Source organism: Impatiens glandulifera, chromosome 2 (genome assembly GCF_907164915.1).
Source record: "Impatiens glandulifera chromosome 2, dImpGla2.1, whole genome shotgun sequence".
In the NCBI taxonomy this organism is placed as follows: Eukaryota; Viridiplantae; Streptophyta; class Magnoliopsida; order Ericales; family Balsaminaceae; genus Impatiens; species Impatiens glandulifera.
The window spans coordinates 46,789,061-46,850,008 of record NC_061863.1 but is presented as its reverse complement, the minus strand read 5'-3'; the positions used below and the strand labels follow the sequence as shown (position 1 = coordinate 46,850,008).

At 31.7% G+C, this 60,948-nt stretch overlaps 3 protein-coding genes and 2 non-coding genes across 5 annotated transcripts in view; 1 reads left to right on the top strand and 4 right to left on the bottom strand.

Moving 5' to 3' along the window:
* Positions 1-21,591: 21,591 nt before the first annotated feature.
* On the bottom strand, positions 21,592-23,003 carry LOC124927292 (probable sugar phosphate/phosphate translocator At5g25400). The gene has a single exon (XM_047467685.1). It carries the CDS (start codon positions 22,897-22,899, stop codon positions 21,859-21,861), a length of 1,041 nt encoding a protein of 346 aa, XP_047323641.1. The 5' UTR covers positions 22,900-23,003; the 3' UTR covers positions 21,592-21,858.
* A 1,025-nt stretch (positions 23,004-24,028) lies between these two features.
* On the bottom strand, positions 24,029-25,466 carry LOC124927073. Its single transcript, XM_047467417.1, has 8 exons — positions 25,351-25,466; positions 25,126-25,247; positions 24,959-25,034; positions 24,783-24,865; positions 24,675-24,713; positions 24,521-24,591; positions 24,324-24,438; positions 24,029-24,245 (listed from the first exon to the last, which is right to left on the bottom strand). Exons 1-8 carry the CDS (start codon positions 25,400-25,402, stop codon positions 24,177-24,179), a joined length of 627 nt encoding a protein of 208 aa, XP_047323373.1. The 5' UTR covers positions 25,403-25,466; the 3' UTR covers positions 24,029-24,176.
* A 3,865-nt stretch (positions 25,467-29,331) lies between these two features.
* TRNAR-CCU lies at positions 29,332-29,404 on the bottom strand. Its single transcript has one exon. It is a non-coding gene; the product is annotated as a tRNA-Arg (tRNA).
* A 4,991-nt stretch (positions 29,405-34,395) lies between these two features.
* TRNAR-UCU lies at positions 34,396-34,468 on the bottom strand. The gene has a single exon. It is a non-coding gene; the product is annotated as a tRNA-Arg (tRNA).
* A 24,089-nt stretch (positions 34,469-58,557) lies between these two features.
* LOC124924101 (EIN3-binding F-box protein 2-like) overlaps positions 58,558-60,948 on the top strand; it is a 2,880-nt gene continuing 489 nt past the window's right edge. The window contains exons 1-2 of the mRNA XM_047464162.1: positions 58,558-58,774; positions 58,946-60,948. The exon at positions 58,946-60,948 is cut by the window's right edge and continues 489 nt beyond it. Coding sequence (XP_047320118.1) covers positions 58,750-58,774; positions 58,946-60,801 — 1,881 coding nt within the window. The 5' untranslated portion in view covers positions 58,558-58,749 and the 3' untranslated portion in view covers positions 60,802-60,948. The remainder of the gene's footprint in view (positions 58,775-58,945) is intronic.

Sequence of the window (60,948 nt, the reverse complement as noted above, 5' to 3'; positions counted from 1 at the left end):
GCTATTATTCGATTTCTCCAACAATAATAATAATGTAAGTAATATGAAATATTTCTACTAAGAAAAATTAGTTAACATATTAATAATTTTTCTTTTTAATCTCACGTATCGATTCCATGATATCTTCAAATGACTTGGTTGGGTTAAATTTTTGTAGATCTTCTTGGCGATCTAATTTAGACACCCACAATTTATAATTAAATTTGGAATTATTTAAATAAAATAAGATGGGACAAATTAATTTAAATTAGTTAAAATGTTAAAGATTAATATTATCTCTTTTAATTGATTTGTGTTTTGCAGATAATAATAATAATAAAAATTCAAATAGGGCCAAGCGCAACAGAACCCAGATCCCTAGACCAAACAGGAAATAAGGAGAATCAGATCTGGACATGATCAAATTATCCAGACATGATGAAAGAAGCAAAGAGCCAAAAGAGAAAGGGATGGAGCAACGATTTGTGCCTGACGATTTGGGGCAGAGTCTAGATGAGAGGAATACATGCAACGACCCTCTAGACGGAAGCACGATGCTCGCCAACAACTAAAGGATCATCGAAGACATCGTGACCTAGCGAACGCCCAGGTGCAAGCACGCGACATTTTCCCTTTCGTCTTCTCATGCTATTTTTCCTCTCCTGATGCTTCCTATCATAACCCTCAGGATCTCCTTTCAAAAAAATGAAAAAAAAATTACTAGGTGCAATGAAAAAAAAAAGGCAAAAAATGGTACACCACCCAACTTCGCATTTTTACTTTCTACGTGCAATGATTTAGTCTCGGGGTCATGGCCCCTATTGTTTTGAGATAGTACACAATGCACGTGATGTTATTTTTACACCTATAATATTATGTGCAAAGATTAGTCAATGAAGAATGACGATCTATTTCAAATTTCAGCGATTATATGAGAGGATAAAATTAGGTACACGGGATTGATCCTTCTCCCCAACGATGAGGTCCCTTTCGAGGGGTATGCATCGTAGGGATGACAAGAAATTCCCAATTGAGATGACGTTCCTCTTAGTTGGCGATTTTTTATGCTCTCAGGTGGGGTGAGTGAACTCTCGCTTATGATTTCTCCATAAAAACAAAATCCCGATTAGGATTCCTAAAACCTAGTCGTTCGTCATTCCCGAACGGTCAAGCCATGTCGAAATCCTTTATGTGTTTACTATACTTATATAAATACGTATATGCATTATAGTTGAGATATGCGCTCAAGAGTACATTCTGTCTTTTTATATAAAAAAAAAAGAACAACAATATTTCCTTGTTTTGGGTGTTTGTTTGTTAGCTGTTTGGATTGCCCATCGCAAGAGTTTCGAGTTAAACCATGACATGTCATGGCTAAAGCGAGATAGAATATTTTGAGGAAATGTCTTAGACATAAAAGTCATGACCACCACAAGTTATATGCCTCAATTAGGTGACACGAAGACGGTGCAAATCTCGACAAGAAAGACGCTACAAGAGGCACATCAAGGCAACTGAAGAAGGTGAAAGACCAAAAGACAAGGAAGTAAGGAGCTTAGAGAAGACTTTATTTTCATATCCATTATTCCTTTCTATCCATTGAACGTAAAACATTTCTTATATTTTGAAAAAATATTGTGCGCATTTGTAAGGCGAGGATGAGTGGTATGAGTTTGTAACAAATTATACGATTTATGACTAACTACCATATTTGATACTAATAAAAATGACAAGTTGGAAAATGTGCGCCTATTTCTCTTTAAGAACACGTATGTTCATAAATGTCGACACATGTCATCATACGATTATGTGATTTTTCTTCCTAACCATCTTTCTAAGATCCACATGTTCTTCACAATGAACCAAAAATGAGATCCACTAATTGAAAGCATCGCAAAAGTCACATAGATGATTAGGCTTCGTGCACATAAGATTTTCATTTCATGTAGACATGGAAGCGTCATAATTCTAAATGACGCACTCATAAAATTTGTCATTCCTTTATTTTGAGAAAAGGACGATCATGTCATCTGGACAAGGGCATTTATCGATCCACACAACGATCAGGAGAAATGCAAAAACGAGAATGGAAATCATTTACTCAAAATCCTATACATTAGTATGTTCTAGATAATGGATATAAGCTCATTTTATCCTTTTAAATAATCTTTGAATTCTTATAAATAAAAGGAGTAACTATAAAAGTTAACCATGTGATAATGGAGTAATGCATTATGGATATACAAGCAAGCGAAAAATGCTAGCTCGATGTAAAAATTGAGATATGATGCACTACATTGATGGGAGGCCTATTATAGTTTGTTGGATCTTTGACAAACTACCATGTGTATAAACGATGAAATCTTGAAGCAACTTAAGTATGCAAAGATGTTAAGGACGAACACGTGATCCACGATGCATGGTCATGTCCATTCATCAATTTTCAATTCATGACATGATCTCTTGATCATGACCCACAACTTCAAATCTCAAGAGCTCGACTGAAGATTGAATACAAGTGCGAGAAAGAGCCTCACCCCTCAAATGTCATATATGTTAGGTACGCTCAACAAACTTGAAGAGAACTCATTAAATCATTTTAAAGAATATTTGATTGACCATTCGTAAGATTGTATTTGTGTATGCATGCATTAACATCATTTGTATTGAAAACATTTGCATCAACAAACGTAAAAAATGAAAATAATGATAACAACATCAATGAGAATGAAACTATAGTTTCTTACACTAAGGCAATTTAAAATAAAATAAATGAAAAAAACAACGAAAAAATGAAAAGGGGGTGAAACTATAGTTCTCATACTAAGGGATACTCTAATAAAATAAAATCTTAGTTCATACACTATGGTATATTCAAGGGGGAAATGGAAAAAAATGACAAAAAATATTCTCATGACCTTAAATTTTGTTTCGACATAATCCTCTCTTAAGAGGATACGTAGGCAGTTTTGTCTTGAGACCTGGTTATAATAATTCGTTTTCCAAAACAACAATGTGAGAAAATGTTGCCAAGATCTCTCTCAAAAAGGGAGACAAGAAAAAAAACGAATTTTGAAAACAAGTATGAGTCGAGATTAAAGTCTCCATTCAACGATCATTTCCAAAGGAACTCGATATTTCACTCAACGATTCGAGCAAAGGATATTTTATTGCATCGTTTCGTATACTCGCGATTAATTCTACAAAAGGGAAATGAAAGATTGTGGAAAAGATTAAAATCTAAGCTTAAATCACGTGAATAAAGAAAATTATTACGCTTCTAAAAAAATTAATGTTTCAAAAAAATAGGAGATGACTCAATACTAGAGGCTTGAGAAAAAAATGAGTCAAGGTAATCATCATTTTGAGGTGTTAAAATCAAGAGCATATGTGTACTGATTCTATTTGATTAATACTCAAAGTGGATGAGACATTGAAATCACCACTCAATGTTATTGAGTTCGCATCTTGTTTTACCCCAAAATAACAAGAGTGTACCGATTCTGTCAGATAGTACTCTAATTACAATAAGAGCTCTATGAAGTCGTGAATGATAAAGAATCTCTAAAAAATATTTAATAAAGGAAGTTAGACGAAATTTTAAAGCACGTGGCGCAAAGTTGAAAACTACATTTAAGACGTCAAAAATAATACTTGGGCAAGAAAATTCACGTTCATACAAAGATTTTTTTTTCAAAATAATTGCAGAACAGGATTCAAGTGCATTGTTGATAAAATTTCATCAAAATAAAATATAAGAAAAATTGTTCTCCTTTTAAAATTGTCCAAAAGCAACACTCGAAATGAGACTTCAAACATATTTTGCTTCGAGATTCGTTTTAAAATGAGAGAGATCAAGGCATGCCTTAACTCACAAAAAAATGTGGAAAATCCTAGAAAAGTGCTAGGGGAATTTACCAAAAGTACAATAAAAAGTGAAAAAAATCTTTGACAAGTGATAGGGGAATTTTCCAAAAAAAAAAGTTCTCAAATCATGCATTGGAGTCTTTTCCCAAAATAAATGAAGCGTCGAAGTTTTCAAAAAAACGAGAAACCCAAAATCGTGATGAAAATTGTTTTCTTGAAGAAAAAAACCAAAGTGGTCATGACTCGAAAATTGAAAAAAACAAAAACAAAATTGATGATGAAACGACCTGAGATAATCTTCTTAGGATTATACCCTCCAGGTTTCCTATTTATAGGTCTTCGTGAGATTTTTAGCTAACAAATATTAAAAAATATCTTTGCACAGAAGCACCCCACCGAGGCATGAAGCAATTATAAAGATTAAGTATTAAGTCACTTATTGTGCAAATGACGCAACCCAAATTACTCTTGTGTGATCAGGCACGTGTTTCCTCAAATTACGTAGTCACAAGACCGATAAAATTGTTCAGATGGCAATTTACCGAGTTAGCGCAAACCTTTGTTTATATCACGAATTATGTCACATAACTCGAACTAGTTAGACACGTTCACTCGGACTAATTAGATACACAATCAGGACTATGATCATGATGTTAAGATGATGCAATCACCCACCTAAGGAAGAGCGTCAACCCTCTAGCTATCTACGTAGTTGGTCTACGGACTATAGTGGTGTAAGATTAATGTATTTGGTTTTCCACTCGATTTGAAGACGATGAAAACCCCCTTGGCTATTTTACGCAGCTCGTCTAGGGGCTATAGTAGCATGAAATTAATGTATGTGTAAGATGTCCACCCACAAAAGAATGCAAACGCTTCAGTTATCTCACATAGCTAGTCTTTAAACCATAATAGTTTGTGATCTATACACCGCGTTCATCAATCCGCAGAATAATGAAAGCCTTTTGGCTATTTCATATACCTGGTCTTCGGACCATAATAGAGTGGTATTAATATACTATTTTCATTAGTTTGAGAGATGATGCAAACATTTTGCAGCGTTTCATAATGTCCCGATATCCATGCCTGGATGAGACTCTTGCGTTACTAATCAACACATTGGACAGAGTTAAAAGTCAATTCTACCACGTTTCATGAATGAAGTAAGGAAAACATCTTTCAAGATCTAAATCTTCCGACAAGGCAACCAACGAGCACCGAAAATATTGGGGTATCATCAATCATGTGATCGTTAGGCTTTATCTATCCATCCTTTTAATATTTTTCTAAATAAAACGAGTCTAAATAAAATTAGGTTATTTATAAATGTGATGTCTATAGTGTCAAACTTGGATATACATTTTTCAAAACTCGATAATAATTTCCAAACTTTGTCCAAAAGTGACATTCTGTAAACACCTATATTTTACACAATCGGTTCATAATTAAATTTGGACTTATTTAAATAAAATAAAATGGGGAAAATTAATTTAAATAAATTAAAAGGTTAAAGATTAATGTTATATCTTAATAAAAAATCAAAATAGGGCCCAAACGCAAGAACATCAAGATCCTTAAACCAAACATGCACTTATCCTTAAATGGGAATTAGATCTGGACATTATCAAATCATTCAAACCTGATGAAGAAACAAAGAGCCAAGAGAGAGGCCTAGTAATTTGGGACAGAGTCTAGATGAGAGGAATATAGGCGATGACCCTCCGGACGGAAGCACGATGTTGATACAGAGGTGAATGAAGTTTAATCTAACAGTGGTAAATGATCCACGTGGAAACACTAAGAGTTGACATATGTCTATTTTAATTGTTGTCTTAATGTCTTTTAGTCCTTGAACTATCTTATTTTTTTATTTTGGTCATTGTATTATTCTCTGAGAGGATTGTTATATAACTCAGAAGAATATCTTGCTTAAGAAGTTATGAAATGAATGAGCAGTAGCTCTCTTGTTCTTCTTTCTTCTCTCAAATTCTTAGGTTATATTCATCTTCTCAGGTGAATAGTTTCTTTTCTCATCTCAACTTATCTCTTATTTGTATCATTTGGTATTTAAGCCGGCGGTTCTCACGATGGTTGAAACTAGACATCAGTCGGACAACTCCTTGCATACATCGGTAGATTCAATTTCTCAAACGTTATAGGAAGTGCAAAAATGGATGGAAAGCAAGGTAGGTTCTATTGAAGAACAACTACACATATTGGAAAGTAGAAATCTCGCTGATAACCCAGAGGAATCAACAAGGTTGTTCATAAATGCACCACCAAGGGATAGGCCTTATGTTCCACCAACTCGATTGACGAATGTGGATTTCCCCAAGTTCGATGGAACGGATGTGGAAGGCTGGCTGATTTCAGCAGAACAGTTCTTTCGTGTGGACAGAACTGCAGACGTGACGAAGGTAGAGATTGTTCCCATTCATTTCTTTAGGAATGCTCGGACGTGGTACGGATCTTACCTGCAATCAAGAAACCCAACGGTATCTCTCACCTGGATAAGCTTCAAGAACTCGTTACTCCAACAGTTTGATCTCTCTATTTACGATACACCAATCAGCAGGCTGATGAATCTGAAATAAACTAACATTGTTAAAGAATATAATATGAGGTTTGTTATCTAAGTGGATTAAGAGGAGAGATCTCAAATATTGTTAGATTTTCACAACCTGAGTCCCTAAATGCAGCTATGGTAGTAGCTAAAGTGCAGGAAGCCACTTATAAAGCCTTATTGACAAGTGGTCATTTATAGAGTAACCACCCACCCCTTTTACCTACTCTCAATCTCCCAAAATCCAACTGGCCTAATAATCCTAAACCCCATCAGCCAACTCTTAATTGCACTTCACCTTTTATCCCGAATGTTAGAAAAAGGTATATGCAACAGATGGACCCGAAAATACTTGATGATCGCAGGAAAAAAGGTCTTTGCTATACATGTGATGAGAAGTATGATGTTAATTACAAATGTAAAGCTAAGTTGTTTATGGTTACAGTAAATGATGTAGGGGAATGTGAGAATTTCTTACCGGAATATGGCGAAGATCTTAACAGTTCCAAATCAGCCAACGATACACCCTCTATTTCTATCCATTCTTTGTCTGGATCCAAGAACTATCAAACTTTGAGGATTTCTAGTAAGATTGGACTACTACTTGTTATAATTCTCATAAATACAGGTAGTACCCACAACTTTATCAATTCTAGAATCCTTAAGAACATTAATCACCCTATTTTACCTACTCAGTCTCTATCTGTCAAAGTGGCTGATAGTTTTAACCTAATAAGTGAGGGACATTGTAAGAATCTTAACTGGACTATGAATGATGAAGAATATATGGCTGATATGCGGGTACTGGATATGTCCAGTTATGATGTAGTCCTGGGCATCGAATGGCTTATCACGATTGGTCATTCCTGTTGGGATTTTGAGAAACTGACGCTCTCTTTTAATCAAAAAGGTGAAACCCGATTCCTATAGGGCGTTAATCAAACGAATATCAATATCATCAAAGGAGATAACTTACTAAAGATGCTGAAAAAGGGAAACAAAGATGCTTTTGTTCAAGTAAGAAATCCACAAGAAAGTATGAGTCAATTCTTTGATATTTCAGTTGTGAGTCTTCATGAAGCACCAGAAGAATTGGCTCACATACTTGCGACTAGGGATGGCAACGGGTACCCTACCCGCCGGGTAGTAAAGTACTCATCCCCGAACCCGAATTTCAAATTACTACCCAACCCCGAACCCGACGAGTATCTCTATTTATATCCCCATTCCCGATTCGTCGGGTACCCGATCCCCGACGGGTACCCCATTACCCGATATGAAATATTAAAAAATTATATTTAATTAACTAAAATTATATAAATTAAATATAATATGTTACTATAAAATATAATTAACCTAAAACTATTAATAAATATTATATCCTTAAACAATAGACAGAAAAGCATCCACACAGAATATAAATTCATCCATACTACAAAATTACAGAAAAAAAAAACTTAAAAGTGAGAGCATAATTCTTAATTAAACACAAAAACTTCAGAAATCATCAAATTAGTTTTCTCACAAAAAGCATCATTCTTGAATACATTTCTTCAACACATGTAAATTATAACCTACAAAATCAAAAGAAAAAACAATCAACATTAACAAATACAAAAAATAGAATTAAGATTAAAGTATTTAACTAATAACATACCTCAAATCTTCGACAAACAATTAATTACTTAGAAAGTAAATTCCTCGTCAGGATCACATATAGTAGATGTGCAATCATCAAATGAAGATGTAGCTAAGAATTAAATATAAAAAAAATACATACATTAGTAACAAGAGTGAATTTATATTAAGTATAACATATAAATATTTGTATTTACCTAAATTGTCGTCACAAATCCAATATCTAGTGCACATTAGTGCTTCCAACATTCCGGGAAGAAGTTGATTGCGGTGAGGACCATTTAATCAGCACATTAGTGATTCTACCACTCGTACTAAATGAAGATTCTGATACAACGGTAGATATAGGTATGGCAAAGATGTCTCGGGCAATCATTTGTAAAGTATTATATTTTGTTCCATAAGTACTCCACCAATATAAGATATCAAAATTACCGGTATCAATGATGACCACTTCCTCTAAATAAAAATCCAACTCTGATTTAGAAGTATCTGTTGACATATTTAATTGAACAACAAACTCATTATATCCAGCTGAAATATTCCAATCACTTGAAGTTTCACCACTATTCATTATCATGGTATGAGAAGAAGTAGAACCACACTCATTGTTACGATTTTGAAACACACTCTTACTTTTCATCAAAGTCTGATATTCAACAAGTAAATCAGCACAAATGCTTCGAATCCTATTTACTTCCAAAACTTCATCAATCCCATAAATTTTAGAGAAGCAATAACGTAACAATGTCAACTTAAATCTAGGATCTAAAAGTGTAGCTACTCCCATAAGCCCATGAATCTCAGACCAGTATTTATCAAACTTGACCTTCATTTGTTCAGCTATGTCCCTAATTAATGGATTAGAATCACATTTCCAATTGGATAAAGAAAACTTAATCTCACAAAGTTTTTGGAAATATATATTAGCAGTGGGATAGTTACTTCCTGAGAATAACTTTGTGATATTATAGAATAATTCCAACTTTGAGCAAACGATACTCACAAATTCCCAATCCATTTGTGTAGGAAGAAATGTATAAGAAGACTCACTAAACATCAACCTCTCAAAAACATCTTTATAAATTAGAGTTGTTTGAAGCATAAGAAAAGTAAAGTTCCATCGAGTTTTACAATCAAGGGCTAACTTTTTTGAATAAGAAATTTGTAGATGACCACAATTTTCAATGAACTTCTCCTGTCTTTTTGGACTTGCTCTCCAAAAAGCAACATTATCTCGAATTTTTTCAATACCATCTCCAATAACATTTAATCCATCTTTGACAATCAGATTAAGGATGTGAGCACACCATCGCATCTGAAAATATTTTCCACGCAATAATAATGTAGATGCATTAAGTTTTTTGTAAATAAGATCTTTAACAATTGCTTCATTTGCACTACAATTATCAACCGTCAAAGTAGTGAGCTTCCTATCAATAACCCAACTCATCAAAGTGTCTCTTAAAATGTCAGAAAGAACATCTCCTATATGTGGGGCAGGCACATATACAAAGCTGATAAGTCTTTTTTGCAAGTGCCATGATTCGTCAATCCAATGAGCAGTAATAGCCATATAACCTTGTATTTGATTTTTGGAATTCCACATATCAGTGGTAATAACTATTCTATTTTGACTTGACTCAATTTGTTTGATCACTTTGGCTTTGAAAGTGTGATATTCACTCAAAATGTCGACTTGGAGGGTATTTCTAGAAATCATAGTGAACAACGGTTGTATACTATTCACAAAATCTCTAAAACCTTCATGGTCAACTATCAAAAGAGGATAGTCATGCCTAATAATCATTCTTGCTAATTTTTTTCGTGACATATCTTGGTCAAAAGTCATATTAACAATCTTTGTTATTCCATCTTCACCCTTTTCAGCCTTTAGATATTTTTGATTCATCTGATTGATATCTTTCATCTTCAATTTTGGACAAGTCCAAAGATGAGCCCACAAATTTTTTGTGCCATTTTTTGAATAACCTCCTAGTTGCTTCTTACAATGGTTGCATATTGTTTTAACTTTTCCATTTATATTTTCTTTTAGAAAATCATTCCAAACATTTGAAAATAACTTTCTTTTCTTCCCAACAATGGTATCATCAACATTTGTTGTAATTACCCTTGTTGTAATTACGCTAGGAATTGAATTTGATGGAACATTTTTAATGGCTGGAGATACTTGAACATTAATGCTATCAGTTGAAACTTGAGTAGTTTCCATGTTCGGTGCCGTTAAACTCATTCTTTTTGTAAAAGCTAAAAAAATCAAATATAAAAATAAGGATTAATATGATTCTTTAACTTGGTCTTATATATTGATATTTTTTCCAAAAATATTTATACAAATAATAAATATTAATATATTGAACTATTATTCCCTAAATATAGTTAAACATAATATTTAAAAAACTCTTTTATTTTTCAACTAATATATTGAACTAAATATAAGGAATTTTTAATATTCCTTATAAAAAACCCTAGTTTGTGAGTTGTGAAAATCCATCTACATTACATGATTTGGATAAATTTTTATAATGTTTGATGTGGTTTATTTAATCTGAGTCAAATAACTTATAGGCATATTACATATATAATGAAACTATGAAAGTATGTCTAAATCTATTGCCGCATATATAAGTTATTCCACATATTAAACACATATATATATAATCGGAAAATATCTATTAATCAAGAGATTCCACATATTAAACAAAAAAAATCTATAAATAATGAAAGTATTACTTACCCACGTTGTGTTGTAGTCGTGTAGAACTTATAGAAAAAATCAACTTTGTTGCTGTTAAAACAGAAGAAGAAGCTACAAAAAAAAGATTGAAGATTAAGTTAATAAATAAATAAATATAAGATTGTAAAAGTTGAAGACAAACATAAATTTATTAAATAAGAACATTACTTACTTTCATAGTTATTGTTATCGGAGATTTTGAACAAAAACTAGAAGAAGGTTGAAGAAGATAGAAGTTGAAGACTTGAAGTAAGGTTGAATGAACAATGAACATCTTATGAGAGAGAAACACTTATTACAATTTACAAATGAACGAAATGATGTTAACTTGTTAAACGTGATATGTAGGAAGTAGGAACTAGGAAATGATGTTAAGTGTGATGTTAAGAGTAATGATAAAATAATTAATATATTTATTTAATGATAGTTAGTAGTTACAAGTTATGACATGAAATTTGATAAGTCACTTAAATTTTATTAATATATATATTAATATTAATATATTCGGGTATTGAGTATCAAGTTTGGGTTTCAAACACTCCCCATCCCCGACCAGGTACCATTTTTCACTCCCCATCCCCGACCCCGACCAGGTACCATTTTTCACTCCCCATCCCCGACCCCGACCCCGAACCCGATTTAAAATACCTGAACTCAATCATCAGGTACCCACAGGTATTGGGTATACAGGTACCCATTTCCATCCCTACTTATAACATATGAAGACTTATTCTATAAATCAGTGGGATTACCTCCTGCACGGGCTTTTGATCATCAAATTCACCTTAAGGAGGGAACTCAGCCGATATGTTTGATATCATATGGGTATCATGTCATTCAAAAGGGGGGAAATTGAGATCATGGTAGATGATATGCTAGATAAAAGAATAATACAGCATAGTCATAGTGCATTCGCAACACCAGTGGCCCTAGTACGAAAAAAAGATCTTTCGTGGAGACTATGCATCGATTACAGACAACTAAATGCAGCTATAGTGAAAGATAAGTTTCACATACCAATCATTGAAGAACTGCTTGAAGAACTGCATGGTTCAGAAGTTTTTACCAAACTCGATCTTCGCTCAGGCTACCATCAGATTCGAATGAATAAAACAGATTGTCACATGACTGTCTTCCGTACTCACGAGGGGTTGTACGAGTTTTTAGTGATGTCGTTTGGATTGACCAATGCGCCATCTACTTTTCAAAGTCTCATGAATTCAGTGCTGAAACCTTTCTTGAGAAGGTTTGTGTTAGTATTTTTTGATGATATTTTGGTATATAGCAATAACTAGAAGGAACATCTGCACCACTTAAAACAAGTAATGGAGACCTTAAGAAGCAATACTCTATTTCTCAATCGTGAGAAATGTGAGTTTGGAAGTAGTCAGATTGCTTACCTAGGCCATATTATTAATCGTGAGGGTGTAGCTACTAATCCGGAAAAACTTAGGGCATAGAAAGTTGGCCAACACCGGACTCGATCAAACAACTACGAGGGTTTTTAAGTCTTACATGATACTATAGAAGATTCATCTGGAACTATGGGGTGATTGATCGTCCTTTAATAGAACAGTTAAAGAATGGAAACTTTGTATGGAACGATCAAGCTGATGAAGCATTTAAACTGCTCAAATCACGTATGATGACTCCTCCAATCTTGGGTCTTCTAGATTTTTCTATTCCGTTTGTGGTAGACGTCGAGTGGCTTCGGCATTGGGGCAATATTGGTGCAAAACAACTGTCCCATAGCTTTTATCAGTCGAGCAATACCTGCTGCAAAGAACCCTCCATCAACATACGAAAGAGAGTTATTAGCTCTCACATTTGCAGTAGAGAAGTGGAGACCATATTTACGTTATAAACCGTTTGTGGTAAAAATAGATCATGAGTCTCTTAAAAACCTTCTTGAACAGCGAGTTCAAACCCCATCTCAAGAGAAGTGATTGTACAAGTTGATCGGTTATGATTTCTCTGTGCAATACAAGAATGGACGTGATAATGTTGTTGTTGATGCTCTATCTCGAAGACCTACAGAAGTGCAGTGTGCTGGCTTGTCACTGTATCATTCACCTGTCAGAAAAAGAATCAACTCAAGTTGGAGTTCTGATCCCCAAATTGATTAAACTAATTGAGGAGATAAAGGAGGATAATGAGACACACCCGAGATTTACCTTCATTGATAGCACACTTTGTAAAAATGGCAAATTAGTGGTTGGCAATGATCCAGAATTGAAAACAAACCTTATTGCTTCTATGCACAATAGTCCCACTAGAGGTCATTCAGGTATGTCAGTAATACTAAAAAAATTACAACAAGTATATTATTGGACATGTCTTCTAAGAGATGTTCGAGAATTCATACATACTTGTGATGTTTGTCAATGAAATAAGGAAGACAATGCATGCCCAAAAGGCCTTAAACAACCCCTGCCCATCCCAAATAAATTTTGGGAATCAATATCGATGGATTTCATTGAACACTTACCAAAAGCTGGAGGAAAAACAGTTATTCTGGTTGTGGTGGATCGTCTCTAAAAAATGGATCACTTTATTGGTCTTCGACATTCTTTTACAGCAAAGAAGATAGTATAGGTTTTCATTGAAAACATCTTCAAACTCCATGGTATGCCACTCTCGATTGTAAGTGATCGAGACAAAATCTTTCTCAGTACCTTTTGGCGTGAGTTTTTGAAATTGTAGGGTGTACATCAAGCTTTATCTTCAGCTTATCATCCGCAAACTGACGGGAAAATAGAGGTAGTAAACCATTGTTTGGGAATTTACTTGAGGTGTATGGTAGGACAACGTCCACACCAATGGGATAAATGGCTTGCTCTCGCGGAATGGTGGTATAATACCAACTTCCACTCTGCCGTCCAAACCTCTCCTTTGAAGCAATACATGGTTATAAACCACTGATACATGTCCCATATCTGGAGGGGGACTCGAAAGTTGAAGATATTAACCAAACTCTTCTAACGAGGGAGACAACACTTCAACTTCTCATGTTTCATTTGGCAAGAGCTCAGAATCGAATGAAACAAGTACAAGATAAACAGAGAAAAGATGCAGAATTTGCAATGAATGATTGGATTCTGGTTAAGCTACAACCCTACCGTCAATTATCAGTAAGGAAGAAATATCACAAACTCTCTGCTAAGTATTTTGGACCTTTTCGTGTTATGGAGCGAATTGGAAAAGTGGCATACCGATTGGAATCGAGGCAAGAGGCAAAGATACATAACGTCTTCCACATCTCTCAACTGAAGAAATACATTGCCACGTCGAGTAGAGTGGAAGAAATTCCAAGTTTGAACATACCTGATGGGATTCCAGAGGACATTCGGGATGAAAGGGAAGTGATCATGGAAGACGGTTGTTGTCGTCAAGTGCTGATTAAATGGTCAGACCGTGGAGAAGAGGAGAATTCGTGGGAAGATGTAGAAGCACTGATTTTCCAGCACCCGGAGACCTTTGTGGCTTGGGGAAATAAGAAGAAACGTTCAGTTCGACTCCGACGAGGACGCCGAAGTTCTAAAGAAGGGGGTATTGATACAGAGGTGAATGAAGTTTAATCTAACAGTGGTAAATGATCCACGTGGAAATACTAAGAGTTGACATATGTCTATTTTAATTGTTGTCTTAATGTCTTTTAGTCCTTGAACTATCTTATATAGTTATTTTGTTCATTGTAGTATTCTCTAAGAGGATTGTTATATAACTCATAAGAATATCTTGCATAAGAAGTTATGAAATGAATGAGCAGTAGCTCTTTGTTCTTCTCTCTTCTCTCAAATTCTTAGGTTATATTCATCTTCTCAGGTGAATAACTTCTTTTCTCATCTCAAATTTGGGACAGAGTCTAGATGAGAGGAATATAGGCGACGATCCTCCGGACAGAAGCACGATGCTCACCAACAATCAAATGATCACTGAAGAACTCGTGATCTGGAAAACACATAGACGCAAGTAACATGCGGAAAGCGCACCATTTTCCCCTTTCGTCTTCGCCTGCTTTTTTTCTCTCTTGATGCTTCCTATCATAACTCTCAGGATCCTCTTTCCAAAAATGACAAAATAATCTTTGATTTACCAAATCAAATGACTAGGCTGCTTTGAAAGGGTAGATTATAAAGGAGAGGCCATGAAGAATAAAGGAGTGGAGATTGAGAGAGATGACTGGGTGGCTCTCGATAGAGAAAAAATCAGGAAAAGAATATCCAAAATGGAGAGCTCAAACAAAGAACGGGTTGTTCCTGCTTTCGGATAGTTAGGAAGACATCTTGTTGGGTTGATCATGTTGTAAAATGTATTTTCTTATGGTTTGATACTATTGTAAAACGGGTATCTTTGTTTCTCAAGCCTCCGCTACTCGTCTCAAGGTACTGGCAAATTATTTATTTACTTTTAAATTTATGACTCATGACATAGACGCATGTCCTTAGAACAGAATGATATAAAACTAGACACATGTTGAGGTTTAGATTTACCCTTAGTTGCATGTTCTAGGATTGGATAAATAAATAAGGTATAAAATAATATTATTTTAAATGGCCAAAAGTTTAAAATAGATAATGTTGTTTGACGGGTACATGAGACATAACATTGGTTTTTTTTTTACGTGTAACCATGCACATAACCAAAATAGAATATCTAAAACGCGTTTGAGCACGCAAACTATTTTTCTTTCCTATTTTTTCGAAAAGTAAATTAAGTGGCAGCTCTAAAAAGTTAAAGAGTGTCTAAATCAACGTTTTTAAATACACTTTAGTCAAGCCTACCATTTTGGTTCTTTGTCTCACTCGAGACTCAAGAGGAATGTGAGTTATATGGCGCGACTATCGAGTATCGAAAACTTTTCTCATTAATGGGCAATTTTTGGCGTACACTTAGTGAATTTAAATACTTTAATTTTATTATAAAAACACTTAAGGTGTGTTTGATGAGGGGGAATTGGAATTGGAATTGGCATTGGCATTGGAATTCTAATTCCAATTCCATGAGAATTGGCATTGAATTACAATTCAATTCCTATGTTTGGAAACATTATAGAGTTGTAATTCAATTCCAATTCCTAAGTTTGGGAAAATGATAGAATTGTAATTCAATTTCAATTTCTATGTTTATAAAATAAAATATCAGTTCAAAATGTTAACTTCTTAAATATGTTTTCACGTTTTTGTCACGTTTAATACGTTTTTGACATTTTAACACGTTTTGACATGTTTAACACGTTTAACACATTTTTGACATGTTTAACACGTTTTTGGCACGTTTAAACACATTTTTGACATGTTTAACACGCTTCACACTTAAAACACATTTTCACACGTTTAACATGTTTTTCACGTTTTTGGTATATTTAACACATTTTTGACAATTTTAATACGTTTGACATGTTTTTCACAAGTTTTGACAAGTTTAACACGTTTTTCATGTTTTTGACACGTTTTTGACATGTTTAACACGTTTTTCACACGTTTAACATGTTTTTCACGTTTTTTTGCACGTTAAACATGTTTTTGGCATGTTTAACACGTTTTACATATTTTTGACATATTTTTCACGTTTTGGCACGTTTTTCACGTTTAACATGTTTTTGATATTTTTAAAACGTTTAACATATTTTTCACACGTTTTGATAAGATTAACACGTTTTTCACGTTTAACACATTTTTGACATGTTTAACACGTTTAACATGTTTTTTACATGTTTTGGCACGTTTTACACATTTTTAGCACGTTTAACACTTTTTAACATGTTTAACACGTTTTTGATACGTTTCACATATTTTGACAAGTTTAACACATTTTTGGCACGTTTAACACGTTTTTCACGTTTTTGGCATGTTTAACACATTTTAAACATGTCACAAGTGTGTTATAAATAGGCCAAAATGTATTAAACATTTCAAAATGTGGTAAATGTGCCAAAGTTTATCATACGTGTTAAACGTGCCAAAAATGTTTCAAACATACCAAAACGTGTTAAACGTGCAAAAAACGTGAAAACATGTTAAACGTGTCAAAAATGTGTTTAACGTGCCAAAAAACATGATAAACGTGTTTAATGTGTTAAAAACGTGTTAAACGTGTCAAAAATTTTAAAATATGTTAAACGTATCAAAAATGTGTCAACATGCCAAATAAGTGAAAAACTTGTTAAACGTGCCAAAACGTAAAAAACGTGTTAAATGTGTTTAAAATGTGTCAAACGTGTCAAAAACGTAAAAAAACATGTAAAACGTGTCAACAACGTGTTAAACGTGTTTAATGTGTTAATAACGTTTTAAACATGAAAATGTGTCAAAAACATGTAAACGAGCCAAATATGTGAAAAACTTGTTAAACGTGCCAAAACGTGAAAAATGTGTTAAACGTGTCAAAAATGTGGTAAACATGTTAAACGTGTCAAAAACGTGTTAAACATGTCAAAAACGTGTTAAACATGCCAAAAACATAATAAACGTGTTAAAAACGTGTTAAGTGTGTCAAAAACGTGAAAACATGTTAAACGTGTCAAAAACGTATTAAAAACATGTTAAACGTGCAAAATATGAAAGACGTGTTAAAAGTGTCAAAAATGTGTTAAACGTGTTAAATGTGTCAAGGACGTGAAAAACGTGTTAGATTTGTCAAAAATGTGTTAAACGTGCCAAAAACGCGTTAAACGTGCCAAAAACGTGTTAAACGTGTCAAAAACATAAAGACGTGTTAAACGTGTTTAATGTGTGAAAACGTGTTAAACATGTCAAAAACGTGTTAATTTGAAATTACAATTCCGACCTAAAAAAATTGGAATTCAAAACTCTCAAATTACACTATATTGAATTCCATTGGAATAATAATTCCAATTCCAATTTCAATTCCAATTTCTAATATTAAAATATTTAACAAACATAAAAATTGGAATTGGATCCTCCAATTCCAATGTCAATTCCAACAATTTCAGGTTATCAAACACACCCTTTAAAGATTTATTTTTAATAAAGACTAACGAGTCTTTTAAAAAAAACTTAAATACCTCAATTAATTTGCAAAGAACATTTGATTTTATCCCTCTATTGTCGGTGATGTACTTCCTAGCACATTGATGCATTTAATAAAGTAGTTGGTAGTTATAATATTTAATTAATTAATACACATGCACATGTCATACATAGACAATTTAATTAATTTGGTTATGAAACATTTGTTCAAGGGATTAAATGTGTATACCTAAAGATATATAGTGTATTTATCAACAATTTGTTATAAGACTAATATTTTTTCTTGAATTTATTACAAATTAGATTAAGAGACTTTTTCCTAGAGTAGAGAAAACATAGTTTTTTTGCATATTTTATTAAATAAATAAGTTAAAAATAACGCTAAAAGAATATTAAAAATAGAATTTCTGGAAAAAATAATAGGCTCAAAACATTTGGTAAAGGTATACATTTGACGGTGCTTAATTAAGTGTTCGCTAACATATTTATTTACCGACCCTTCTTCTTGCGACGCTATATTAAGTGTCGGCAAACTCTTCCGGGAAAGGATTACAATATTTAAACGATGGTGGTTAATAGACCACCATTGACAACTTTTTAAAATGCAGCAAAGGTTTTGTTATTATTATTTAGTTGTGAAGTTTGAATAATGTGAGTAATATCTTAAATAATTATATATAGAGCGGAAATTTTCATGTCCAATCCTGTGTTGTGATCACATCATTTTTGACACTATATTTACGAGTTTTTCAATATATATATACTTATTGAGATATGAGATAGTTTTACGATAAGAAAGTTCATTTTTCATGTCAAGAAAGTTTGTTTTAATCTTCTCACATACATTAACTTATATTTATAAATAACTTGCTCCTCATGGTTATATTATTGAGAATTTAATTAATACATTATGTTGTAAGATTGTTTTCCCATTGTACTACTTGTTTGTGCTCTTTGACTCCCCTTCCTTTCCTTCTGTGAGTTGACATTTTTGTAGACATCTTTTTTTCATGATATGATCTTATTCCAAAAAAATGGTTATTACATTATATATTATAAATACAAGGGCCTATTATAGCAATATAACATGAAACCGTCCAAGTTCAATGAACCCCCGAACAACCCAACTACTGATGTATTCCTAATTTATTTATTTTTAAAATGTACTTTTATTACTTTTTTCACATCTATCAACTTAATTTACTTAGAAAACAGTTGGAATAAATAAATTTGAACTTGCAAATCATTTAAAAGTATAAACTTTATTAAACTTTGCTATCGATATTAATTATATACTACTTCTTTTTTCTTTTTTTTTTGCCGAATAATTATAAATGATTTGAATTAATTGAACAAAATGATTTTAATTAACTCATTTATTGAAAAACTCGTTTCATCATCTAAGTGACCTAGACTCGACTACCTAGAGAAATAGTATTTTTATTAAACTATAGTTTTCATATTCTCGCAAGAAATGATTGTGTGTTGCCGACAAATCTACTTTTGTGAGTCGAATAAATCAACCGATGAAGAAGAATAATATGAAGATGGAGACGAAATAACGTTTCATTATAGGCCAAGCAATTGCATTATTATGGGCCATTATATTTGTATTGATAGTGGAGTGTGGGTAAGGATTAAATAGGGCACTTTGTTGAGGATGTAACGTTTAATGGTTAGGTTAGCACATGACCAATCCATCTAATAATACTAACATTACAATCTTTTCACTTTTTGTTGGTTTGTTTGTTGTGAGGAAGAATAATGGCATGTGAATTGGTCGAAATTATATGAAGACATGTCCATTGCCCCTCATTGGCCACCACTAACTACTTACTCTCTTTATTTATTTTTCTAAATGTAAAACAATTTTCATTATTTCATTGAAAAAATCACTTTAATCACGATGAAACAAATTGTAAAAACAGTGTCAAGCATGAGCCAAAACATAAGTTACCATAAATTAGTTTAGGAAGAAATTGACTGTAATATCGCTAATAATCCTAAAACGTGTATTGGTTGTAGAGAAATTAGCATTATAAATTATGTGATTGTGAAATGATTTCAAATGCAGTGCTAAATTCCTAGTGTGAATTTCAGGAAATGGAATCAAAGGAGAAGATTGACATTGTTAAACTAGTATTTGATTTATTAATTGAGAAACCGTAGATAAAAAAGACTATATGTAGTAAGATTGTCGCTAACAATTAACTATACTTAAAAACTAAGTTCTTATTACAATTTGAGCATTAACAACGGTAAATATGTAATGAGTTAATGACTACTTTATAATATTACCTTTGGTAAAGACTTCAAATCACGCATACATGTAGAAAATTCGATATATGCAATATCTAAAATTGATCAACTCGAGCCTCGTGATGAATTCAAATGTTGAAACTCAAAACACTAAAGTTGTTCTTAATGAATTTTAATAAAAAAATCATTTTGGATTTAAAACTCCATTGTTAAATTTATTTGGAAGTTATTTATATTTCAAGAGATTTGACAAATTCTAAAATTGTAATTTTCAAGATTTGTGCAATTTTGACTCAAACCTCAATATAGTTCAAATGAAAATTCCAAAGACGAGAGTTGTTACTTACAGATTTTACTAGAAAACATTTTTCCATTCAAAGTTGCATTCTTCAGCTTATTTGAAAATTAAATCTTTTAAGAGTTTGATAGATTATGTAATGCTGTTTTTAGAGTCTATGAGGTTTCTTAAATTGCTTGATTCAAACTTGAAGATGAACTCAAATACAAAAACTTATAATATAAAAATTGTTTCTAACAAATTTTACTATATGTCATTTTTGCATTCAAAATTCGACTGTTATGTTAGTTTGGAAGTAATTCATATTTCTAGAAAATGGACAGATACTAAATTTACCATTTTATAATTTGTCAAAAGTGTTAATTTCCAACCATTTGAATATTAGAATGTAAGCATTCGACATCATATATTCTTAAATAACATATTAAATTCAATATCATATACTCTTATAAATAACATATTAAACTTTTCATTTATTTCAACTAATGAGTCATTATTTACAAATGAAAACACTACTTTTTGTGCTAGGACCTACGAACCAAGGGACAGTCTCAGTCTCAGATAGACAGTTTCTATGGGGCGTAGACCTCACTTGAAATGCCCTCGTTTAATGAAATTTTAGAGAAATCAAAAAAAATACAAGTACTTTTTTTATATCAATGTGTTACAACAAAGTTTTTATAACCAAACAAGCAATGAATTAAACTAAACCATGAAACTTACCTAGGTTAGAGGAGGAGATCAACAACTTTTGGACACGATCGAAAGAAGGGAGAAGAAGTCGATTGGTTTTATCTCCCTAAGTACACCTTTAATAACGGTAAGTATTCACGTCGTTATGGGAACAAATATTCCAAATTAAAATTATAATATTAAAGAGACAAAGGTATCAACCAAGGTTTAGTTGTTCAAATATGACTTTTAACGACGGTTATGTTAACGTCATTAAAAGGCTTATGATAATAAACTGTTATCTTTATTTTTTGAAAATGATTCGACTCAAACCATGACCCTGAACCGATGTGCTCTACCAATAAGTCATGAGTCTCTACTAGTGTATAGAATTATTGTGTAATATGTATTTAAATTGCATAGCCATTAACAAAGTTTAACACACAATTAAACACTCTAATTTCCGTAGAGATTAAAGGTTATTATTAATCTAATGAGCCTCCTCTGATCAAACTGTTACAACAAGTTAATTTACTAGCAATGAAACGAGGCTAAAGTAGCAAAGAATATGATCTAGACATTGTGGAAGAAAGAAATGTAAAGAAAAAAAGAAAGATTGATTCAATGGAACATTAAAATCCATAACCATTAATTGTATGTATAATAACTCTGTCATATTAAAAGGCTACCTTTCATGGAATGGAACTGTAAATGAAGCTTACTTTCTTTTCAACCAAGTATGGAAATGAACATTCACCACTAATGTAAGCAATGAACAATGTTCTCTCTTCTTCTGCTTCCTCTATATGTAAATATATATATGTCTATCGAATCAATTCTGCGAAGCAGCATTATCTCCATGTTCACCTTCCTCCAACAACTTTGCGGCTTCCTTATCAAGCAATTCAGCCTTCTTTTGTGCCTCCTTCGCCTGGAGCGTCTGAAGTTTCGCATGGTTATAGTAAGCTACTCCCAAGAAGGCGAGTCCATACCCAATCAAATTCACAGGCGTGACAGTATCCATTATTACCGACCACGAGAATGCAATCAGCAGCCAGTCCTTAACAACTCCAGCCACATTCATCGTCAATGCAGACGTCTTCCCCACCAATAAAAACACAGCCAGGTTCAAAGCAAATGCACAAAACGAATTGGTTCCAAATATAACAAGATCAAAGTGGAAACTAGAAGTCTTCTTCAATAAAGGCAACTCCACAACCATCCAAGGAACAGACAGAAAAAACAAACAACAAGGAGCAACATAATACAAAGAAGTGATTGGATTCAACGTAATACCCTTTGATGCCAATAGAATTTGGATCATAACTAATCGAGTCGCCTCAAACGCCACTGCACCAAGTTGAAGGGATACACCCAAGCCGTCGAATTTAGCCTCCCCATATGCAGCAATAGCAACACCGACAGAGATTGAAACCATGTTCATCATTGTATCTGATTTGAACTGATCTTTCTTCAGCATGACTCCGATTGAATAAACTGCTACTGGCATTAATGCCTTGAGCATCTGAATAAACGAAACGGAAAGATAAATGTAAGCGGAATTGGAGAACCAGAGACTTAGGGAATACAGAGCGCCTATAGGAACGACGGATTTGAGGTACATGTCGCGAGACATGGAGACTGGTTCAACGATCTTGAAGACACGGACGAGGAGGAATGCGAGGGAGGAACAGAATGCCATGTGGATCATGGTGAGAGAGATGGGAAATGGCCAATCGTACATTTTGCGATCGAGAATGTACTTGTTGTAGACGATGACCGTGAAACTTAGGAAGATCCAGATCGCAACATAGAAATAGGATAGCATTATCTTCTTCAGGACTCCTTCGCTCAATGCGCCGCCCTTCCCCATTGTCGTCGTCTTCTCCGGCGAAGTAGAAAATATTACCGATTATAATTCAGATCGTAACCCTGTTTTCTGATCTGTGTTTATTATGATGGGTTTGAGCGTTTTGATCTCCTCTTCCTCCTTTTTGGTGTCTTTTCATTAAATATTATTCTCCATTAATATATATATATATATATACTTATAAAAGTATATAATAGTTAATTAATAATTCCAAATTCTCAATTTCATATTAATTAATTAATAGGGTCAAAACTCAAAACAACTAATAAATCTTAATTCAACCTTTTTAGATTGTATTGATATTAATTCAATAGTATGCATGGAGTTGTTAGGATTAGGGTTCTAAAAGGGTAAAGATACTTTCTCGATTTTGTAATTTGAACTCGAGTTTTATATTTTCAATTCGAGAAACTGTTTTATAAATATTATAAAGATAGATTATGGTTGAACAAAATTAGAAGTAGATTAGTGGGAATCATAGTCATTTCATTTCAGAATATTTCTGATTCAAGTTGTCTTTTTATGTACGGGAAATGAGGATTCTTGGAGACTGTCCATTTCCTTCTTTACTTTGAAATAAGTTTTTCACTAATTGGTCTTTTTAATTTTCCAAAAGAATGGATTAATATTAAAAATGTTGCCTCTCATCCAGACAAAGGGTATTTATCTTCAAATGTTTTAAGTGTTTCTTTGTCAATATTATTGATCACATTTGGATGAAACCTAATACATTAACTTTTTCTAGAGTTCGAAATGATATTGAACAAGTTTAGAGAGATATCATTTTTTTTTTTTTATAGAAACTCATTTATTCGAGCAAATTCCTACTTGTGAAGGAAACTTGTTGATTTGTCAAAAATTGAGCATTATTGATGAGAAAATCACTAGTATTTAAAAATAGTTTAATTTTCATGTGATTAGTGTTTGCTTTATTCCGTTATTCATTGTTGTTATTTATGTCACTTAAAATTAAGGCAAATATTTGTTTGCATTAATTCATGAACTCATTAAGTTTTTTCTCATTGAGAATTTTAATGAAATGAAGTTAAGTTGTTGAAAAAACTTTTACACCAAATATTCTTCATCTATTTCTTAAAAGAAAAACTGTAATCTCAGCAATGTAATCATTCATATATGAAGAACACAACAAATTTCATTCAATGGTGAATTGATATAAGATCACATTTACAAGAAGGGTATATGTTGAACTTCTAAAATTCAGAAATTAATTAAGGATTTCCTTATGATATTTCAAATATTGTATCTAATTAGCTTGAGGATCAGTTGGGGCCGCTGGTCTTTGAAGGGCCGCATCGCTCCACCATAGCATCATAAAGCTGCTTCCCATTCTACTCAAAACCAAGGCCTTAAAGATCAGTTTAGTTTGTAAATAAACAAAACTTTGCTTTCTAATCATTAAAACTTACAAATATCACAGGAAAGAAGTGGACTTGACCCTCGGGCTTCGTCTGAGCCTCCTTAAAGTAGACAAGGATTGGGAAATTCGGCCACCAAAGCTCCCAATTCACAAATGATGAATACCTGTCACAAACTATTAACACAACAAAAACAGAATTGCCAATTTTTGGCTAAGGATAATCATGTTGATGTTTCTGTAACTCACTTCCATCGGTTTTTCCCTCCCACGAAAACATTTTCACCCGATTCCTCAAGTTCATTGCCAACTTTTACTTCCTGAAACAGAAAAACCATTAATTAATTACCCAACAATTGATTGATTCTATACAGTTTAGTAGTAGTAGATTGAAGGGACAAACCAGGGCTTCTTGGTCAAAGACAAACCTCACTCTTGTTGTCTGGAAGAAACATGTTAGCCAAGAAAACACAAAGAAAGACATGATGAATCAATCATATGATTCATTCACCTGAAACAGTAAGAGTAGTCCAAGAAGACCGGCAGGGGCTGCTGGTAACAAATTGTCTGTGTATACCAGACCACCAGCTAAACCTGCATCCATGTAAAAGAGTGTTCTAATAATTCTCTAATGGTGGACTGGATTTCAAAAAAGAAAACTGAAACAAACTTATAAAGAACACACACCAAGCAGGACAACTGGAATACGGTAATCTGGGTCGGGAACAACAACAGTTCCTCTCTTGGCATTTCTACTTCCAAGCTGCCATAGAATTGAAAAGCTTAGTTATCAAGGACACAAAGGGATTTATACACTGTAAGATACAAAATCATATAAAAGTAGAGCAAGTAACCGCTGAAGCAACAAATGCAATTCCTTTGCGGTCGAGATGGATTCTTCTTATCTCAGAATTATTCCTGCTAAATCCCAAATTCCCACCACTAAAGGAGATCTGAGGACTACCCAGTGTTCTATCTGGTTGAAGAATCATTAAAGACCTCTCAATTTACAAAACCCATTTCTCTAAACTAAGTATAGGGATAAGAAGTATGAGAATTGAGAGAAAAAAAGTGCTTACTTTTATGTAAGGGTAAGAGACGATTGGCCGATAGGAAGAGAGTGCTCTCCATTGTTGATGAGGAGTGTTCTTCTCTTACTTTTCTGAACAAAGTTGGGAATGACACCAACGGTGGAAATTCACGCAAATTAGTAACATAAATCTATTTATTTGGATATAACCAGTCGAGAATTGACAATAAAACCCGGAGGCTGTTACGGGTTTTTTTATGGGTCTAACTGTTACCCGACCCTAATTAAACTATCATTATAGGATGTACAACTTTTGCACTAATGGTCGAATGATCAAATTTGAAACTCTCTTACTTGAATAAATTAAAACTCTTTAGTATTAAAATTATAAAAATTAAAACAAAATTTAGTGTAAACGATTTTAAATATTGTTAATTTATTATTATATTATATAAATAAATAAATAAATTATTATTAATTTAATTACCAAATTTCATCCAATTATAGTTTTAACTACCAACTTTTGAAATTTGTGAAATTTTTTTTATATAATTTTAACCCTAAGAAATCTCAAATAGTGAGATTTAAAAAAAAATGTTTGAGATTTTTATTTAAATGCAATATATATAAACAAGTGTCTCATTTAAAAAAAAAAATCTCAAGAAGTATAAACTATTAGAAGTTTATATTTAAAATTAGTTTATTTAATCTTTCAACTATTAAAGTTAGGTGTGTAAATTTTTTCTTCATTTCTCTTAAATACCCATCGCATTTCTTTCATCTTTTTTTCTCCAATCACTCATGTTCAACTCATCTTTTATTAAAAATGAATGTAAAGTAATATTATATATTATATATTATATATTATATAACTTGGGTATCTTAAATCTTAATATGAATGAAATAAATGAATGACAATGAAATTTTTTTTTATTAAAACACTTAACATTATAGTCATGATATTTAATAATGTATAGTTAACTATAATATTTTAAATTATATAATTTACACCTAATTTATTTTAATAAGAAAAAAACAATAAAATAAATTTACATTTAATAATTAATGTGACATTTTTTTATTGAATTATAATAGGTTATAAACCAATTGATTATTAATAATTTATCAAAATATTTTATAATATTGAATTAAATAATATTTAAATTTAAAAAATAATATATTAAATATTTTTATATGGAATATAAATTTATTCATATTAAAAATAATAATAAATATTATAAGCAAATTTAATTAAGAGATTAATCGAATTTTAAAGATTAATAAAGGAGAGAATAGATGATATATTATAAATAGGGTTACTGAAAAAAAACCAAAAAATTAGTAACCCAACATAACGGATAGTTAATCGGTTCTAGTAGTTCCGGTCAACCGATTTTTTACCGGTTAAACAGTTCTTCCGGTCAACCGATTTTTTACCGGTTAAACAGTTCGTTTTCTGTTTACCTATTTTTTTAACGGTTTAACCGGTAAATCGGTAATAATTTAATTATATATTTTATAATTTGTACTAGTTATTTTATAAATAATAGATATATTATAAATAATATTTAATAATTTATAAATTCTTTTTATTTTTAAATTAGAATTTTTATAAAATTATTTTTAAAAAATATTATAATTTATATAAAATTTTACAAAAATAAATTAAAAACAAACTGAAATAATTTAATAACCATTACTTTATTATAACTTATCGATTTCACTTCATTTTCTATTGGTTGTGAATGAGATTAATCATATTCGCCTATACTTGTTGGTCAAAGACTAATCGAAATAATGAATTTGAATTTCCTTATTGAATATATAAAAAGTTAAAAAATAGCTATTAAAATATATTATATTGTTACAATAAAATCATATATTATAACATATTTATAAATATATCAATAAAATATATTATAATAATATAATATATTATAATAGAGACAAGAAATGATAGAGAATAGTATAATATGAGAGTGCAAACAATAATTTTAAAAAAAAAAATTATTTCATTAATTTATTACTTAATTTAAAAAATTGAATTATCAGTTTCTAATTAAACCCAGTTAACCGACCGGAACCGACCAAAATCGGTAGAAGCACAACCGATAAAACCGATACCATTAACGGCCGGTTAATCGGTTGGTAAAATAAAAGACAAAACCAATTTTAACCGAAACCGTTTAACTAGTTAATCAGTCGGTTAATACCCCTAATTATAAACCTATAACGAAAGTTTGAATGAATCGTTTTTTAATAATACATATCAACATAAAAAAATTATTAATATTTTATATATATAATATAAATACATACGATTAAATTAATTTTTTTCCTTTAAAATATTATTTGTTTTCAACAAATAAATATAAAATAACAAAAGACTCAACATACAAATTGAAATGTTTGGAAATGAACATCAATTGAACATTTTTTCTAAGTTTCAACTAAAAAATAATTTGAATTGATTCATTCTTGTCGTGAAATAAAAAATCAAAAGCAATAAACCAAACTAAACTTATTTGATGTTGACTTTTTTAAACTTATTCAATTTATTTAAAAAATAATAAGATATCTAATGTTCCATTCTCATTAAAATAAAATATAATTTAAATGAAGAGTATAAATTATAAAATAAATATTAATACATGCAAAATAGAGTACAACAAAATCCATAATAACTAGCTAATAATATTTTTTTTTTTTAAAAGTTAATAATCTGTTGCATACCATATAGAGAACATTTAAGATATTAAAAAAAAAAAACTCAATTAAATTCAATTAACTACATTTAAAGTTAACTATTAAATTTACAATCATTAAAAAAATGATAAAAAAAAGTTCAAAATTATTTTGTATTCTCATTATAATCGACATGTCAGAATGTCAGAATAAAAGTTAACAAACACGCCAGAACTAGAAAGAGTCAAGGCTTTTTGTTTAGAAAATAGAAACTCTAACCACTGTTCTACAAGCTCAAGGGGTGATAAAAACATATAATGCACACCATATAGAGAATATCAAAGATATTTTTTTTTTAGAAAAAAACGATTTGTCAAATGCGTCTGAGTCAAACATATGATTATCTACTTAGGAAACAAAACGCTTTATCCACTTAGCTACTTGCGCTAAGTGGTGGTAAGAAATATAATGCACTGCATATATAGACCATCTAAGATTTTTTTTCTTAGGAAAAAACGCTCCATTCAATTAACTAAATTTAGGCTTAACTATTTTCTTAAACTTAGATTAATTAAAAAATTGTAAAAATTCAAAATTTAATTGGATACGCATTATAATTGACATGATTTAAGTGGAGAGTAGAGATTGTAAAAATAATGGTAAGTTATGGTTTTGTATTTTGGAAAAAAAAAATACATTTTTTTTAAAACACAAAGAATCAAAGTTGTCAAATGCGTCAAATAAGGGTCGAACATACGACTTTCTGCTTATGAAACATACGCTCTACCCATTGAGCTATAGGCGCTAAGAGTTTGTAAAGAAATCTAATGCACAAAATATAGAAACATCTACAATAATTTTCTTAAGAAAAAGTGTTCAATTCAATTAACTACATTTAGGATTAACTTTTTTCATAAACTTATCATATATAAAAAAACCTGTAAAAAGTCCAAAGTTTGATTAGATTCACATTATAATTGACATGGTTTAGGTGGAGAGCATCATTAAAAATAATGTTAAGCTATGGTTTTGTATTTTGGAAAAAATCACATATTTTTTAAAACACAAGGAATCAAGGTTATCAAACGCTCTAAATAAGGGTAACCTATGACTTTTCTGCTTAAGAAAATATTCGCTCTACCAACTGAGCTATAGGCGCTAAGAGATTGTAAAAAAATTTAATGCACAAAATATAGAGATCATCTAAGATAATTTTCTTAAGAAAAAATGCTAAATTCAATTAACTTCATTTAGGGTATATAAAAAAATAGTAAAAAATCCAAAGTTGGATTGAATTCGCATTATAATTGACATGCTTTATGTGGAGAGCATGAAAGTTGTTAAACGCGCCAGATAGGGGTCGAACCTATGACCTTCTGCTTAGGAAACAGACGCTCTATCCACTGAGCTACAGGCGCTAAGTGATAATCAAGAAATCTAATGCACCAAATATAAAGAAAATCTAAAATATTTTTATTATGAAAAAAATGCTCAATTCAATTAACTACATTTAGGCTTAACTTTTTTCTTTAACTTACAATAATTAAAAAACTGTAAAAAGTTCAAAGTTTGATTGAATTCACATTATAATTGTTATAATTGACATGGTTTAAGTGGAGAGCATGGATTGTCAAAATAAAGGTAAGCTATAGTTTTGTATTTTGAAAAAAAAAATCACATATTTTTTAAAACGCAAAAAATTAAAGTTGTCAAACACGCTAGTTAAAGATCAAACCAATGACTTTATGCTTAGGAAACAGCCGCTCTACCTATTGAGCAACAAGCACTCTAGGTGTTTGTAAAGAACATTGGTAGTGGCTTGGTTAAGGGAACCCACCGGAGCCGTAGCGAAAGAGAGTCTTCATAGGTGTAAGCATGAAAAATCTACATTCTAATTTATAATATTAAAATAATTATTTTGAATTAATTTTAAATAAATAAGATCAAAATAATTAACTGCATGACCAAAAACCTATTTAAAACAATTAATTATGATTAATTATTGTGTTAATTAATAAATCAATTAAGAGTTAAGGTCAAAATAAAAAAAATTATTTGGGAAAAATGTTGTACACATATTATCTCAAAATATTAAAGGACAAAATAAATAATTTTGATGAATTGTTGTATCCATTTAATCTAAAGAGAATTATTTATTTAAATTCTTAAAATATAAAAAAAAAAAAAAAAAGGTAAAATATTTGTCACATTTATTTTAATATTTTGTGTATTTGAAAAGATTAAAATTAAAACCAAAAATGTGAAATAAAAATCAATTTCAAACAAACCCTAAAATAAAAATAAATCTGTAATCGGGTGTAGCCAAAAACAGAAGAAAGAATTGTAGTAGAAACCGCGTGCGTTGATCAGTATTGGACTATCATCCCAATGCTTCAGGCGCTTCCGCGTAGCCCGTTGTAGTTGAGGAGTCACGCGCCCGGGTCATAGCAGATCAAGAGACAGTTGTTAACAACAACTAGAACGCTAACGAATCGCTCAAATGACACAACGTCAAGACGGAATGCCAGGACGCCACCAAAACGACACTGTTTTTTGCTCTGATCGTCTTCCTCACTGTGACGCCGTGTGGATAGACTTGAAGATCCATGTTGATTTTTTGGAACTCCCTCGTTGGTCCACCAAATCAACTCATTCAAAGCCCTGAATGATCACCCTACGATGGTGATCGTTCTCCTTACAACTGTAGGCCTCGTCACTGCCTATTCCGACTACTACAAGCCAAGAACAATCAAAAGTGATTAATGGATTTTTACTAATTCTCCCACTTGGCTTTCCCAACCAACTTAGGATGAGTATAAATAGCCCCCTCAAGTCATTCCGAAGCTAAGGAACCAACACACAACCCTTAAATCGAAGAAAATCAAAATTTGCCATTAAAGCTTCAAAGTTTCGGAATTTTCGAATTTTATGTTTAAGGCCTTAAAGCTTGGATCTGAGCATCTAGAAAGCTTCCCTAATGATCAAGGAGTATTTTCTAATCCTTGGTAAGGTTCCAATCAACCTCTAACTCATATTTACATTTGAAATTGAATTTTTTATATTTTAAATTGCATAAGCTTGTATGTTTGATGTTTATGATGTTTTATGGTTGAGAATTTACTCCTATATAATTTATAAATTATCTAGACAGGATAGAACCGATCAATCGATCTAAATAACAAAACCCAAATTTGAATTTTAAAAAAAACGGGTTTTTGTTCTTGGGTTAATTCGATTGAATCACAACCTAGAAAAATTCCCAACATTATTGTAAACATGTTGAGAAACTATTTGAATCATGTTTGATCCATCCCGATTATATTTGATCAAAATCAAAAAAAAATTAAATAAATAAAAATTGTGAATTCTTGAATTGGTCAAAACGAATAGTCAGTGTTCTTATTTTGGTACCAATCAAGTATATGTGATATAAGGAAGCTATTGGATAACTCATTTCACTTCAAAACAACTTTAAAATAAAAACCCGATTTTTTATCACAAACTATTTTGAACAAATTGATCATCATCCAGGTCGATCCATACCTTAAGATTATGATAAAATGTTCCTAAGAGCTTTGTGAAACTACCCAAGCTCTTAGATCAAAACATTAGAGCTAAGAAAAACTAATTTAAAAATGAACCTTTGGTGTTCTTGAGGACCAAGGCTCTTAGCCTAGGACCAAGAGATCCGACCAAGGATCCTCAGTTCAGAACGAGACCAAGAATTGAGAAAAATAACCTATATCCAAGACCTATGACCGATGTTCTTGAGTTAGAACTAAGATTTAGGATTAGTGTTCTTGAGCTAAGACCGAGAAATCTGATCGAAGATTCTCACCTAGGACTGAGAGGTTTGACCTAGGACCGATAATGTTCAGACCTAGGACCGAGAGGTCTGACCTAGGATCGAGACTCATATGACTCACGACCGAAAAATCCAAACTTGGGACCAAGACTCATAGGACTAAGAGGCTTGAGTCCAGGACCGAGACTTCCAAGATCTAGGACTAAGAGGTCTAACCCTGGGACCAAGAATCCCAGACCCGGGACCAAGAGCTCCCAAGATTAAGACCAAGAAACTTAACCTAGAGCTAGCCCCGGATCGAGAGGTTTATACACCTTGACCGAGAAACTTAGCCTTATACTAGTCCAAGACCGATAGGCTTTTATACTTAGACTTGTAAGATAAGTTAAGGACGGAGAGTCCCTAGTACCTCGACTGAGAGACTCCAGTACTCAAATTGAGAGCTCCCGAGCCTAGATTGAGGGTCTCCTGACCCCGACCGACAAAAACGAACCCAGCCTTAGGACTACGGTCCTAAGGCTTGTTTGGTTCCACTTTTAAAAATCCAAAATTATTTTTGTAATTTTGGGACTCCAAATCATTTTCTAAAAATCCCTAAAAATTAGAAAATGCATTTAAGTATTTTTGGGATATTTCCACAAAAATATTTCAACAAAGACTCGTTTGGTGTTTATTTCTAAACCCTAATGTCTTTAAAAATGACTGATATTCTTCAGGTATTTCCACCCTAGTTATCATCTATAATAGGTACCAGCATTTAAATATTGTTGTTTAATTATTTTAAATAACGCTAAAACTAATAAGTATGACTAGGACCAGAAGAATAATTAGTTAAAACTCAAAAATTATACAACTTATTTTCAAAAAGGAAATTTATAAGTAGAGACCGTTTTTAAAATAAGTATAAAGGACATAGCGTGAAAGTCATTTCCAAGTATCACCAAACTTCGAACCAAACAAAACTCTAGTATAAAATACATTTATACACGTACACTTTTTTATTGATTTTTTAAAATTAATTAGCGACTATGTCTTCAAATAAATATTTTTTCTTAAATTAATTATGTTTAATTAATTTAAATCGAATTTCATAAAAAAATCAAATCGACATTTGATTATAGAAATCCCGAGATTATTAAAATTTGAATAAAATTAATTATTTTTACATAATTAATTTTAAAAACTACCAGGTACTATCCAAATCTTTTAAAAATAATGTTTTATTTTAAAAAGATGTCCAACATGCAAATTAAGATTAAAACCATCGAATCTCAAGCCACTTTAGGCTCGCATGCCATATGTCGACCACACGCACTACTGCGGGATTCCCGGGGTTACAATACGACAATTGTCACTATTGCAATTGTCACTACTTATAGACTCGTACCTAGGTGATCTATCCATGACTATGATGAATCTTGGGTGAAACTAAGTGGAGGTTCGAACCGACTATGATGAAAAATCAGCAAATGAGTTTGTGCTTAAGGGTAAAATGTCACTCGAACTTAGAGCTAGTTGGTTCTCCCCAATATACATTGAGGCGTAGTAGTTTATTGGACATCTAGGGGTAAAGCATTGTTTCGGTGTGGGTCGCAAGAGCGGTACTAAATCGAGGAAAACTCTAAATACTATATATGACCTCAAACTAAAAGGGGTCAAGGTCAGTCAATGAGACGGTGGGGGATAAACTTCATCATCGAGAGGGAAATATCTCGAATCACCGGTTAAGGCCCATAAATGACCGCTCATTGATAAAGGAGGTAGGGATGTAGAGACATCTAGAAGGTTTTCCTAGAAGTAGCCATCCTTGAAAGAGTGCGTAATAGATCACTAATTGAGCGCTCATGTGCCGAAGATGAACAGAGCTAAGCGATCTACCAAAATTGTGGGATGTAAAAATACATTGGTAGGGGAGCGTTCTACCTTAGTGGGAAGCACTCGTGTGAGCACTGGTAGACGAAGCGAAAGTGAGAATGTTAGTTTGAGTAATGCAAACATTGGTGAGAATCCAATGCCCCGAAAACTAAGGATTCTTCCGCAAGGTTCGTCCACGGAAGGTGAGGCAGGGCACGCTCATGTGCCGAAGATGAACAGAGCTAAGCGATCTATCAAAACTGTGGGATGTAAAAATACATTGGTAGGGGAGCGTTCTACCTTAGTGGGAAGCACTCATGTGAGCATTGGTAGACGAAGCGAAAGTGAGAATGTCAGTTTGAGTAATGAAAACATTGGTGAGAATTCAATGCCCCGAAAACTAAGGGTTCTTTCGCAAAGTTCGTCCACGGAAGGTGAGGCAGGGTCTAAGATCAGGTAGAAAGACGTAATCAATGAACAATATGTGAATATTCATGTACTTCCCCTTGTTGGTCCCGAAGGACGGAGAAAGATGGTTATCGATTCAAGAATGTAAGGTGACCCTGCTTTTCAAGGTAAGATCTAATACACAAAATATAGAAAACATCTAAGATATTTTTCTTAGTAAAAATCGCTCATTTCAATTAACTGCATTTAAAGTTAATCTAATGCACAAAATATAGAAAACATCTTAGTCCAAAGTTTGATTGAATTCACATTATAACAAAAAAAAAATTTAAAATTGTCAGACGTGCCAGATAGGGGTCGAACCTATGACTTTCTGCTTAGAAAACAGACGCTCTATCCACTGAGCTACAGGCGCTAATTAATCGTAAACAAATCTAATGAACATAATATAGAGAACATCTAAGATATTTTTCTAAAAAAAAACGCTCAATTCAATTAACTACATTTAGGGTTAATTATTTTCTTAAATTTATAATAATTAAAAAACTGTAAAAAGTTAGATGGGATTCGCATTATAATTGATATGGTTAAGTGTAGAGCATGAATTCTAAAATTAATGGTAAGCTATAGTTTTGTATTTTGGAAAAAAAATCACATTTTTTTAAAACAAATAAAAATTTAAAGTTGCCAAACGAGCTAGATAGGAATCAAACCTATGACTTTCTACTTAAGAAAAAGACGCTCTATCCACTGAGCTACATGCGCTAAGTGTTAGTAAAAAAAATCTAATACACAAAAATAGAGAACGTCTAAGATATTTTTCTTAGGATAGACGATCAATTTAATTAACTACATCTAATTTAATTAACTACGTCTAGGTTAGATTTTTTCTTAAATTTACAATAATTAAAAAACTGTAAGAAGTCCAAAGTTTATTTAAATTCCCATTAGTAGGTTTAAATTGAGAGCAAGGATGGTAAAAAAAATGGTTGAAGCTATGGTTTTGTATTTTGAAAAAAAATACACATTTTTTTTTTTAAATTTAAAGAATCAAAATTTTTAAACGCACCAAATAGTAGTCAAACCTATGACTTTTTGTTTAAGAAGCGGACGCTCTATCCACTAAGCTACAGGCACTAAGTGTTGGGAAACAAATCTAATGCACAAAATATAGAGAATATTTAAAATGTTTTTCTTAGTAAATTAAAAACACTCAATTCAATTAACTACATTTAGGGTTAATTATTTTCTTAAATTTACAATAATTAAAAAATTGTAAACATTCCAAAGTTGAATTGGATTCGCATTATAATTGATATGATTTAAGTTGAGAGTAAAAATAATGGTAAACTATGGTTTTGTATTTTGGAAAAAATCACATTTTAAAAAAAATAAAAAATAAAGTTGTCAAACGCGCTAGATAGGAGTCAAACATATGACTTTCTACTTAAGAAACAGACTTTTATCAATTGAGCTACGAGTGCTAATTGTTGGTAAATAAATCTAATGCACAAATTATAGATAAGATCTAAGATATTTTTCTTAGGATGCTCATTTCAATTAACTACATTTAGGGTTAACTTCTTTCTTAAATTTTGAATAATTAAAAAACTGTAAAAAGTGCAAAGTTAATTTTGATTCCCAATAGGGGTCAAACCTATGACTTAGGAAACCGACGTTCTATCCATTGAGTTACAAGCGCTAGTTGTTGGTAAACAAATCTAATTCACAAAATATAGAGAAACAATATTTAGGATTAATTATTTTCTTAAATTTACAATAATTAAAAAACTGTAAAAAAAATCCTAAGTTGGATTGGATTCGCATTATAATTGATATGGTTTAATTGGAGAGCATGTATTATAAAAATAATGATAAGCTATGGTTTTGTATTTTGGAAAAAAAATCATATTTATTTTAAAACAAAAAAAATCAAAGTTGTCAAACGCGCTTAATAGGAGTCAAACCTATGACTTTCTATTTAGGAAAAGATGCTCTATTCACTAAGTTCCAGGAGCTAAGTGTTGTTAAAATAAATCTAATACACAAAATATAGATAACGTCTAAGATATTTTTCTTAAAAAAATTAAAATGCTAAATTCAATCACTATATTTAGAGTTAACTTTCTTAAACTTATAATAGTTTAAAAATTATAAAAAAAAAAAAATTAAGTTGGATTGGATTGGATTCTCATTATAATTAGTATGGTTTAAATAAATAACCGGAATGATAAAAAAAAATAATGGTTGAAAGCTTGAAGCTATGACTTTGTATTTTGGAACTTTTACATTATAAAAAAACAAAATTGTCAAACACGCAATATATAGTTAAATCTATGACTTCCTGTATAGAAATCAAATGCTTTTTACACTAAGCTATTTTGCTAACTATTAAGTTAGATTTCTTATATTTATACATTTTCCTAATTAAAATTATTATAATTTAAGTGGAAGTCATGAATTCTATATAAAAAAAACATAATATAATAAAAAAAATATATAAATTAGACAAAATGCATACTTATGAGCAAATAATATATTAAAAAAAAGTCATTGAATAAATTTAGCAAAACTTTAAATTAACAAAAAAATATATGTAAAATATGAACAAAAGTAGATGAGAAACAATTCTAAACATTTTTATTTGTTGTCATGGGTTATTTTTATGCGTGCGGTTTTAAGACAAAAGATACTATATTTTTAATAAGAAAAAGAAAATATTTTTCACTTTTTTCAAGATATATTTTTTCTTTTTTTTCAAATCAAGTAAATGCTATATAAAGGTATTGTATAAGGAAACTGGGTAAATCATTTTTCATTTTTAACATGTAAAAATATATTAATATGAGTCAAATAAAATCAAATTTATGACTTGCTCTATGTACTTAGCTACATGCACTATATTTCATAATAATTTTCTTAAACTTACACATTTTACTTTAAAAAAAATAAGTAGATTAATTTTCATTTTCACTAAAAATATCATTATTTAAGTGGAGGAACAAACAAATCCTGATCACCAGCTAACAAATAATCTAAACTATATTTTTTCAATGAATAAATATAGCAAAACAATAAATAAATAAATAAATAAATAAATAAAAGACTAAAATATAATTAAAATGAGCAACAAGAAACAAATGAATTTTTGTATTCATTACTATGTTTATTTTCATGTATATGTTTGGAAGACAAAGACAAAGTACATGGTTTAAGTGAAGCCCATGTATAATAAAATAGTATTTATACTTACTAGTATGGGCATGCACAAACATAATATTCAAATTTATGACTTTTTACTTATGAAACAAAGTATCTAGGATTAGTGACGTCATTTCTAATATTTAATGTTTTAAATCTCATTAAAAATCTCATGATTTAAATGAATAGCATGAACAAAATCCATATTAGCTAACAATAATATAAATATTATTTTTTTAATTAAGAAATGTAGCAAAATTATAAAAAAAAAAAATATATATATATATATATATATATATATATATATAAAAACTCAAAATACAATTAAAATTCTTAACAATTTTTTTCTTTTTATACATGATAATTGTTAAATTTATGACTTGCTTATAAATTAATATCTACTTAGAACGTCTTAATTTGAGATGGGTAGAAATTGAATTTTTTTTTAAATAAAATGATTTTAAAGGTATTATTAATATATAATAAAAAAAATTAATTAATTTTTAAATTTTAATAAAATAATTTAATATTTTAGTTGATAAATTAAATTATATAAATATAAGAATGAATAAAATGATAAGTGATTTATTTATAATTAAAATATTTTATATGATAAAATCATTACATCAAATTAAATAATTTATAAAAACTCAATAAATTAACTCCTTATCCTTGCTTAAACAATAATAATAATAATAATAATAATAATAATAATAATAATAATAATAATAATGAGAATTAAAAAGTCAACTAGAAAGTCTAACTTTTGACCCAAAAAAAAATATTTAAAAAGAAAAGGTAATTCATTCCATTGGGCCTTCCAGTGTTCCGGGCTGGTTCCAATTCCACAAGTGTTTAGATGATCCACTCAAAATTATTATTTCAAAGTTTTCATTTAATTGCTCTTTAATTAATTAATTAATTTGTTACACTTGAATGGGATTAAATTACAATCATAAGACTTCCATTATAAATTTTACTTCAAAAACAAAAAATCAAAATTGAACTTCTTAATTAAATTAAAACTTGCAGGAGCCAGTAAGATAGTTACTGATAATTGATCATTACCCTTAACAGGTCATTAATATAAAACAAAAGAATATAATATATATATATATGATTATGATAATCCAATTAGTTGGTTAATTATATTCTCTTAGTGACAGACAAAACACCCAATTGATGGCAATAAGAAGTTGCTTACAAATTATTTTTTAAGTTTTATTTATGATTATAAAATCATGTTATTACTTATTACCCATTAAAATGAAGTTGGATCACAAATAAAAAAAGTCAGCTTTATTATTGAAAACATTAACATTTAAATAAAACAAATAAGTCTGTCTACACACAACTGACCAGATTCATCAGTTGAATAGTTAATGGGGGAATGTATTATGTATATTCATTCTCTTTCTGGCCAAGTTGATCATAATTCTGGGAAAACATATGCTTTTAAGTACCCCACAACTGATTAATTTACAAGTTAAATAATTATATCAAACTATCTCATCATCAATAATGTTTGTCATGACATAATATATATTAAGTCATGCACACACTTGCACAATTAACATATTCAAATGCCACAATTAATTAAATATATAATTGATTAAGTAACTACATTACAGCCTTCAGTTTGATTTAAGAGTTGAATTCATAATATTAAGGTTCAATGGATATTTTTAATGTCCAAAGATCCCATATTTTCCTGTCATCTAAGTGAAATGAAATGATATTTATGATGAAAATTGCTTGTTTCCATGTATGTATAAATTCAATTTCTAAGTTAACAAATTCTCAAACAAACATATATACAAGAATTGAAATTAGACTCTTAAACTAGGGTCTTCTGCTACAAATGAGTCAAGTTGAGGTCAAAGTTTGAGCTCGGCTCAATTTAGTTTCTATTAGCTTGGCTCAAATGAGCTTGTAAATTTGAGTTCGAACTCGACTCCATTATTTACCTACAAACTCGACTCGAAAAAATTGAATTAAAATTAAGTTTTAAAGTTGAAGCTCCAGCTTGAACGAGTTTGTAAATATGAGATCGAACTCGACTAGACTATTTTACCTACAAATTCAACTCGCAAAATTTTGAATTAAAATTAAGTTGTAGAGCTGAAGCTCTATTTCAAATTAGTTTGTAAATTTGAGTTCAAACTCGGCTCGACTATTTACTTACAAGTTCAACTCGAAAAAATTGAATTAAAATTAAGTTTTCAAGCTGAAACTCGAGGTCGAACTCAAGCCAATGAACCATTGTCTCTCTCATTTGTTTCATGTCAATATTCAGAATGGATGACAAAAACTTTGTTGTTGAAATTTTTGCAAATTACTTTTTATTCTCACACAATTTAATTTATGTATCAAAATATTTGACGTGGATCCTAATTTACTTATCTTAAGGAGAATTATAATATTTACATTTAGTTGCTTTTTGTTTATGCTTTCAAATTATTTTTACTTTTCTTTGTTAGGAACACTTTTTTCTCTTTTTCTTAAGCATTTTTCTGAACTAATCCTCTAGTTTTGTGTTCATTTCAATCGTCAACCCCATTAAATTTAGCAACACTAATTATGGTAGGTAGAAGAAATAACTTTTCATAGCTCAATCAAGTTTATCAGATATAAAAGAAATGAAGAAAAAAAAGAATAAGTTAGGGTACAAGAGATTTTAAGACTTAAAACAAAATATATATAAATTTTTCAAATAAGTGAAATTGTAATTAGATAACTAGCGGATTTATAATATGTTAGCAATGTTTTACATTGCACAGTGCATGCATGTGTCACTATTATTTAATTAATTTCATTGCGTACAGAAGGAAAGAAAGAGAGAGATTGATCAGAAATTCAGAATTGGCATGAATTAATAATAAAAAGTAACGTGGCCACACTATTTGCTGGCATTGTCATAGCTAGCTAGACAATTAAATTAAAAGAGAGTAGGAATATGGTTCAATTAAATGCATATTGCCAACCAGAAAGCTAACTAGACTCATCCAAGTCCAACTTAAATCTCAACAATTCTTTTGTCATCAATTAATTGAATAAAATTATTTATTCCCCAAATTTATACTTGAATATTAAATCATTTTATTCATTTACAATATTTATAATTCCAAAAGTTCAAATATGTAACTCTCTGCAGTCAATAACGCCTCGATCTTTGATTATTTCGATAGGAAAATGATAAATTTAACGAAAATTCCAGCGAAAGAAAGTTCACGAATGTAACTTGGCCAGTCACGTTGCCCTCACGTCCCGAAAAACACATTTTGGGCTCTGAAACGCTCATTTCAGGACCAGAATTTTTTTTGTCCCGAAATAAGCGTTTCAGAATATTTTTAATTTTTTCTCTTCTACCACGTGCGTTTCGGGATTCGAAATGAGCATTTTGGGACATTTTTAATTTTCTTTCTTCTACCCACGTGTATTTCGGGACATTCCCTACCCACATTCCATGTCACGTCTATTTGTAAACTTGTTTTCTCTGAAATTTTTGTTGTGTTTATTATTTTTCTTGGGATAAAAACTCAACAATCACATCACCAATCTAATCCATCATTTTAATAATTAAAATACCCAAATTACCCTTTCCTTAAATATTATTTTATTTTAACAAAAATTAACATTAATAAAAGACATATCTTGTTAGGGGTATTTTGGTCATAATAATTTAAAAATTGATTTTTCTTTTAATTTAATCAAACATGGGTTTTTTGGGATTCAAAAACTCAGTTCCTCAAACAAACCCTAACTATAGTAACTTAATTTAATATCTAAAAATTTTAAATACTAGAAAAATAACAATAAATAATGTAATTTAAAATATTCATACATATTTTTATTCGATTTTAACTAAAAACGTGTTAAGTTAAATGAAGATAATAATGGTATAGATTATATTGTTAAGTTAAATGAAGATAATAATGGTATAGATTATATTTAGTTCAAAAGAGTGAGATTAAAGTAACGTACAAATTTGTTACAAAAATTTGAAAGACATACATATTTTATGAGAAAGAAAGAAGAGGATAGCGTGGATCACGAGATGGGTGGTGCAATGTAAGTACCCTCCTCCTGTCATTTTCTTAATTTCATTGCAATTTATTAAATACAAAAAACCAATTTTAAAAGCCAAGGAAAGTGCAATTTCAATCAACATTAATGATCGCCGTATCATAATAAAATATACATATAAATAGATTATGATTCTTTCAATTAACAAAACGGGACCCCCATACTATTCCTAGCTAGGCATGGGTTATTATTTATTTACCCCCATACTATTCCTAGCTAGGCATGGGTTATTATTTATTTACAGTGATTTTTTCAAACTTTTCAAGGAAATCAAATATCCTATTTTTGCCCTAACGAATATATAAAATTGACTATAATCTTTCAAAATTATGAGTAAATCACCTCTAGTTTTTTATGTTATTGATTTAAAGTATATATTATAACTCACTAAGATATTTCAAACGACAAGAGTATGGTTTGATTCTAACACAGTAGTGGACTAATAAAAATAATCGACTAAGAGATAAAAAGCCTGAAAGCGCTTTGAAAGGAAATCAAATATCTTATTTTTTCCCTAACCATAAAATTGACTATAATCTTTCAAAATTATGAGTAAATCGTCTATAATTTTTTATGTTATTGATTTACATTGTATACCTCTAATAAATTATAACTCACTAAGACCATCTTCAACCTATACTCAAAAATTCATTTTCAAACTAAAAAATATTCTTAGAATACTCTTTTTTACACTAATTTTTTAATCTTATTAATATTATCTATATATTTATCAACTTCACATATTTAACCCAAATCTTTTTATATTCATTTAATAAAATTAAGATAAAATTAATTATATATCAATAATTCATACACAATAAAATAATTCAATAATATATTTAAATAAACAAACATTATTAATAACAAAATAATAAATTTCTATGATTACAAATGATTATTTGTAATGTAAAAATAAAAAATAAATTATAAAATATAAATAAATTAGATAAATTAGATAAAATTTCAAATATAATATAATTTAATGATTTAATTATACATTTAAAAATATTATAATTTTTTATCTTAAAAAAAATCCATAACTTACCTTATAGATATATAAGTTTTTATATAAAAAATAAATTAAGAATCATTTTGAAAAAATGGTCAAAATGAGAAAATGAATAGTGCCAACACAAATTTGTGTTGGCGGAGGAGAGAGACGTATCCGAACGCAAATGGCGTCCGAATGAAGAAAAAAAAGCATGTATAATGGGATTTGCGTGCCCGTTGAAGATGACCGAAGACAACAAGAGTATGGTTTGATTCTAACACCACCATAGTGAGATCAAATGTCTTTTAAAAAAATATATATATCTTTAATTATTTGTTACCATTTATTTGAAAATTGTGTAACTATGTCTATGATAATCGAGAAGACCAAAGTCATTGAACCTGCAGCCGACTATATTCTTCAATAATCTTTCTCTCTCCTCTTTTTCTCTGTCATCCTCCACTTGTTACATACACTTTATACAGAATAATTTAATATGAACATTCAAAATTATTTAATTTCATTTATATATATATATTTTTTTTATTTGAATTTTAGCTGCATGCAGATTCAACAATATTTTTTTAATTCAAATTCAATTTTATCTGAAACTGCATGCAAATCCTTACCATTTTTTTTAATACAAATTCAAATAAGTTTAGTATTAAATGTGAGTCCACCCAAATACAATAAAATTTTATTTCATTAAACTCTATAAATATATATTATTTTATTGAGCCCACAGTAAGATAAAACAGTCTTTAAAAAAAGTCATTATTCAGTGGTTATTAATATTTATATACTATATATTATGATTTATGTCATCGGTTTCTTTCTCTTATTGAGATACATCCTCATCAAGAATATTCATATATTATATATACATTATAATATTAATACTTACATGAACCATATATTATAAATCAAGCTCAACAAAAGAGGATTGATCTTTTATTGAAAACAGAGAATCTCAATCAATTTAATTAATGATTCTTGTTTAGAGAAAATTAAAGGTGGAGATTCTGGCAATCAAGGGTGAACATGAGTTGTGATTCTTGTGAATGATTGATCTGTCAAACATGATTTTTATTATTAATTAAATAATATATTATAATTACTAATTAAGATTTTAAGTCTAATCAATATTTCACCAATAGTTGGTTAACACATCTCAATCAGATTCAATATATCCATCATCAATCCAATGATCAAGCATTTGTCTTAATTATGAGCACAAACTGATCATGCTATTCACTCCAAAAAATTATGGAAAAGACATGACAAACAGAGATTGAAGGATGAAATTTGACATTATTTGTTAAAATGATTTAACAACAATAAATAGTATTTTTATTAGTCAACAATTTAAATATACAATGTTCTTAAGAGATTTTGATATTTACAACTAAGTGTTTAATGAAATTTTGTATATTTCAAAAACAAAATGATAAGATTCCTTATTTTCAATTAGATGTGACAATTCGGGTCGAGTTTGAGTTGTTAGGTTGTCAGGTTGAACTATATTAATCTTAACCAGACATGTTTAGTAATTCGGGTCGAAATCTATAACATTAACTTAATTGTAATTGATTAAACCCGATCCAATTGACCTGACTCAACTTGAATCCAGCTTGATTTAACTCGATATAACTAATATCACATCTCTTTATTTTAGGTTAAAATGATATAAAAAAAAAAACAAAGATGAAGCTAAATCACAAATTTTCTTATAGAAAAATCTAATAATAAACGAGTGAGTGAGTAAGGGAGGACAAACACAAAATTTTACAAAATAAAATTATATACGAATTTGGGTTATTTAAGATCGAACCGATTTTAACATGTTTACTAATAAGGTTAAACACGTCGACCTGATTTCAACCTGAACACAAAATAAATGACAATAACCTAATTTTATTTGTATTCGATTTGTTTCATTTATAGCTACCTTAATGGTTGAACTAATATTTTGATCCAATGCAACTTTTTATTTTTTATTTTAACATTTTTCTAAAATAATTTAAGAATAGGTAATATTAATAAAATAATAATTTAACTGTGAAAGGTTCAAACTTTAAGACATTTTTTTTTATTTGTTTACGTGACCCTATACTAATATGTTAGCATCCCCGTAATACTAACACTACTGTACTCTGGTCATACCCACAGAATTGGTTGTTTGACAGTTTCATTATAATATAAATTTGGCACTCTCATAAAAAAAAAAAAAAAATTAATAAAATAATCTTATCTTAAAAAATATATATATCTCTATAACCAAATAGATTAGTTTATCAAGGAACATGGTTTCTTCTAAAGTTGTACATTGTTCCTAACCATACATATAAATTATACAATAATATTGTTAAAAGCTAAAACTAGTAAATATATATTAATCACTTAACTTATGGTTGAAGGTATGTATATATATAAATTAATTTCCTAGCTAATTGTTTTAAATATATATGCATATAATTAATGAGACATATATAGAAAGAGATTCATTGAATGTTATATCATCCACACAAAATTTCTCTAGAAAATTCTAGTCCTATTCATATATAGGACCTTGTCGGATTTGTACCTCTATCTGATCATATTTGAGAATTATAGAAGACTCTCTCTTCCCTTTCACATGCACGTCATGATCTCTTGTTCAGTCCAAACATAATTATGGAAACAAGAAGACAATCACTTCAATTTTTCCTTCAAATTATAATTGCACAAATTAAAATCTTACCAACAAGATCAAGGAAGGGCAATTGTTAATTAGCCCTAACTACCCTCCTCCTAGATGACCCAAAATGTTAGGTATAATTAAGTGACGTAAGTAAGTAAATTTGTTTTTATGGTACGGATAAATTTTTTGAAAAATTTAGTTCGGATAGATTTTAAATCATAATTCTGCTATTGCCAATAGATTCACAAACTTCATAGATGTTATTTTTGTGAAGACTTATAAGTCAATGTTACATCGTAAAAACTTATATTTTAATGTAATAAAATATAATGTCTTTTAGTATTTTCATTCGAATTATTTAAAAATTAAAAATAAATAAATAAAAGTTGAATGGAGAGGGAATTATTAATTAATGTAGCCAGTTTTTCATGAAAACACAACCTACATATCCACTTACGTACTTAGCTTGATGGTTGACTCGATATTGATATTTTTTTAATATTATATTAAAGAATGATAACATTATATTAAAAGAAGAAAAAAAGATGATATTGTTGGTCGATTTTTTAAATTCAAATTTGACTCTTTACATATCTATATTCAATGAATTGTATTGATTAGATATTTGACAATTATTTTGATATGCAATCGATAGTAAATATAAAAATTAATTAAACAAAATTAATTATAAAAGTAGATGATAACCATTTATAAAAATTAAGTTTGTATATAAGTAAAATTTATTTGTTAATCAATACATTAATTAATATATTTTGAGTGCGGATATCGAATTTGTTCGATAATTTAATATATTATATATCAAATCCTAATCAATTTTTTTATGTCAAAACTCTATATCGAAACTCTAACTGTAACTTACAAATAAGATGTTTTTCAATTCAAACTTGCGTAAGTATAATAGTTGGTCGGTTATTATTTTTCTTTTGAAACACTCCTTGCTTGCAATTAAGGATATTACTTAATTTATTAAGCCAATAGCCTAACATTGATCCTTCCCCCCTTGAGTTCAAATCTTTGCAAGAGATTTTTTCTAATATATGGAGGTATGCATGAATAGGAAAACATTGGCCTGTACCTGTTATATGATATTTGTCCATTAATCTCTCTATCAATATTGAATTAATTATGCATGTGCTCATAATGTCACAAGCAACCACCATTGTGAAAGCTAGAGAAAAAAAAAATCTTCTTAATTAAGCATTTTGTAACAAAGGGAGATTGATCTTTGCTTATGCATACGAATGATGTGATTGTTTCCTATTTTTAAATTCTCCATATTCTTTTTTTACCTATTTTTTTACTTGAGTGTATTACAGACATTCACGATCTCACAAGTTTTTATAAAACTCTTATGTCTAAATGGTGTCATATGTATTCCGTTGAAATAATAGTTTATGGGTTGTACTAATATGATATAAATATATACAGATTAGTCGGAATAATCAAGAGATATTATCGTCCAATTAACATATATGGTAATGTACACTGGTAAAAAAAGGCTCTTTACCGACGGTTTTTCCCGAAGGTTTTGTAAACCTCTCCTAAATACTCCCGAGAGGAACAAATCCTTCGGGATTAAAAATAGATTCCGAGGGGGTTGTAAAACCTTCGGGTTTATGAATTATTACCGAAAGTTGTACAAAGAACTTTCGGTTTTTACCTTCCCAAAAAACCCAAAAAAATTCTAAGTGTTGGGTGTGGATTAGTTGCGAAGGTTTTAGGAAAAACCTTCGGTTTTGAAATCCCTTGGATTTTTAATTGCGAAGGTTATTCAAAGACCCTTCGGTTTTGCCTTTTTTGAAAATTTCATTTCCGAAAGTTGTACAAAGAACCTTCGGTTTTGCTCATTTAAAAAAAAAATAAAATTTTTAAATGGTTGTTTCCGAAGGGTCTTTAATAAATCCTCGGTTTTGACGAATATCAAAACCGAAAGTTTTATAAAACCTTCGGCCTCAACCTCTATAAATACAAACCCTAACCCTTCTCTTTTTCATTCCGCTTCTCTCCTTTCTCTCTCTTCCGCCTCCGCCGCCGCCTGCCTCCTCCAAGCCGCGCGTTCTTCTCCTCTCTTCAGGTAATTTGTTTGATTTGGTTTTTTTGTTTTGTTTATCGTAAGATTTAGATTTTTCTTAAGTTTGTATATATATATTGTAGATCTAGATTTATGTTAGTTTACGATTTTTTGTTTGATGAATATATATATATACATATATCTGAAATGCATTTAGGATATGGGTGATGATTCGACATGGAAGAGACTTCGGCGTACACCGGAGAAACTGCATCCGTGTTACCAGAATCTTATAAGACAATCAGAAATTGCGGCACGTGAGGAAGAGGTCAGAAAGATGACGCTGGAAATGGAACAAATCCGACTAAGGGATGCCGAAAGAGGTCGTTTGCTCAGTGAAATCAAAGCGGACCGGGCCGAAATGTCTCAGAGATTAGAGAATCTCGAACAGGAACTTGTCTTGTTGAGGAGTCGACTAAATGAACCACCCCCTCCTTCCACCCCATCTAATAATTAATTTGTTGATTTATTATGGATTTATTATGGGTTTATAACAGTTATGTTTTAATATTTATGAATTATTGTTATTATGTTTATTTGGTTTGGTATAATTTGTTTTATTAAATAATTATGTTTGGTTTACTTTTCATATTTTTTTTAAAAAAAATTGCATCGGGTAAAAAATTGCATCAAATAAACAGGGGTAAAAACCGAAGGTTTTCAAATAAACCTTCGGTTTTGACCCTACATTAAAAAAATCAGATTTTTTTCTAAGTATGGGGAAGGGTAAAACCGAAGGTTTTCATATAAACCTTCGGTTTTGACCCTACATTAAAAAAATCAGATTTTTTTCTAAGTATGGGGAAGGGTAAAAACCGAAGGTTTTCAAATAAACCTTCGGTTTTGACCCTACATTAAAAAAATCAGATTTTTTTCTAAGTATGGGGAAGGGTAAAAACCGAAGGTTTTCAAATAAACCTTCGGTTTTGACCCTACATTAAAAAAATCAGATTTTTTTCTAAGTATGGGGAAGGGTAAAAACCGAAGGTTTTCAAATAAACCTTCGGTTTTGACCCTACATTAAAAAAATCAGATTTTTTTCTAAGTATGGGGAAGGGTAAAAACCGAAGGTTTTCAAATAAACCTTCGGTTTTGACCCTACATTAAAAAAATCAGATTTTTTTTCTAAGTATGAGGAAGGGTAAAAACCGAAGGTTTTCAAATAAACCTTCGGTTTTGACCCTACATTAAAAAAATCGGATAATTTTCTAAGTATGGTGAAGGGTAAAAACCGAAGGTTTTCAAATAAACCTTCGGTTTTGACCCTACATTAAAAAAATGATTTTTTTCTAAGTATGGGGAAGGGTAAAAACCGAAGGTTTTCAAATAAACCTTCGGTTTTGACCCTACATTAAAAAAATGATTTTTTTCTAAGTATGGGGAAGGGTAAAAACCGAAGGTTTATTTGAAAACCTTCGGTTTTGACCCTACATTAAAAAAATGATTTTTTTCTAAGTATGGGGAAGTGTAAAAACCGAAGGTTTTCAAATAAACCTTCGGTTTTAACAATTCCCCAAAAAAATCTGTTCAAGGTCGAAACCGAGAGGTATATTTAAAACCTTCGCAAATAAACATCAAAACCGAAAGTTCATTTTATAACTTTCGGTTTTCACACTACCTAGTTTGTTAAATTATTTTATTTTTAACCCACTAATCTTAACTTCTAACTAATATAATCAGTTTTGTGTTGTATTTTAAAAATTAATATTGTGTTTCATGTTCAAATATTTATGATTGTGTTTGATTCTTATAGAAAAGTCTATATGAATGTTCATGTTTCATTATCTTATGAATGTATGTAATGTTTGATCATATGGATTGTGCAATATTTTAAAGACATCAAATGTGTTTAATTAATATTGTTAAAGGTCATTAGAAGGTGAAAAATCAAAGAATTTAACAATTTATCAAGTGCTAAATCCGAAAGTTATATACTTAACTTTCGGAAATAACCATCAAAACCGAAAGTTCTCAAAGAAACTTTCGGTTTTGACATTTCTCAAGACCGAGTGTTTTATATAAAACCTTCGGTTTTGATGGTTATTTCCGAAAGTTAAGTATATAACTTTCGGAATTAGCACTTGACAAATTGTTAAATTAAAGTATTTTTTCTTTCCAATATAGACTCCTAACTAGTATAATCAAATGTGGGTTATATTTTAAAAATTAATATTGTGTTTTATGTTAAAATGTTTATAAATGTGTTTGATTATGTAGAGAAGTGTTTATGAATGTTTATGTTTGATTATCTTATGAATGTGTGTAATGTTTGATCATATGGATTGTGCAATATTTTAAGGATATCAAATGTGTTAATTAATGTTGTTAAAGGTCATAAGAGGGTGAAAAACCAAAGAATTAAACAATTTGTGGATTGTTAATTCCGAAAGTTATATAATTAACTTTCGGAATTAACCATAAAAACCGACAGATTTACCAAAACCTCTCGGTTTCATGTAATTAAATTTAATATTTTATATTTCAAAACCGAGAGGTTTGATAACACTTTCGGTTCTCCAAATTATCAAAACCGAGAGTTTTAATAAAAACTTTCGGTTCTCAAAATGATCAAAACCGAGAGTTTTAATAAAACTTTCGGTTCTCAAAATGATTAAAACCGAAAGTTTTCAGAAAACTTTCGGGTTTAATCATTTTGAGAACCGAAAGTTTTATTAAAACTCTCGGTAATCACTTTATTAAAAAATTAAAACTCTTTCTTTTCCCCCGATTCTTCTTTCCCTAATTTTCTCTTCCCTGCTTCTTCTCCCCGCTCCTTCAGCCGCCCGCGCCGCCTTCATTCTTCAAGACGACGCCGCCCGAAGACGACGACGCCCGAAGACGACGCCAAGAGGACTCCGCCCGAAGACGACGCCGCCGCCCTTTCAGTCGAAATCAACAGGTGACCGCGCCCCTTCTTTTCTCCAAGCCGTCGCCGCCATCGCCCGCGTCAACGACGCTGCTCTCCTCGCCTTCAGATCTCCTTCAAAGGTTAGTTATTTCATAATAACAGTTCTATATATGTGATTTAGGTTAGATATATAGGATTGAAATATAGGATTGAAGTTTAGTTTAGAATTTTAGGGTAAAATTTTGATGTTTGGTTAGATTTATTGTTCAATTTAGGGTTTTAGTTTGATTTTGTTTTGGTTTGATTGGATTGATAGTTTGTTGGTTTGATTGTTGTTAAATTGAAGTTTGATTTAGGTTAGATATTTATGATTGAAGTTTAGGTTAGAATTTTAAGTTAAAAATTTGATTTTGGTTAGATTAAAGTTTGATTTTAGGTTATTTGTTTGATTTTAGGTTATATTTGTTTGATTGAGTTGAAAATTTGGTTGATTTTGGTTAGTTTAGGTGATATTAGTTAGATTTTAGTTTGATTCATGATTTTATAGTTTTATTTTAGGTCTTTTGTTTGATATTTGGTTATTTGTTTGATTATGTTGAAAATATGGTTGGTTTGGGTTAGTTTAGGTTTTTTAATTTGATGTATGTATTGGATTATGTTATTGGATTTGTTTTTTGTAATTGGTTGTTGGATTTGGTTTTAGGTTATATTGAGTTTGGTTGTATGATTTTCTAGGTTTTGGATTGATTATTTTCGTGGATTGATTTGATATATATGTTTGGTTGAATGTTTGTTGGTTTGATTGTTGTTGAATTGATGTTTGATTTAAGTTAGATATGATTGAAGTTTAGGTTAGAATTTGAGGTCAAAATTTGCTTTTGGTTAGATTGAAGTTTGATTGGAGTTTGATTTGGTTAGATCTATTGGTTTGAATATTTGGTTATATTAATGTTGGTTATTGTTATTAGGTTTGGATTAGAAATTTCAGTCGCCCGCTGCCCGCCCGTCGATCTACATCCGCTGTTCTTCTTCGTCGCTCTGTTTGTGCAAGGTTAGTCTTGTTGGTTTATTATATGGTTAGGTTAGTTTCATGTTATATTTTTGTTGGATTTTCATGTTAGACTTAAGTCGAGATTTATGTTTGATTTGAAGTATGTTAGATTAGGTATTATGTTTGATTTACGTGTCATTATGTTAGATTAGGTTTGAAATGTGTATGAATGAAATAATTTTGAATTATAATTTATTGTTTTGAAATGTGTATGACTGAAATAATGTTAGAATATATGTATGTTATATTTAAGTTAGATTTAGGGTTTAGGTTTTATTATTATTTGTTTATGTGGAATTTTGGTTATAATATTAGATTAAATTCATTTTTGGTTGGATAATGATAGATTAGTTAGAAATTATGTTAACATTATGTAAGCCTAATTAATTTAGACAAATTTAAGTAATTAATAATGCGGGTTGTTTTCCATTTTATTAGAAATATGGAAGTACCCGATAAAAGCTGGATGACCTTACGTCGAGATCATCCAGATTACGAGGAAGGTGTTGACAAATTCCTCGAGTATGCTGTTAGGAATACATCCCGACAAACCGTGAAATGTCCCTGCGTGAAATGCTTGAACACGCCGTTTATGGAAATAGACGAAGTCAAGACTCACCTCATCGTTTATGGAATAAATATTCATTATGAGTATTGGTATTTTCATGGAGAAAAGAGACGTACTACTCAAGTGGTTAATGAAGATGTCGATGAAGATGCCGATGACTACGATGATGATGACGACGATGATCAGTCGGAGGATGCCGTGCCAGAATTCAACGATCAGACACAGGAGATGAATAATACAGTTAATGAAGAGGTCAACGAAGAACGTTATATGCACGAATTTATAAACGATATGTTCCCCAACGTTAATGACGTCCCGAGCAACGATCAACCAGTCGAAGATGCGCAAAGATTTTATAAATTGCTTGATGATTGCAAACGGCCATTGTATGAAGGTGCTCGAATAACGAAATCATCGGCACTACTGAAACTACTTCACATAAAAAATGTATGTCAATGGACGAATTCTTCGTTCGATATGTTGCTGCGTCTGCTTAAAGACTACATATTACCGATTGACGCTCAATTGCCAAACTCGTACTACGAAAGTAAAAAATTCATTACTGATATCGGGCTAAAATATGACAAGATAGACGCGTGTAAGAACAACTGTATGCTATTTTGGAAGGACGACATAAATGAAGATTCTTGCAGAGTTTGCGGTCTTTCAAGATGGAAAGTCGACCAAACAAGTGGGACAGTTCGGGAGAAGCAAAACGGGAAATTCATTCCAAAAAAGGTGTTGAGATATTTCCCTTTAATACCAAGACTGCAAAGACTATACATGTCCTCAAAAACGGCTCCAATGATGAGATGGCATAAAGAAGGAAGAGTTGACAGTGATACGTTGAGACACCCCGCTGATTCCTTAACTTGGAAGACGTTTGATGAAAATTATACAGATTTTGCTTCAGAATCCCGAAACGTAAGACTTGGTTTATCAAGCGATGGATTTCAACCATTTGCAAATGGGAAAAAATCATACAGTGTTTGGCCGGTAATTCTCGTCCCTTATAATGTGTCACCCACGACTTGCATGGATTCTAGCAATTTCATTTTATCTATGTTAATTCCGGGTCCAAAGAGTCCGGGAGATGCAATTGACATATTTCTCCAGCCATTGATCGATGAGTTGCATGAACTGTGGCAAACAGGTGTGAAAACGTTTGATGCACACACCTCGCAATACTTTAACATGCGAGCGGCGTTGTTGTGGACCATTAACGACTTTCCCGCATACGCGAATTTATCAGGCTGGAGTACGAAAGGTAAATTTGCTTGTCCTTGTTGTAACAACGACACGGTATCCCTTCGATTGGTCCATGGTTCCAAACAATGTTACTTGGGTCATAGACGTTTCCTTCCACCGAAGCACAAATACAGAAGGGATAAAGAGTCGTTTGATGGTCGAACTGATTATAGGGATCCCCCTAGATTGTTAACGGGCCAAGAAAGTTATGAGCAAGCACGAGACCTAGAAGACATTATTCTTAGTGCGGATATGAGCAAGAGAACCAAGATATATCATGAAACGCGGGGCGACAATTGGAACAAACTTAGCATTTTCTTCCGTCTACCTTATTGGAAATCGCTATTATTGAGACATAATTTGGATGTGATGCATATTGAGAAAAATATCTGTGATAGCGTGTTGGGAACAATAATGAATGTGAAAGAGAAGACTAAGGATGGTCCTAAAGCTCGTAAAGACTTAGAACTCTTAGGCATAAAATCATGGTTACATCCTATAAATGATGAAGGAGTTGTTCATTATCCAGAAGCGCCTTTCACTTTGACATCCGAAAATAAAATACGTCTTTGTAACTTCTTGAAAGATCTCAAGTTGCCTGATGGGTTTTGCTCAAATATCGGGGGTTGTGTAAATTTGGAAGAGAAAAAACTTTCGGGATTAAAGAGTCACGATTGTCACATCTTGTTGGAATATCTAATTCCTTTAGCAACTCGTGGATTGTTTCCAGAGTATGTGTATGATGCGTTAGTAAATCTGTCTCGTTTCTTTCGGTTGTTGTGCTTCAAAGAGTTGATTCAAGAGGACCTGGAACAATTGTACATGGATATTACATTGACACTTTGCAAATTTGAAATGATTTTTCCGCCGTCCATCTTCGACATCATGATGCATCTCCCGGTTCACTTGTCATTTGAGGCTTTGCTTGGAGGACCTGTTCAGTATCGATGGATGTATCCCTTTGAACATTACATGGGTACAATGAAAAGATATTTGCGGAATAATAACCACCCCGAAGCCTCTATAAGCGAGAGCTATCTTGTTAACGAAAGTATTAGCTTATGTGCCAGGTATATGGAGGAACAAGATCAAGAAAATGCACAACCTGAAATCTCGGGGATTTCAATATTTGCATCATTGGAAGACCTATCCAACGGAAAAGTATACAACTTGGATTATATAGATCGAGTGACAGCCCATTCTTACATTTTGAAAAATTGTCCCGAAGCAGAACCTTTTTACATGTAAGTTTCAAAGTTGCTGTTACTAATTAGCATTAAAGAGTGTTACTAATTAGCATTCGATCTATTTGCAGAGATTATAACAACGAGTCAAGTGGAGAAACGTTTGCCGCATATTTCAAACATCGAGTGAGTAAATTACAAACCATATATCCTAACTCTTTTTATTCATATTAACAACTTCATTTCGGATACATATATAGGTCGCCCATTTAACAGAAATGAACGACATATCAAGAGACCTCAAGATCTTAGGAGAAGGTCCAAGTATGTACTCGTCTATGTATGTTTGGTGTAAAGTAAACGGATTCAAATTCTGTACAGAAAAACACGACGAAGGTTTGACAACTCAAAATAGTGGGGTGGTTGTTGAGGGGTACAACGGTTCTGAAACTATGTCATACTACGGAGTTTTGACGGATATAATCGAATTACAATATTATTCTCACAAACGAGTTGTTTTATTCAAATGTAAGTGGTTTGATACACACTCGGGGGAACTAGGAGTGAAAGTGGATAAATATGGCTTCGTAAGTGTAAATGTAAACCGAATTTTGAAAACGCAAAGTCAAGACCCGTATATATTGGCGAGTCAAGCAAAACAAGTATTCTACGCCCCTGATATGTCAGCCCGACCCGGTTGGAAGATTGTGACAAAAATAAAACCCCGGTTTACAAACATATAGTTGAGATTAATTAATTAGGTAGATTTAATTATGTTTTTAACTTTAAATTCATTTTTATTACTACTTTATTTCAAGTATTCACTCATTTTTATTAATGGTGTGAATTAAGAATGTCTGAAGGTCCTAAAACAACTTGGAAGAGTATGAGGAAGACACCCAAGAAATTGGATAAGAGTTACCAAAACCTACTTGCCCAATCCGAGTCGTTAAAGCAACGAGGATCGTCTTCGAGAGACCAACCACCGATTCCTGTGGTCCCGATAGCTACTGCGCCTCCCCGAACATACGAGACGGATGACGATATTGATGACTTCGCAGAGTATATAGAGAGCACATTCGCTGATAACGTGCCTACCGATGAGGCTGAAGACGAGGGTCTTGAGGAGCCTATCGAGGAGCAGGATGACGAGGAGGAGCACGGGACCACTCCAGACCCATCATCGACAGGTATTTCGTTTACAAATTAGTTAGTGTTTCAATTGATTGACATATTTAATTAAGATTTTGATAATTTCGAAGAATCTTCTGCCCGCAAGAGACGGGGGAAGAACAAGAATATTGCGCTGTCTAAGAGGCTAGCGGGGACGAGGATCCCTCTAACGTTTAGAGAGAAGGATGGGAGGCCAGGCGGTACAGACGTGGGAAGGACACTGTGGTCTAGACATGTGGGGTCGATTATCCGGAGCCCCGCAGCCGTCTCACACCGTCTTCTCAAGTGGAAGGCTTTAAGTGCAGACCAATTGGATTCACTGTGGACTGCTATCAAAGTTAATAATTATTACTTGATTATACATTACGTCATGAAATAATTATTTTTCACATTTGGATGTTATTTTTTTCAGGATCCGTTCGAAGCGACTAATGGTGACATTGACTCTTTTCGAACGAGGGGGTTGGGACACGCCAATCAGATATGGGATAGATGGCGGTCGGATTTGAACAAGAATTATATCCGCGTCCACAAAGGAGACGAGGCGGCGGTACTGGCTAATCCTCCACCGGACTACGATCGAGATGATTGGGAGTTTGTGTGTCGCAACCATTTCTTCACAGAAACGTTTAAGGTACGGTTTCATAATTCAAATAAGAGTTGATATTAATTAATCTAACTTCATTTGTTATTTCAAATACAGAGACACAGTACTACAAATATGAAGAATCGGAAGAATCTGAAATTCCCACATCGAATGGGAAGTAGGCCGTTTGCACAAATTGAAGACGAGTTGGTAAGTACATTATTTGTAATAACTTAATATAAAGATTGTTATTAATTATATAAATCATTTATTTCAACAGGCGATTGAAATGGGACGGCAACCGTCTGTAATTGAAGTATTCAAGAGGACCCGTACACCAAAACCGACACAAGAAAACCCAACACCCGTCCCGGACGAACACGTGCAAGAGAAAATTGTAAGTGAATTGAATATGCCTAGTTTTTTTATTATAGAAATGATATTTTATTTTAATTGTGCAGGCTGAGATGGAGGAGGTTGTTAGTAACGAACCGGGAATATCTGATTTTGAATTGACGGAGAGGGTGTTCGGACAACAAAAACACGGGGTCGTCTTCGGAATGGGATCAGGCGTCCGACCCACACACTTTCGTGAGGATCGTCGTAGTGGAAACAGTTCACAGCGAAACAATGAGCGATTGTTAGAAGAGAATCAAATAATGAAGCTCAAGCTGGAGGAACTGGAGAAGAGAGATGAAGAAAGAAGGCGGAAAATGGATGAAATGCAATTGGAAAAGCAAGAAATTGTGGAAAGAATGGAGAGGGAGAAGTTAGAGATTACCGAAAAAATGGAGAGGGAGAAGTCAGAGATGAACGCGAGAATGGAGAGAATCGAATTATATATGAGGCAACAACCACCTCCTCCCCCCACAAGCTAAGGTTGTTTCGATTATGAACATGTTTTCATTATAGTAGTTGAACTTATAACAGATTGTTCGGAATATTTGTTTGGTTTCGAATTTTGTAATGTTCACGATCAATTAATGTGATCGTTTAATGTATGCTGCATTTCTTTTATCATTAATATATTGGTTTGGCTGAACAGGTTTTGGTTATGTTTTGGTTGCGAGCAAAATAATCCGCACATTTTTAAAAATTTAGGGGAAAAAACCGAAAGTAATATTGAAATCTCTCGGTTTTTCTCTTTTTGAAAAAAACGAGAGATATTAGAAACCTCTCGGTTTTAAGCCAATGAGAAAACCGAGAGTTATATGACAAACCCTCGGTTTTTATCCTTAAGAGGAAAACCGAGAGTTATTCACAAAACTTTCGGTTTTCCTATTCGGGTAAAACCGAGAGTTTTCATATAACTTTCGGTTTTCTTGAAAAGGAGAAAACCGAGGGTTTTGCAAAGAACTCTCGGTTTTACAAGAAGAGGAAAACCGAGAGTTATTTACAAAACTTTCGGTTTTAACCGAAGAGGAAAACCGAAAGTTTTGTATATAACTCTCGGTTTTCCTCTTCGGGTAAAACCGAAAGTTCTTTGCAAAACCCTCGGTTTTTCCACACAGAGAAAAACCGAAAGGTCTGTATAAAACCCTCGGTTTTTCCAAAAAGAGAAAAACCGAAAGTTCTTGTAAAACCCTCGGTTTTTTCAAAAAGAGAAAAATACGAAAGTTTTCATATAACTCTCGGTTTTTCTCTTTATGGAAGTCCCGAGAGTGTCAATAGCGAGGGATGGCGAGGGTTACTAAAACCTTCGGTAAGGTGTCTTCACCGAAAGTTATAGGGTCAAAACCGAGAGTTTTAACTCTCGGTTTTGACCCTTTTTTCACCAGTGGTATTTGTGTTGTGGAAGAAATTTGTTCTCGGTCCACATTTGTGGTTGGAGACAAGAATTATTATTCAATTATGTTACTCAACATTTTCGAATTGAGTGAATATTAATGGTTTGTTAAATAAATTTTGGTACAAAAAGTTTGGACTAAAATCACCTTATTTGTTTGGAATTCTATCAATAAATTATACTCCAATTCTTATATAGATTGTTTGGATTTTTATAAAATTTGTAAACACATTTATAGGATGATTTGACCATACTAAGGAGGCAAGAGTCTTGATCAATATAAAGTAGAAAGCAACCAAACGAGATCTTGAATTAATTCAAATATTAAAATACATCAATATTAAATTTATGATCACAAAATCAGTCAATTACTTAAAATTTATAAAGATTGGATATCAAAAGATTTTCATAGAACTTATAAATTTTTTAAATAAAAAATAAACTAATAACTTGTTATGTCTTATTATATTTTTGTTCAAAAATAACATCGTTTTACTCAAAAACATACTATATTAAAAACGTTTTAAAAACGTGTTTAAGAAACCTAATATCATCAACAACATCTGTATATATATAGTTTATAACTAGACAAAAACTAATATATTTCCGCTGTGTCCTACCTATTTTAGAAATTTATTTTGATTTTGTTGAGAAAAAAAAAAGAAAGGAAAAAGAAAGAATAATGTTGACATTGTTTATTAATAATATTTCAGAAAAAAAAAGATAATGCAAAAGGGAAAGAAAGAATAGGAGGGGGGTTGAATCCATATTCTGTGAAAGTTCAATGAATGATTCCCGAAAACCGGCTTTACCGGTAATTCTAGGACCTGCTCAAGCTGCCCACTTTGACTCTATGTGCCAAACCCAGATCATATCATATCAAAACAACCACAATATGCATGCACTGTAAAATATATGTATTATTTCAATTTACCATACACGCTAAACCACCCTATAATCATCATCATCATCATATATAATATATAAACACTGCTGTGTATCTTGAACAATCATCATCCTCTTCCTCTCTCTTCTTGCTTTTTCTCTCTTTTTTTCCCTACCCAGTTAGGGTTAAACTATGATCTTGGACCTTCAACTTCTCTAATGCAATCACAAGTTCAATTTCTAAACAATCAATCACTCTTCTTCGTCCTGCTCTTTTTTATTCTTCAAGATTTGGAATTTTTGACCCACAATCCACCATGCCTTCTCTCATCGATTATACAGGTAATTTCGAGATCTTGAACTTTTTCAGTTTGTTCTTCTTGTTGTTACTTGAATCTTGTCAATGTTTAATTTTTTGGGAAACCCATTTGATTTTAAGTACTGATCTGTCTTGCAAATCGTGATCTAGTTGTTATATTGATCTGACCTTAGTTTTTTCACTATAATTTTCAGTTGATGATGATTTGTACACGGTTGGTTCTCGTTTGGATGTGTATTATCCTCCTAGCAAAAGGGCTAGATTTAGCTCATTGGTGGCTTCTTCAGATAACTTTGATAATGAAAACAGAACAACATCTATTGAAGTGCTTCCGGATGAGTGTCTGTTTGAAATCTTCAGACGTGTTACTGGAGGTAAAGCGAAAATGTCTTCCGCCTGTGTTTCTAAGCGTTGGCTTATGATTATGAGCAGCATTCGTAGTGCTGAGATATGTAAGAATGAAGATGTTGAAATGATACATGATAATGTGAATGTGGAATGTGAGAGTGATGGATATCTTACTAGATGTTTGGAAGGAAAGAAAGCAACAGATATTAGACTTGCAGCTATTGCGATTGGCACTTCTAGCCAAGGGGGTTTGGGAAAACTTTCCATAAGAGGAAGCAATTTCGTTCGTGGAGTCACCAATTTCGGTTTATCAGCTATTGCCCATGGTTGTCCTTCTCTTAAGTCTCTTTCTTTGTGGGATGTTCCTTTTGTTGGGGATGAAGGCATGCTTGCAATAGCTAATGATTGTCGCTCACTTGAGAAGCTCGATCTCTGCCAGTGCCCTTCCATTACAAACAAGGGTTTGATTGCAATTGCAGAAAATTGCCCCAACTTGACAACTTTAGCGATTGAATCATGTCCTAACATCGGAGATGAGGCTCTGCTAGCTATTGGAAGGTGTTGCTCGCGTCTCCAATCCATCACTATCCGAGACTGCTCTCGAGTAAGGGATCAAGGTCTTGCAGGCCTTCTATTGCCAGCTTGTTCAAGCTTGACGAAAATAAAACTTCATGGCTTAACCATCACGGATTTCTCACTTGCTGTGATTGGTCATTATGGGAAGGCTTTAACCACTCTTATACTTTGCGGGCTTCAGAATGTGAGCCAGAAAGGGTTCTGGGTCATGGCCAATGGCCGTGGTCTAGACAAGCTTGTGTCTTTGACGATTACTTCTTGCCGTGGGACAACAGATGTGAGCCTCGAGGCCATAGGGAAAGGATGCTCTAACTTGAAACACATGAACCTCAAAAAGTGCTGCTTTGTATCAGATGCTGGTCTAGTAGCTTTTGCTAAGGCTGCTGGATCTTTAGAAAGCCTTCAGATGGAGGAATGCAATAGGATTACCCAAGCAGGCATTTTGAGTGCCCTGTCGAATTCTGGATCGAAATTAAAATCTCTAGGCATTGTTAAATGCATGGGAATCAAGGATCATCTGCCACTCGATATGACTATGCTCTCTCCTTGTGAATCACTTAGATCATTGTCCATCAGGAGCTGCCCGGGCTTCAGTAATTCAAGCTTGGCTGTCGTTGGAAAGCTTTGCCCTCAGTTGCACCATGTTGATCTAAGTGGACTAGTCGGAATTAGCGATGCAGGCCTTCTTCCTCTTCTGGAGACCTGTAAAGGGGGACTCGTCAAGGTGAATCTTAGCGGTTGCTTAAATTTGACTGATAGATCGATCTCCACTATGGCTAAGCTCCATGGTGAGAGTCTCGAAGTGTTGAACCTTGAAGGATGCAGGAATGTGACAGATGCGAGCCTGGTGGCAGTTGCTGAAAATTGCTTGGCAATGAACGATCTCGACTTGTCGAATTGCTCTGTATCTGACTTGGGCATTTCTGTTTTATCATTTGGAGGGCAAATGAATTTACAGATCCTATCCCTTTCTGGCTGCACAAAATTATCAGACAAGGTTATGCCATATCTTAGTAAGCTTGGGAAGACTCTTGTTGGGCTGAATCTTCAAAAATGCAATTCCATTAGCGGCCAATCAATTGAACTGTTGGTTGAAAGCTTGTGGAGGTGCGATATCCTTTACTAAAGCTGCTGAATTCGAATTGAACAACATCGATAGGTAATGCTAGCCCGGTGGCTTGGTTTATTCTCGTGGGGACTTTGGATGTTTTTTCGCAGGTACCCTTTAGTGGTTAAATACACCTGTGTAATTCAATTTTAGCTTCTCCATGGA

Bases quoted from the DNA above. Each gene is read 5' to 3' on its own strand.
- LOC124927292 (XM_047467685.1), bottom strand. From the start codon at position 22,899: ATGGGGAAGGGCGGCGCATTGAGCGAAGGAGTCCTGAAGAAGATAATG.
- LOC124927073 (XM_047467417.1), bottom strand. From the start codon at position 25,402: ATGGAGAGCACTCTCTTCCTATCGGCCAATCGTCTCTTACCCTTACAT. The intron at 25,248-25,350 runs GTAAGCACTTTT...TTCTTCAACCAG, and splicing joins TCTCTTACCCTTACATAAAA to ATAGAACACTGGGTAGTCCT. The intron at 24,246-24,323 runs GTAAGTTTTAAT...GGTTTTGAGTAG, and splicing joins ACTTCTTTCCTGTGATATTT to AATGGGAAGCAGCTTTATGA.